The sequence below is a fragment of the Schistocerca nitens genome, chromosome 9 (assembly GCF_023898315.1).
Source record: "Schistocerca nitens isolate TAMUIC-IGC-003100 chromosome 9, iqSchNite1.1, whole genome shotgun sequence".
In the NCBI taxonomy this organism is placed as follows: Eukaryota; Metazoa; Arthropoda; class Insecta; order Orthoptera; family Acrididae; genus Schistocerca; species Schistocerca nitens.
In genome coordinates, this window is record NC_064622.1 from 404,452,815 (window position 1) to 404,524,903 (window position 72,089).

Sequence of the window (72,089 nt, forward strand, 5' to 3'; positions counted from 1 at the left end):
GTGTTAGCATGTGGACGTAATGTGCTGTTCCAGTCTCTTCTGTACCTAAGGTCCATCACCGTTCCCTTTGGATCCCTACGTAATTCGGTGCTCTCCGATACACACGATCGAACAACGGAGGAGTGGTACTCAAGCGTCAACTTTAGGTTACAATATCTCCGGATGTAATTAACATATTTCAATGAAACAAACGGCACTGATGACGTATTTGTTTATATGTCCAATTGTGCTAACAAAACTAACGGGGTTCCATTTTAAAAAAACGTAGGTTTGTGTTAAAAAACATACTTCCGTGTATTTTTTTATGGTTTGTATTAACCAATTACACTAGCCCCTCTCCTCGCGTTCGGTCTGTGGAATCGGTTCGTTAGTATTTGATGTGGTTTACGAAATATATCCAGCGGTAACGTTAGGTGACTCACCCTATATATATATATATATATATATATATATATATATATATATATATATATATATATATATATATATATATATATATATATATATATGCCGAGCGGAGTAGCCGTGCGGTATGAGGCGCCTTGTCCCTCCCGCACGGCACCCCCGTCGGAGGTTCGAGTCCTCCCCTGGGCATGGGTGTGTGTGTGTTGTCCTTGGCGTAAGTTACGTTAAGTAGTGCGTAAGCTTAGAGACAGATGACCTCAGCAGTTTCGTCCCATAAGACCTTGCTAAAAAATTTTCAATTTCCGATATATACAGAACGAATTTACTGAGCTCCTTGCTGTGAACTTCTTCGTATTATTGTGAATAAACTGTTACATTTTTCATATTTTTCCTAATATTGTTTCTAAAATATAACGATAGTTAATTTTCATTCATTTTTAGCTTTCTTCCTGATGAAACGTGTGTTAAGCGAATATCAGCAAAGTGTTTACAGTTTCTTGTCTACGTGTGTCTGCTGTATATACATTAAATGGCTAAATGGCTCTGAGCACTATGGGGCTTACCTTCTGAGGTCATCAGTCCCCTAGAACTTAGAACTACTTAAACCTAACTACCCTAAGGACATCACACACATCCATGCCCGAGGCAGGATTCGAACCTGCGACCGTAGCAGTCGCGCGGTTCCGGACTGAGCGCCTAGAACCGCTAGACCACCACGGCCGGCTGGTAGGAGATAAGTGCTATTTCTTGTCAGGTATTTTGTAGCTGCTTCTTAACAGCAATTTAAGAGCGAATTAGTGTTTATCTATTACTCTAAAATTAGCGTCACATGTGACAAATGTGGATGTTAGTATAGATTAGTCAGCGTAGGAGAGACATATGGGGACTAATTGTCATATGGGTGAGCGTAGTGAGGACGCTAGTGAAGTACCTATATCTACGGTTGTTTTCTTGCGCTGTGTCCAGAATCGTATGGCGCGTTCGCTGTGGCGTTTTGAAGCATATAACAAAGCCAGGGAGAACTAAATGTGACTTGCGAGTCCACGCGACTGCAAGTAAAGGTTCTTTACAGAATTTTATCGCCACCCCACTTAAAGCTCGACAGAATGCACTGATCTCGTTGAAAGAACGATGCCACCTGTTAGGTGGAACTTGAAATTATTTTCTCCGCCACAATCATTTAAGCCAATGGTCTCCTTTTCTAGAGAAGCATGGTTCCTACCTCGCAACAACCATCGTGTTTTAAGTTTCCCATTAATACCGGCAATAAGGACACGGCCTGATTTCGTATTCTGTCATACTCCATCGGAATTAGTGCCTCTACTAAAATGACTTCCACAACGAAGAGACATTTATTATAACCTTCATTCCTCGTCATTTTTGCCAGTCTTGAATTTTTGTTGTCCAGTGAGTCATATTAGCAAGCCGCTCAAAAATTATTTGTAGTGGTCATGGGTAGATGTCGCTGAAAACAATTACTACGTTTCCATTGTTTATGACGTATTTATTTAGTTGGTCATGGTAGATCGATCCCATGACCATGTCACAAATGCTAAAGTCGTCAATAATTATCCGTGGTAATCAGCGCTGACCGTCGTAGGCTCATCTCCCCACGAAACACTTACTCGTACGTATTGCTCCGTCTTTTACTGAATCAGACGCTTCTCGTTGGTGCTGTTCAGATGAATTCTTCTTACCATCAACCCTCTCGGTCTGAATATGATAAAGGTTTCCCACGAACGTCGCTGCGCTCCACTTCTTACAAATTTAAAATTCTTCCGACTTTGCTTCTTCCAGGTGGTATAGGTCAATGAACGAAGCTGAATATCATTCAACAGTGAAATAGTACCTAACGTTGAGAAGATGAGCCTGTAACTCGCAAAAGCCCTGTTTTACTGTTAACCGACGTTCACTAATTACTACTTTCCTCTTTGTTTTTTACTGAACACTTCAGAGAATATATTTGACTCCTGTAAAACAGAACTTCGCTGAGAACAGCAGAGCAGCACAGCGCCCCCGGAAACAGACTTTTAATGCAGAGTCGCTAACAAGGCCAGGCTTTGTTCTTTGAATAAGAGGGCGTGAAGGATTACTCGGTTGTTGCAGTCGGCTGGGTAATTTTGAAGGCCCTAACAACTGCAAAGAAAACACCAGGTTCTTGACTCCTTTTGCTACTGCCGTATTTTTAGTTCTATCTTAATTTCCGCAAAACTGGATCGTGTAATATCAAAACATAAACAGCTATCATTTTTACGAGACATTAATATAATTTTTGCTTACGAAGGTATCTTAGAAGTTCAGAGGCAAGACGGATATTTTAGCTTATTGCTGCTGAATTGTCAGTTCTCAAATATTTTCTTGTCGGATATTCAGATATTTTAGCCTATGTCTTTATTTCTTCTGGCGAAGGCATCCGAGCGAACGACACGCTTTTGGCCATCGCTCCGTCTCAACATTATACGCAGATTTAATTTTTCTGCTATGTGTGGAAAACAGACATTTATGTAAAAGTGACAACACTTAGAGCCCGTTGGAAAGGAGACATTAAAAACTTAGATAGAAGAAAGAACCATGCTTTTCTCATTTATAGTTAAAAATCAGGAATGCACGAATTATTAATAATATGTATTTCTGTTAAAAATGGCTCTGAGCACTATGGGACTCAACATCTTAGGTCATAAGTCCCCTAGAACTTAGAACTACTTAAACCTAACTAACCTAAGGACATCACACACACCCATGCCCGAGGCAGGATTCGAACCTGCGACCGTAGCAGCCCCGCGGTTCCGGACTGCAGCGCCAGAACCGCACGGCCACCGCGGCCGGCAATTTCTGTTAAAAGATTATTTATATGTTTTATGTATTATTCGACCGAACTGTTGGAGGAATTGGTACAAAAGTCCTATGAATGAAATTCTTTCTCTGGATTCTTATGTGAATAATTGTATCTACAGTGAACATGGTGGAGAGTTGATTATACATCTTTGAAAGTAATTAAACGGTACACAGTTTATAACTATCAACATCATTTTTATTAAGATTATCTCTGAAAAATTTAAATTTTTGTTCAATAAGTGAATACGTAAATCTTTTCTTTCAACTATCGTAATTATTTATTTTCTTATGTTAGTGCCAATACCGATCGATTTAGAAACAAGCTAACATACAAATGATTCACTAATGTGTCAGTTGATATTCTCGTACGACATACTAAATAGTGCTATAAAACAGTAGAAAACAACTTGTGCAATGAGAAATCACTAACAAGTCGTTAGGATAAAAGCGAATCCGCCTCATAAGTGTCATAATAAAATGAGATGAACACATATACATATAACTAACTATTTTGACAAGAACTTTTGAAAAATAAATACACTGATTAGTCAGAGTATAATAATCCCCCTCCACGATATCTATTAACCCATTTACGTCACACTAAACACATGACATCCTTCGAAAGGTATGTAGGATGATTCTGCTCCCTCCATAGATGTTTTATGCAACCCGTAATTCTACGTCTGGCCTTCAAAACCTACAGGAGAGATTTTCATATTCTCTCGCTGGTGACGTGCAAACTGTAGGAAAAAAATGAACAGGACTTTTTCGTAGGAAATTTGATGTAACTAAATTTTGTATAGGGATTACATTTCCAGTGGAGGTCACCGTTTTCAAGTTACTCAAGACAAACGTACTAAAGTGACTGTAAAGCGCACGTCTACCTCATCACTCATCCCTCTCAGTCAGAAGTTCTAATATGTTGCTCGTGGCTCTCCCTCCTACGACTGTACAAAAATTTCCGACTGCACGACCTATTACCGATATTCGACCTTCTGTTCTACCGACTGGGTTGTTACGGCACCAGCATAGTCGGCGGCTTCGTCAACGTTATTAAGATTAACGTTACCATGAGGTGATGAAAGGAAAACGACTTTGTAAACATTTCTCCAAAACTAATTACGCTGACAATTCCATCCTAACTTAACCCTTACAAACACAGCAATTCCATTGTCAGAAGGCCCGACGAATATAAGAATGAAACTGTTTATTTCATTCATAATTTGTGTGGACATAGTGTCCGTCGTTGCTTTACAATTATTGAGGGTATTTTTGTTCTGTCTTTGGAACTACAAAAATGCGTAATTTTTTCAACCAGACGCGTTTCGCATTATTGAAGTAAAGGATCATCAGTGATTTGTAATTAAATTTCTTACGTTTTGATTTGCTTTTAGATCGAAAAGCGAGAAATCAAGGGAAAATCACCGTAAGTACAAATCAACATATGCCTAACGAACTGTTTCTCGATCTAAAAAGAAATCAAAATTAAATAATGTAATTACAGACCACTGATGATGCTTTTTTTCAATAAAGTGAAACGCTTCTGGTGAAAAAAATTACGCATTTTTGTAGTTGCAACTACAGAACAAAAATACGCTCAATAATTATTTATTTCATGCTATTAAAATTCACGAAATGGTTAGGTATAATTTTCAGAGACGTCAATTTTACAACTTATAAGTGCTCGACTAAGCTGGTGGCGTAATAATGATAGTCAGAGAAGACCAAAACAGGTATAATGTGGGAAATCAGCCGTGCAGTCGCAAGTTTTTGTACAGTGGTAGGAGGGAGTGCCGTGAACATCGCAGCCTACTAAAAATCCTGACCGGTCGGGGCTGAGTGTGGGAGTCGGAGTGCGTTTGAAGGTCACTTTTGTGTGTTCTTCTTGAATATTTCGAAACCGACGGCCTCTAGCGAAAATGTATGCCAGTACAAAATTTAACTACATTAAATTTACTACAGAAGGATCCCGCTCATTTTCTGTAAGATTAACACACTACTGACCATTACAATTGCTACACCAAGAAGAAATGCAGATAATAAGCGGGTATTCATTGGACAAATATATTATACTAGAACTGACATGTGACTACATTTTCATGCAATTTGGGTGCATAGATCCTGAGATATCAGTACCCAGAACAACCACCTCTGGCCGTAATAACGGCCTTGATACGCCTGGGCATTGAGTCAAACAGAGCTTGGATGGCGTGTACAGGTACAGCTGCCCATGCAGCTTCAACACGATACCACAGTTCATATAGAGTAGTGACTGGCGTATTGTGACGAGCCAGTTGCTGAGCTACCATTGACCAGACGTTTTCAATTGGTGAGAGATCTGGAGAATGTGCTGGCCAGGGCAGCAGTCGAACATTTTCTGTATCGAGAAACGCCCGTACAGTACCTGCAACATGCGATCGTGCATTATCCTGCTGAAATGCAGGGTTTCGCAGGGTTCGAATGAAGGGTAGAGCCACGGGTCGCAACACATCTGAAATGTAACGTCCACTGTTCAAAGTGCCGTCAATGCGAACAAGATGTGACCGAGACGTGTAACCAATGGCACCCCATACCATCACGCCGGGTGATACGCCAGTATGGCGATGGCGAATACACGCTCCCAAGTGCGTTCACCGCGACGTCGCCAAACACGGATGCGACCATCATGATGCTATAAACAGAAGCTGGATTCATCCGAAAAAATGACGTTTTTGCCATTCGTGCACCCAGGTTCGTCGTTGAGTACACCATCGCAGGCGCTCCTATCTGTGATGCAGCGTCAAGGGTAACCGCAGCCATGGTCTCCAAGCTGATAGTCCCTGCTGCTGCAAACGTCGTCGAACTGTTCGTGCAGATGGTTGTTGTCTTGCAAACGTCCCCATCTGTTGGCTCAGGGGTCGAGACGTGGCTGCACGATCCGTTACAGACATGCGGATAAGATGCCTGTCATCTCGACTGCTAGTGATACGAGGCCGTTGGGATCCAGCACGGCGTTCCGTATTACCCTCCTGAACCCACTGATTCCATATTCTGCTAACAGTCATTGGATCTCGACCAACGCGAGAAGCAATGTCGCGATACGATAAACCGCAATAGCGATAGGCTACAATCCGACCTTTACCAAAGTCGGAAACATGATGGTACGCATTTCTCCGCCTTACACGAGGCAACACAACGTCTCACCAGGCAACGCCGGTCAACTGCTGTTTGCGTGTCAGAAATCGGTTGGAAACTTTCCTCATGTCAACACGTTGTAGGTGTCGCCACCAGCGCCAACCTTGTGTGAATGCTCTGAAAAGCTAATCATTTGCATATCACAGCATGTTCTTCCTGTCGGTTAAATTTCGCGTCTGTAGTACGTCATCTTCGTGGTGTTGCAATTTTAATGGCCAGTAGTGTAGTTTGCTCGTAACCAGCGACAGAAATGTAAATCTTGACCTTTGTTTTTGAAGGCCGGATAGAAAATTGAGGATTACATAAAACGACATCGGTAGGGGCAGCTGAATCGCCCTTGGGCGAGAGTGTTCTCTCTTAATGGTGGCATTCACTTTTTGTAAGAATACAAAAAATACTCCGGAAAAGTAACGTTCTTCCAAATTTGAAGAAGTGTTTGAAGATACATCATGGTTTTGTACTTCGTAACAAATAATCCAGCGAAATTTAAAAGTTAGAATTCAAGAAACGTTGTCAATACTTTCTTCAAAAGCCCATCTGTTACACTATTACTCTATTACACACCGACAATCAGTAAGTGACATCAAATTAAGCAGAAGTATTATCAAAAACCAGTTACAAGTTAAATACATTTTGAAGAAGAAGCCATTGGAAAACAACTCAAAGTTTCGTTTTCAAAACATGTGAAATTGTTAAGAGATTAGAGAAATTCAGTTCATTTGCAAATATCAAATGTTCCATGGCAAAAAATCTTCTGCTCTTCCAAGGTACACGATGATGAATGACCGACGAAGTATGGTTTAACCATCCACAAATTATATAACATAGTTTTAAAAATACGTAGCACAAAATTCCGACACTGAAGAATTAAGAATATGTCCCAGATAGCTTTAATTTACTTACATGTGCGGAACACGAAACATTTACTAACGCTGTACAAAACACAAACAGTACAAAATTCCTAAACTCTCTAGAGCGTATTCCTTTGCGTGATTCTAAAATCGACCACTAGACTGAAACACAAACCAGGAAATATCCTAGGTATACTATCCTCAAGATTCAGCGCTCCCAACTGCCGGTAACGAAAGGTGTTTCACCATTAAGCACTAGTCCAATATTTAACAGATTTCGTGGAGATGTTCATCACATTGCGGGTATTAAATGATTGAACGTTCATTACATTGGAAATGGTGTTCATAAGCAACATCAGTATGAAGTGGTGCCCCACGGGCACAAATACACTCGTGCACTGAAGAAAACAGCCTCAGAACGTCATCTTGAAGAAGTTCTTGCCACCACTCTAATAATAACTGTGAAAGTTCATAGAGATGGCTGGCTGCCGGTAGGGATGAAACAATACGCCTTCCCATGGCATCCCGATCGTACTCTATGGGTGTAATAACTACAGGAACACGTAACTACAGGGAAAGAGACCACGAAGGAAAGACAGTGTATGTTTCCCAAACTTTTTAAAGGAGGTATCTCAAGATTAGACAGACTAGATTAGGTCGAAAGTATGCGAAATGATGAGAATTCCACGAGTCTTGCGTCTAAAGCAAGAAGTGTGGTGTCTTCTGAACAGTGAGCTGCCAAGGCAGTGTTGGTGCGTCGCGGCGGAATGACAGGTAAACATCGTCGCTGCCAGAAGAATCGACGAATGAGAGCCAGTGGGAGATACGTAGGGGAGTTTCCGTACGCCACCATATCAGCTGGCTTACTTACGTCTGAGTGCAGTGGCGCTCAGCCTATTCTGCAGTGATCGCTGCAGACAACAACATTGTCTCTCTACCGAGCCACCAGTTCGAAAATCGTATTGGACAGAACTTTACATAAAACGTTTATCGTGGGTTGTCCTTTGTGAGAAGCATCCTGCTCTTTACCAAGTGCTACATTAATATTCCGTGACGGTAATAAGTACTCATGGCATTTCTGTGCACATGTATTGTTATAGAGTCAAGTATTTCGTTTTCTTGAATTTGTACTAAAGTGATCTAATATTTCGGATCATCACCCCTTCAGGTGTACAGCTAAGAACCCACCACTGTGCCGACGAGGTATTTCGTCCTTTACCAACTAGAAGGAGAGCTACTGGGACGATCCAGAACCCTGGCGCTACTTTGGGGATTCAACTGAGCGAAGGCTTTTGAAATTAACTGAAGGCAATACTTTTTTGAAAATTGACAATGAGTCAGTTCCTGACAAAATAATCGTTGTGTTAGATTGTGGAGAAGCGGAGAAAATCCTGTGTGACAACGGAACTGTTGTAATGGACAGGACATGCGACAGATGTTCTAAGCAGTTCAAACCACTGTAGGCCATACATGTTAACATCGGAGGCACAGAATAAGAAACGAATGTATTTCCTGTTCAATTTGCTTTGCTCCCAGACAAAAGTCAAAATACAAATGAAATGTTATCCAGGATAGAAAAATAAGGTACTTGGGTAGTCACCGAAAGGTGGAGTGCTAGATTTTCAAATGGCTGCAATTAAAGGGATGCAAACTGTGTTCCTTGAAACACCCCCTTTCGGGCTGCAATTTTCATTTCAGCCAGAGTGTGAAAAAGAAAATCGAAGAATTGAACGGAGGAAAACAGGAACAGAGGCGGATTCCGATTGTTTTGTCGCAGTGGCACATCTTTCACCAACAGCTTTGACGAAGTGTGGATAGTACTAAGGGAGGGAATGATCGATTTTGGATGGAAAGCAACGGGAATGTTAATTTGAGACCAAGTCGGAAAATTTCGTTTGGACACATCCTTCTGACCCACAGAAGCGCCTTTAGGTAGAAGCTTGTCTCTTAGGTTGAAACGTCCCCTTAGAAAAATTATACATGACTGTGCTTAAACTGACACACAATATTTTTTAGCGCAACGCAATCTGACTTTCAATAATCCCTACAAAAGAATGGCCCCGACTAACATTAACCTATACCTTTCACAAATCACTTACCTCACAAAAATCTTCATTACTCGAACTACTGCAATACAGCGAGCGCCACTACTGCCAGCTAAATAAAAGATTCTAACTACTGAAGGCACTAACTACTGATAGGCATAGTTAGCAATGAAAGATTTTGATAGAGAACAAACAATGTATTTACCTTAATAGTGTTCAAAAGTCATATATCATGATATCCAGTCTTACAAATGTACTGTTTCTGATGGACACACGTCCAGATCATCCACTCTCAAAAATCCGCCATCTCACTTTCCCACATCCACCACTGCTGGAGGCTCACCTCCAACTGCGCAACGCTACGCGCTGATAACAGCCAACAGCCCAACACTACAATAGCGAACAACAATGCAAACCAGCCACAGACTGCACACAGCACATCCAGTGATTTTCATACAGAGCGCTACGTGGCGTTACCAATATAAAAACCTAAACAGCCTACTTACAAGTTTGCGAAAACAAAATGACGTTGTGAAACGAAATATTCTTTACCGTCATACAAGAATGTCTTTCCTGGGCTGTCTGCATTTGATTCTTGGTCAAATGTTTGGTGGGAGAGAAAACAAGGCTTTCTATACACTGAAGCGCCAAAGAAACTGGTACAAGCATGCGTACTCAAATACACAGACATATGAACTGGCAGAATACGACGCTGCGGTCGGCAACGCCTATATACGACAACAAGTGTCTGACGCAGTTATTAGATCGCTCACTGCTGCTACAACGGCAGGTTATCAATTCTGAAGTGAGTCTGAACGTGGTGTTATATCCGGCACACGTGGAATGGGACACGGCATCTCCGAGATAGCGATGAAACGGGGTTTTTCCCGTACGCCCATTTCATGAATGTTCCGTGAATATCAAGAATCCGGTAATACGTCAAATCTTCGACATCGCTGCGGTCGGATCCTGCAAGAAAGGGACCAACGACGACTGAAGAGAATCGTTCAACGTGACAGAAGTGCAACCCTTTGCTGCAGATTTCAATGCTTGGCCAACAACAAATGTCAGTGCGCGAACAATTCAACGAAACACCATCCATATTGGCCTTCCCAGCCGAAGCGTGTACCCTCGATGACCGCACGACAAAAAAGTTTTACGCTTCCTCAGGGCCCGTCGACACCGAAATCGGACTGTTGCTGACTGGAAACATGTTGCCTGGTCGGACGAGTCTCGTTTCAAATTGTATCTAGCGGTTGGACGTGTACGGGTGTGGAGACAACATCGTGTACCCATGGACCCTGTATGCCAGTAGGGGATTGTTCAAGCCGACGGTGGCTCTGTAATGGTGTGGAGCGTGTGCAGTTGGAGTGATGTGGGACCCCTGACACGCCCACATACGACTCGGGGTGGTGACACGTACGTAAGCATCCTGTCTGATCACCTGCATTCATTCGTGTCCATTGTGCATTCCGACGCACTTGGACAATTGCAGCAGGACAATCCGACATCCCACATGTCCGGAATTGTTAGAGAATGGCTCCAGGAACACCCTTCTGAGTTGAAACACTTCCGCTGGCCACCAAATTCCCCAGACATGAACATTGTTGAGCGTATCTGGGACGCCTTGCAGCGTACTATAGAGAAGTGATCCGCTCCAGCTAGTACTCCTACGGATTTATGGACAGCCCCGCATGAGTCACGATCTCAATTTCCTCCAAAACTACTGCAGGTATTAGTCGAGTCCATGCCACGTCGCGTTGCGGCACTTCTTTGCCCTCGCGGGGCCCTGCACGATGTTAGGCAGGACGCAGTTCGTAGTAATAGAGGGAAAGTCACCGAGTGAAAGATAAGTAATAATAAAAATGGTTCTGAGCACTATGGGACTTAACATCTGAGGTCATCAGTACCCTAGAACTTAGAACTACACTCCTGGAAATCGAAAAAAGAACACATTGACATCGATGTGTCAGACCCACCATACTTGCTCCGGACACTGCGAGAGGGCTGTACAAGCAATGATCACACGCACTGCACAGCGGACACACCAGGAACCGCGGTGTTGGCCGTCGAATGGCGCTAGCTGCGCAGCATTTGTGCACCGCCGCCGTCAGTATCAGCCAGTTTGCCGTGGCATACGGAGCTCCATCGCAGTCTTTAACACTGGTAGCATGCCGCGACAGCGTGGACGTGAACCGTATGTGCAGTTGACGGACTTTGAGCGAGGGCGTATAGTGGGCATGCGGGAGGCCGGGTGGACGTACCGCCGAATTGCTCAACACGTGGGGCGTGAGGTCTCCACAGTACATCGATGTTGTCGCCAGTGGTCGGCACTGTTGCTCCTGGGGTATCGGCGAGGACCATTCGCAACCGTCTCCATGAAGCTGGGCTACGGTCCCGCACACCGTTAGGCCGTCTTCCGCACACGCCCCAACATCGTGCAGCCCGCCTCCAGTGGTGTCGCGACAGGCGTGAATGGAGGGACGAATGGAGACGTGTCGTCTTCAGCGATGAGAGTCGCTTCTGCCTTGGTGCCAATGATGGTCGTATGCGTGTTTGGCGCCGTGCAGGTGAGCGCCACAATCAGGACTGCATACGACCGAGGTACACAGGGCCAACACCCGGCATCATGGTGTGGGGAGCAGTCTCCTACACTGGCCGTACACCACTGGTGATCGTCGAGGGGACACTGAATAGTGCACGGTACATCCAAACCGTCATCGAACCCATCGTTCTACCATTCCTAGACCGGCAAGGGAACTTGCTGTTCAAACAGGACAATGCACGTCCGCGTGTATCCCGTGCCACCCAACGTGCTCTAGAAGGTGTAAGTCAACTACCCTGGCCAGCACGATCTCCGGATCTGTCCCCCATTGAGCATGTTTGGGACTGGATGAAGCGTCGTCTCACGCGGTCTGCACGTCCAGCACGAACGCTGGTCCAACTGAGGCGCCAGGTGGAAATGGCATGGCAAGCCGTTCCACAGGACTACATCCAGCATCTCTACGATCGTCTCCATGGGAGAATAGCATCCTGCATTGCTGCGAAAGGTGGATATACACTGTACTAGTGCCGACATTGTGCATGCTCTGTTGCCTGTGTCTATGTGCCTGTGGTTCTGTCAGTGTGATCATGTGATGTATCTGACCCCAGGAATGTGTCAATAAAGTTTCCCCTTCCTGGGACAATGAATTCACGGTGTTCTTATTTCAATTTCCAGGAGTGTACTTAAACCTAACTAACCTAAGGACATCACACACATCCATGCCCGAGGCTGGATTAGAACCTGCGACCGTAGCGGTCGCGCGGTTCCACACTGAAGCGCCTAGGACCGCTCGGTCACACCGGCCGGCGATAAGTAATATCCGGCGTTCCCCAAGGAAGTGTTATAGGCCCTTTATTGTTCCTGATCTATGTTAACGGCATTGGAGACAATCTGTGTAACCGTCTTAGACTGTTTGCAGATGACGGTGTCATTTAGCTTTTCTAAAGTCTTCAGCTGACCAAAACGAATAGCAAAATGATTTAGATAAGATCTTTGTGGTGCGAAATGTGGCAGTTGACCCTGAATAAAGAAAAGTGTGAAGTTATTCAGGTGAGTACTAAAAGAAATCAGCTAAATTTCGATTGTGCCGTAAGTCACACATATCTGAAGGCTGCAGATTCAACTAAATACTTAGGGAATACAATTACAAATAACCTAAATTGGAACGATCATGTGGATAACGTTGTGGGTAGAGCAAACCAAAGACTGTGATTCATTGGCAGAACACTTACAAGCTGCAACAGGTCTACTAAAGAGGCTGCTTACACCAAGCTTGCCCGTCCTATTCTGGAGTATTTCTGTGCGATGTGGGATCCGCATCAGGTGAGACTGACAGATGACATCGAAAAAGTACAAAGGAGGGCAGCTCGCTTTGTATCATCGCGAAATAGGTGAGGTAGTGCCACAGACAGGAAACGTGAAATGGAGTGCCAATCGTTAAAACAAAGGCGTTTTTCTTTGTGAGGGGATCTTCTCATGAAATTTCAATCACCAATTTTTTCCTCCGATTGCGAAAACATTCTGTTGGCACCCACTAAAATAGGGAGAAATGATCATCACGATGAAATAAGAGAAATCAGGGCTCGCACTGAAAAATTTAAGTGCTCGTTTTTCCCTCGCGCCATTCGAAATCGTTCAAATGGCTCTGAGCACTATTGGACTTAACATCTATGGTCATCAGTCCCCTAGAACTGAGAACTACTTAAACCTAACTAACCTAATGACATCACACAACACCCAGTCATCACGAGGCAGAGAAAATCCCTGACCCCGCCGGGAATCGAACCCGGGAACCCGGGTGTGGGAAGCGAGAACGCTACCGCACGACCACGAGCTGCGGACGCGCCATTCGAGAGTGGAACGGTAGAGAGAGAGCTTGAAGGTGGTTCATTGAACCCTCAACCTGGCACTTTATTTTGAATAGCAGAGTAATCACGTAGATGTAGATGAACCAGTTTCTTCGGCTCTTCAGTGTAAGTTATACAAGGGGTTCTTTTCCGAATCTTCATAGACAGGCGGATAGTGGGAAATAGACAAATCTCCATCAAACCGATCAGATTGAGGTCTAGCTTTGCACAAAAACGTATAATTGCTTGCAAGTAATTAGAATAATTAACAAAATATTAATTTGTGATTTTAGAAAAAAATTGTATGCCAAGTTTCATAGCAAAACTAAAAGTGGCAAATGGACAAATGGGCTATCAAACAAGTGTGTGGTCTAGCTACGGAAACCATTAGTTACTTGCTTGAAAATAAGCACTGTAATTAAGAAGAAACAGTGATTGGAGAGAAATTTACAGAATGTATTTTTGTCCGAATTTGCATAGCTAATCGAAGAGTGGGAAATGAACAAATGGGGAATGAAACTAAACAGCATCAGATATAATTTTGCGAAAAAACGTTTATTTGCTTGAAAGTAGTGAGTGTAATGAAGAAAAACTTCGTGATTCGAGGGAAATCCTCTGATAGAAAAGAAATCGCAACACAAAGAAGGAGTTGTGCGACACAAAGGAGGAGTGGTGCAACGTAAACGAAAGTCGGTAAGCGTGTTTCTATATTTGAAAGATTATATTTGTTGAAGTTTAGCACCAGTCGCTTACGAGTGGCGCTAGTAGCGCCAATACGAGGATACAAATCATGTTTGCTTTAAATACACGCTCTAACGATCATGGGCGTCGCTATCTTTGAAATTTGACGTGGTGAATTGATGTTAGTCAAAAATGTCTTTAAAGCGACAAAGATGCCATTAACAACATGTCACTGAATTTGAACGAAGTCGTGTAAATAGGGCTACGAAGAGCTGTATGATCCTTCTGCGATACTGCAGAAACACTTCACAGGAATGTAGTCACTATATAGGATTGCTGACAGTGGCTGTCACGAGAATGTATGGTCGCAAGAAGACCAGACTCTGGACGGCCGCGACTCGCTATCGAGAGGGTAGACTGTCATGTTGGATATGTGGTTCTGGCGCCACGTACTGCGTCTTCAGCAGAAACCTGTGCAGGAGTTGGCACCATAGAACCACAACGAAATGTTACAAATCGATTACTTTAGGAGCATCTCCGAGCCAGATGCCCTGCAGCATTCCACCGATCCCAAAACATCGTCATTTGCGACTTTACTGATGTCAAACGAGAGCTCGTTGGAGGGCAGGGTGGATGTCTTCTGTGTTTTTTGATAACAGCTGGTTCTGCGTCGGTACCAGTGGCGCCCGTGTGTTGGGTAGAAGGAGTTCAGTTGAGGGTCTGTAACCAACCTGTCTGCATGCTAGACACACTGGGCCTGCACCTGGTCTAACATGCAAATCAGTTATGTCAGTTTGGGGATTCGACCATTTGTGATACCGTTCATGAACAGCATCCCAAAGAGTGTTTTCCAACAGAGTAACGCTCGCCCACATACCGATGATGTAAGCGTACAGTGTGTCAAGATTTTTCGGCCTGCTCGATCACCAGATCTGCCTGAAATCGAGCACATGCTAGACATCATCGGACGACAATTCCTGCGTCACCCACAAACAGCGTTAACCGTGCCTGTATGATCCTAAACAACGAAAAGTGTGAACTCATCCACATGAGTGCTAAAAGGAATACATTAAACTTCGGTTAAACTATAAATCAGTTAGATTTAAAGCCGCTAAATTCAACTACATACCTAGGAATCACAATTATGAACAAATTAAACTGGGAGGAACATATAGAAAATGTTGTGGGGAAGGCTACCCAAAGACTGCGTTTTATTGGCAGGCACTTAGAACACGTAACAGATCTACTAAACAGACTGGCTACACTACGGCTGTTTGTCCTCTTTTAGAATACAGCTGCGCTGTGTGGGATCCTTACCAGATTGAAGAAGCACATAGAGAAAGTTCAAAGAAGGGTAGCACGTTTTGTGTTATCACGAAATAGGAAATAGGGGAGAGAGAGTCACCGAAATGATACAGGATTTGGGGTGGACATCATTAAAGCAAAGGCGTTTTTCGTTCCGGCTGTATCTTCTCACGAAATATCAATCATCAACTTCCTCTTCCGCATACGAAAGTATTTTGTTAACGCCGACATACATAGGGAGAAACTATCACCATAATAAAATAAAGGAAATCAAAGCTATCACCGAAAGACACACACCGTCAGGTGGCTTGCGGAGTATGGATGTAGATGTAGATGTAGATGTAGAAGACATCTACATCTACGTATCCACACCGCTGTTGCAACTCAACATGCTTTACAGAGTGTCGACATGTCCTTTGGCCTGCTCTATCATCACATAAGTCTCCAATCAAGCACATATGGGACATCATTGGATGACAACCCCAGCGTCATTTACAAACAGCATTAAGCGTCCCTGTATGAACCGACCAAGTGCAACACGCCTGTAACTACATCACACAAACTGACATGCAGCATCTCTGCTACACAATGCATGCACGTCTGCATGCTTGCATCCGACGTTCTCCTGGTTACACCAGTTATCAATGTACCAGCATTTCACATTTTCAATGGCTTATTCCGCGCTTACGTTAACCTATGATCTTACAATGTTAATAACTTAAAAGTGTTACCTAGACCAATGTATTCCAGAAATTTCAGTACTCTATCTTAATTATTTTTTGGTGCAACAGCTTTTTCCCGTGATTGTATTTCACGAGTAGCTGTTGCTAGGTCGTAAATAAAATACCAGCAACGTCATCTCCTTAAACCCTAGCTACTTTGCACGTAAGAAGTTGCATTTGTGTGATATTTAACGGTGAAATAGGCCTCCATCGAACTAAGGGCTAAAATTAGGATATTTTGAGAACACAAGACACTAGTGATGACGACACCTACATTACTAGTGGAAACAATGACGTTTATTGTCCATTATTAAAGCTGTCAGTGGCCCAGAAAGGAGTTCAATACGCACCAACAAAAATTATTAATCATTTGCCCAATAATATAAAATATCTGAGAAGTAGCAAGACAAGTTTTAAATCTCACATAAAATCATTTCTTCTCGACAATTCTTTTTATTCTGTGGACGAATTTCTATTTAAAAACTTGTAGCTTGTAAAAATGTGCTAGTTTTTGAGTGTAGGACAAATAATAGGACAATAATAATGTGTTCTTTAATCTTAAGACTAAATATATATATATACATATCCTGCAAACTGATTCGCTTCATATCATTCCAATAAAATAAAGTTTTCAACGATCTGTGGAACTTGTGACGAACTAACCAGAAAAGAAAATAAGGTGTGAAAAAGTTCATCTCTTCAAAACCTTGCTGTGTCGCACATAGACAGCTGCGTTAGCGTGATATTTAACTATCGAAACAGCTTCCTTCATATCAAGTACTAAAATCAGGACACTTAGAGTGCAGGTGACACTAGGCAAGCAAAATAAGTGTCAAAAGGATCATGCTTTCTGAACAAAGCCTTAAAATTAAAGGAAAGAGAAAAATGGTCATGTACTTTTGTGAAATGATATGTGTAAAAGTAAGAAGCGAAATAGCTTAGATAAACATCTGACGCACCACTCGAATGATGTTCAAAATCCTGTACAGCAAATGTGGTGCTGATGCTGAGTTTGAAATTAAATATTTAACTTAGAATCTTATAATTTTAAATAGTACTGGAGGATATATGTCGGGTGGAATATGTAGAGCGTGCAGGCAACTGTTAAGTGGTCTTCAATTCTGCCATCTACGCCAGAAGATGAAAATCAGTTCCACCGATTTTACAGTACAAAAAATTTCTCGATAGAGAATCCTTGCAATATCAGGGGAGAGAACAGGCATTCTCAATCTACACTACATTTGCTGTGCATTTTAGAGCATTATTCAAAGATGTGTCTAATGTGCTCTAATCTGTTTTATTTTGTACGTTTAGAGAAATCATTTCACAAACATATTTGACCGTTTCTTTTCCAAAGACTTTGTTGATAAGAATTATGTATTTATGAGACTGTAAAGTGTTTTTTTCCCCACAGTATTAAGATATATCGTTCTAATCACATATGGAACATCTAATGACACAACTTCTATTTAGTATTACTTAAAAGGTCTGTAAATGTGAGTATTAGGGGGTGAGTATCTCTACGAAGAGGTACATGGCTCTTCACGTGGAACTGTGACTGTTGTCTTCGCCACTCTAGGTTGTCATGTCGGATGGATGCTGAACGAGGACGCTAAAACATTCTGTACCTGCTGTAGGCGTCGGTGATCAGTGCTTTGAATGACATAACATAGAATAATAGGGTGAGCAGCGTAACGAAGCGAACAGACTCAAAAACAAATCTTATTTGTTTCGCACTAAACGAGCAGACAATGGCCGCAAGAGTTCTCCAGTAACAACTGACATGAATGCTAATACGACTAGTTAATGCCTGTATTGGCTGCACACGTGTCGTTACAAGGCTGATGATGTAGTTCCACGGCGATTGTATTACTTAGTGGAGCTGGATGGCACGTTTTTCTTATTTACCATAACACCATGCAGATACCGGTCTTAGGAAATACGGTTTGCTCATCATAAAGTCATTTAATCGCACAGAAAACGTTTTCCCCTGTAATTTCTTTTCCCGTGCTTAATGCTTAATAAAAAATAAATTTGGAGTGCTTTGCAAGATCTGCGACACCACTGTTAGTTTGTCATACAGATTGCGCCATATTATAATGAAAAGAGTCTTATGCACAAAATCAGAAGTAAATCCCGGTCTCCTACAGTGATGTTTTATAAAACTGCTATTGTTCATGTTGAACAATAAGATTTGATCGATAGAAATACTTGAAATCTCAGGCTTTTTGCACTGCCTCGACTATCTAACGCTAAATGTTATTCGAAAGTAAGAAGGGTAGGAATATCGAAGCAACTGTCATAAATATTTCAGCCTGATGGATAGGCTGCCCACAGGTTGTAAATAAAGATAAATGGAAGCATATACACGTCAGCGCACACTCTGAAGTAATTTCTTTTAAATGCGTGATTAATAAATTGCAACTGAAGATTTAATATCAAACAAGATTTAAGAAAAAGGTAAGGCCAAACTTTCAGAGAACATTCCTCACACATAGAGGAACAAAATTCGTTACACGAACATGGGCCACGAAACGCTTTATTTCCATGTTAGGGCTCATTTATTGTTTCCCTTCACAATAACATTATTCAAGGGAAACACACAGAAGCAGAACGTACCAGCATTGTTTAAAATGTTTTCGCACATCAAATGTTCAAAACACCCATTGGTTACGTTTGGTTGGAATGCATAGTAAGCCGTTATTCTGTGTTTCGCCATCAGTGTTTTTTGTTCCAATTGAGCGAAGGTAACGTTGACTTGCGCTTCACTGAATTGCTTGTGTTGACATACGACTAACTTCACAGCATCAGTTGTTCAGTATTTATCACGGACTTGAGTTCCGTCTCAGTGAAATGGAAGTGTAGTGAAATATGAACCTGGCAGGTGCCCTTTCGGAGGAAGTCAGCGTTTGTGTGGAGAGATTTCAAGAACGACGGCGCACCGACAGGAGGTGATCGTCGTCCTAGAGAGCATGGGACTTCTAAGCCTACTACTCGCGACTGGGGAAGACCTAGAAGGACGGGGACACTTCAGCTGGATGAGTAACTTCTTCGTGCAGTTCGTCAACTGGCGTTCATTTCGACTTCACTATTTGCAAAGAGGTTGTTTGACAACATTAGTGTCAGCGTAAGACAATTAGCTGCAACAAGTAATGTTGATCACTTTACTGTTTGGAGAGTGCGACAGAAATTTCTGTATCCATCCATGTTAGTGTGATGGAGAACTGTCGGATTGTTGCAGAGAACTTGCACGACTTGCTGAACTGTGAACCACCTGAAGACGAGTTGGAACTGGTGACTGACACAGAAAAGAGAGAGCCACGCCCTCCAACCAGGGATGAAGTCGCACATGCCATAAGCGAACTAAAGTATAATAAGGCCACTGGAGAAGATGGTATAGCAGCCGAGATGATAAAGCGTCGAGGCAACAAAGCAATAGACAACATGACCAACATAATCCACCAGATGTGGAGAACAAAGAAGTTGCCAGAAGGATGGAAGAATGCAATTGTAGTACCAATACATAAGAAGGGGGACAAGAGAGATGCAAACGACTACAGAGGAATATCGCTACTAGAGGTCGGATACAAGGTGCTGTCAAAACTATTGCTCAAGAGAGTAGAAGAACAGGTAGAAAGTACAGTTGGCGACTACCAAGCGGGATTCAGGAAGGGAAGAGGTTGTACAGAACAAATATTAATACTGAAGCAGCTAATAGAACATAGGGCCTTAAAAAACAAAAAGATAGTAATAACCTTCGTGGACTTCACAAAGCCATATGACTCCATCGACAGACAGAGTCTTGTTGGGATCCATAAGAACAGAGGACTTGACGGAACTACACAAGAACTCATAAAAGAAATTCTGACAGACACAACAGCAAGGGTGAGATTCAGAGGAGCACCGTCATAAGAATTTGAGATCAAGACTAGTGTTAAACAGGGAGACAGATTGTAACCATTGTTGTTCAATATAGCACTGGACGAAGTGATCAGTCAGTGGAGAGCTATAAACGAGGAAATGGGAATACCAAAGACCCATGTGGGGGACAAAAAGGACAACACGGCTCAAGTGGACTTCTTAGCCTTGCAGACGACATAGCAATAGTAAGCGAGACGGAAGAAGACGCAAAGACACAACTCGACAACTTAAGTAAGTTAGACAGAAAGGTGGGACTGAGGATCACCTATAACAAGACAAAGACATTAAACACCATTGCAGACTGGGAAACACCGCAAGACACTGTCCAAAGAAGAATTGTACCGGAACATGAGAACAATATCTGGGGAAATCAGACTCAAAAGGGCAACGTTTGCTGGACATGTAGTTAGCATGAGTATGGACAGAATGACGAAGAGGGTGTGGGAAACAACAGGGAGGACCACGGGAAAGACAGGAACCAAGTGGGTTGTTGAACTTCGGAAGGACTGGTTGGAATCGGGGATCAAGGTCGAAGGAAAGGAACATTGTAGGAACAAATATACACCGACCAATATGCCGGAGATCAACGACAGAGAAGAATACAGGAAAAGATTAGAGTTTCACCAGTGGAGCAGACAGGAGAAAAGGACGCTGAAGATCTCGGAAGAAGAGTGGGAGAGAAGAATAGAAAGAATGAAGAGGTTCTGGGAGAAGAAGAGGAAAATGCAGTCCACGAAGGGGCTACACGTGGTCCTACAGAGGCCGTAACGCAAGAAGAAGATACCATGTATAACGTGTGCAAGCGCCATCAGCAGCTGATTTTACTGCACGGGTACACTTCTGTTACTGTTCCAAACTTCACTTTAGTGCAAATGTGCTGTTCTGGAATGAGGTTTCGTTTCAACGCGATAATATTGTAATTTTCACGACCAGTACATATGGACTGTCGAGAATCTTCATCAACAAAGATTTTCTGTCATCGTTTGGGCTGGCGCTGATGATGGCTGTTTGTTACGACCTCATGTTCTTCCACCTAGCCTCAACGGAGAAACCTATCATGATTTCATAGAGAATACTCTACCTGTTCTGCGACAACACTTGCCTCTGCAAATGCGACAAAACATGTACTTCATGCACGATAGGAGCTCCTCCTCATTTCCGTGTAAATGTCCGTAGGCTTCTAAATAACAGATTCAGTGACAGATGAATTTGTAATGGTTGACCAATTCCATGATCTCCACCTCTCCAGACCTAAGCCCACTTGACTTTTATTTGTGAGGCATTTGAAGGGTCTTGAATACAAAACACCACTAAAATACATATAGAGTCTTCGTGCTCATACCGTGGGAGGCTGTGCAACAATACAAAATTCGCCAGGGACACATCACTGCGTCAATGATTCAGTGCGACAGCGGACTGATGCATGTATTCTTGCTAATGGAGGAATTTTCAATATTTCATTTAGGAAAGTATTTCATACTGTGGCAATGCACCTTTTTTTCCTCTACGTCTCCTTTGATTAATGTGTTGAAGGTAAGTAGAAAATAACCTCTAACCTGTAATAAAGCATTTGCGGACGCATAAGCATGAAAAAAGTTTTCTTCCTCTACGTGTGAGACATGTTTCCTGCAAGTTTAGCCATCTCTTCTTGTTATATCCCGCGGAAATACACGGGAACAGCAATGCAATCTGAATTCAAGTTTCTCAAACGGAAATGATATGCCTAAATATATTTACACGTATTACCGTAGTTAGTGCGCGAAAGAGATAGTTACTAAAATATTAGTATGCTGTGTAATGTATTAGTATGAGGTAAATCGAAACAGTGCTCAAGTGTATGAGAACTTTATTATGTTCGATTGAAACGAGACATTGAGCGCGTATAGTGAATAGGAGGGAGACACGGTTCTTTTTTTTTTTTTTTTTTTTTTTTTTTTTCAGCGTAGGGAAAGTGTCGCAGAAATATCTAAACATTCAAACTGATGGAAACTTCAGGAAGATTCTTCTTGAATCATGAAAACATTCTTAAAAATTCAAATAATCTCTTTTCATCTCCCAGATTACGGATAGTCCGTTGCACACAGATACCTCGCAAACAGCGAAACCGAAATGAAAGCCGTAGCGCTACGGCATGTAACAGTCCTTTTTTCTCACGCGCCGTTCTTGAATGGAATGGGAAGAAACTCTAATATATAATATATCAAGAAGTACGGGTGATTCCTCTGACAGAAATTTACAAGGTATAGATATACCGGGGGTGTACAAAAATATGGAAACACCCAAAGCCCTAGACATTACCATACCTAATACGGTGTAGGAAGACCATTGCCATTCAAGTCAGCTTTTAGTTCTGTCGGAATGCATAATTACTGGTTCTGTATTGCATTAAAAAAAAATCTTACACTAATGTTTCTGCAAAATAGTGACAAGTTCACGAGACGAAGTTGGAGATGGATAGCCGTCACGTAACATTCTCTCCAAAGTAGACCAGAAAGACTCAATAATATTAAAATTTTTTGGCCAGGGTAGATGCGACAGTTCATTCTCATGCTCACAAAACGAGTCGTGGACGGTGCGAGCTGTGTCAACAGGGGCTCTGTCGTCAGGGAACACAACATCACCGCCGGCAGGGGTGTCCATACGGTTCTAGGCGCTACAGTCTGGAACCGAGCGACCGCTCCGGTCGCAGGTTCGAATCCTGCCTCGGGCATGGATGTGTGTGACGTCTTTAGGTTAGTTAGGTTTAATTAGTTTTAAGTTCTAGGCTACTAATGACCTCAGACGTTAAGTCGCATAGTGCTCCGAGCCATTTGAACCACAACATCACCATTAGGAAACAAACACTGTAGCATACGATGGAGCTGAGTAGCCAAAATGGTCACGTAATCCTTGACAGTAATATGACCTTTCACAGTAACAATGGGGACTATGGAATACCGCGATTTATGTGCCCCAAATCAACGTCGAAACACCTCCATTTTTCACTATTGGAACGTAAACTCGGCCAGAAGTCCGAAACAGAATGAAACATTACTCATCCGACCAAATCAATTTCTTCCATTGCTCCAAAGTACAAGTTTTATGCCATCGGCGACACGTTTTCTCATTAAGGGTATTTGTACCACTGAGTGGTTTTGGAATCCCAGCTTGCAGTGCAATTCCTAGCTTATGGCACCACCTTCGTGTTGTTCTGGTGCTGACAGAGTTCGCAAGTGCGACATTCAGTTCTGTAGCTGTTGCCTTTTATTTTTCCTTATAATCCTCTTCAGTGACTGTCCGTTACAATCACTCAACGCGCTCTTTCGTCCGCCTTGTCACTTATTGCATGATGCTTCTCCGCTTTCCCTGTATGCGACATTGTGCCTCTTGAAACATCAAGCATTTCGGCTATCTTTGTTACGCAAGCATCCCTAATACGAGCCCCAACAATTTGCCCACATTCCAATACACTTAGCTCCAGCAGGATGCACTCAAAACCACACAGAGTACGGTTCTGGCCACGGTTTGCATCTGCAACGTATTAAAGACACTGCATAGTGCTAAATGTGACAGTGCGATTTACAGGCTTGACTAGCGTCTGCATTTACGTTCAGCCATCCATATCTCGTTGTGTTTCTATATTTTTGTCCAATGCCTGCATTTACGACGTGAGCGCCTGCAGTAACAGATTTCTTTCTATGTATCTTTAGTAGGATAACTTAATTGGTACTCGACTCTGTAGTAGGTTTTATGTTAAACCAGTTTTCTAAAGTTGAGACTTTGTTTAAGAACTGTCGTGTCCCCATCACCTCAGACTTTACCGATTTGCGCCATGACACTTGATATTTGAGTCCACAAAATATTGTCGTAACTGTGAGAACGTTACTTCGAATTTTACGGAAAAAGAGGTTTTAAGGAAAACGTACAGTTCATTTGTTTACGTGTGAGACGTGGACTCTGTGCTGTTTGTAAGTGACATAAGCATTTGTTGCCAACCTCGATTCTGATGAATATCGCTTAGCCAGTTATGTAGGAGGAACATGCGCCAACTTACCGGTTGCTTATTCAACCTCTTGCGATAACTGTCCGAGTTGTCGCCATTCCACAAGGAATACTGCAGCTCGTTTCTGAAACAGGTTACATCATACTTAGTAGTTTACTTGTTGTATTTCTTAAGTTCGTCAGCCGTTCCTACTGTGCCACCAAGTACCTTTGATGATTTGTGTACCCAGTTTTTGGACATTGCGTTTGGAAAAGTTGGAATAACGGTTTCCTTGTAGTCAAAGCCTGTTTCGACAATTTTTATACCTGTTTTCTTCTGTTTATAATAACCATACTCAAAAATGAAATCAGGCACCTGGTATATACAGGGTGTAAATTTTAAGTTGACAAACCAGAATAACTCGAAAAATAAGTTTCACACGAAACAATGTGTAGAATCCAAAGTTGATTATTTTCGAGGGGGACATCTCCTGGTGCTAAAATTAGCCCACCACCCTAGGTCCCTGCAGGTGAGGTGGGAGGCAACTTTACAGTTTCAAATGGGAATCGCCATTTTTTATTGCCGAATCAGATTCTACATAAAAAACTACGTACATTTTTTCCCAAACATTTGTTTTGTTTCTTGGTAGTTGGCGCTGTAATTCAAGAAAATCCATGCTCTCATTTTTGCGTGGAAGAAATTAATATTTGGGTCAGCATTTGTAAAACTCTAATTCCTCTCTCTCAAACACCACCTAATGGGGAGAGAGGTAGAACTTTAGTTTTAGCGAATCAAAATACACGAAGTAAATAAATATTTTTTATTTATTCGTAACCATTTTCCACGCAAAAATAAGAACATGGATTTTCTTGAATTACAGCGCCAACTACCAAGAATCAAAACAAATGTTTAAGACAAAATGTTCGTAGTTTTTTATGTAGAATCTGATTCTGCATTAAAAAATGGGGGCTATCATTTGAAATTTTAAAGGTGCCTCCCGCCCCATCCCCAGGGGGCTGGGGCGGCGGGATCATTTTAGCACCAACAGATGTCCCCGTCGAAAATAATCAACTTTGGATTCTACACATTTTTTTGGTGTGGAGCTTATTTTTCGAGTTATTCTGGTTTGTCAACTTAAAATTTATACCCTGTATAATAGTAATTCCAGGCGTCTGTGTAGAACATGGAACGATGTGGAGCTGGTAGCAACTTCCAAGCTCCCTTCTCGTAAAAGATACCACCATTATAACAGCATTTCGACACTCACTGCACCGTAGGCTGTCTGAACTACTGGCACACAAGAAGCTGCAGTCAATAAAGAATCGTCTGGTGTTTTCTGAATCAGTTACTACTACGAACAGTTTCTTGTTACTTGCCGCTCGCCGTAATCTCTGTTACTTCCTGCAGCTTGGCTCTTTGTGAGAAAAAAACACGAGTTCTGACTGCAAATTTGTGCGTCAATCTGGTGATTCGACCTATTGTGCTGCCATTCATGAACAGCATTCCTGAGGGTGTTCTACAATAGGATAATGCTCACCACTTGCCACTGTTGTAACCCAATATACTCTACAGAGTGTCGAAATGTCTCTTGGCCTACTCTATCATCAGATCCGTCGCCAATCTAGCACATATGGGATTTCATCGGACGACTCTAGCGTCATCCACAAACAACATTATGTATCGACCAAGTGCAACAGGCATGTAACTTTATCCCACAAGCTGACATCCAGCACTTGTACAACATAATGCATGCACTTCTGCATGTTTGCATGCAACGTTCTAGTTGTTACACCGGTTATTATCGTACCAGAATTTCACATTCGCAATGGCTTATCTTGTGCTTACCTTGGTGGTACGTTCCTATGCGACTAACTTGCAGAGGTCTTCGGTTCCTAGGCTCACACAATACTTAATCTAACTTAAAGTAACTTACACTAAGAACAACACACACACCCATGCAGGAGGAAGGACTCGAACCTCCAACGGGGGGAGCCGCGCAAACAGTGGCAAGGCGCCTGAGACCGTGCGGCTACACCGGGCGACTGGGCTTACATTAACCTATGCTCTTGCAATCTTAATATTTTACCTACATAAATGTATTCCCGAAATTTCATTACTCTACATCAATTATTGCTTGGTGTTGCGATTTTTTTCCGTCAGATAAATATAAGTAGTTTGAGAACGTGAACAGAGTTGGAAGCGGTCCTGCAAGAAGCACACAGCTAACCTGACGTAGAAAATTTTGAGTTACAGAATATGACTTCTCCTCATCGTGACAAACATGGGTTACTTTAGGATATTGTTGAACAGAGGAAGACGATAATTTATACTTGCGAATTATAGACTTACTTCATTTGCATCTGCCGAACAGTTTTGGAAATGGATCATACAGAATGTCGATGCTGCGAAAGGCATTTTCTTGGTATAGACAATACAATCTGATGCCGATGAAAATCTTTCTGACGTTGGGAGACCAGTTAAAGAATGTAATGATGTTGGTAGTGAAACACAGGACGATGACAGTGAGTAGGTTGTGCCATTGCAGGCATTGTCAGAGTATGTGTTGGTATAAGTAAGTTCCGTTAGTATTTTCAACAATTCTGTAGGTGCAATCTTGCTTTCGAATTCATCGAATGCCTTTCGCGTAACTGTCTTTACCATTGGTTTAGCATAGTTCTACGGTTGTTGGTTAGTAGAGATTCGATATCTTTTGAATATTCCGTGCTTCTCTACTTCTACAGTAATTTTCTAATAACTACTGTAATTGAACTGCAATGAGTCCATCCAATCTAATACCGGGTGATCAAAAAGTCAGTGTAAATTTGAAAAATTATGCAGATAGAGAGGTACAAATTGACACACATGCTTGGAATGACAAGGGGTTTTATTAGAACCAAAAAAATACAAAAGTTCAAAAAATGTCCGACGGATGGCGCTTCATCTGTTCAGAATAGCAATAATCAGCATAACAAAGTAAGACAAAGCAAAGATGACGTTCTTTACAGGAAATGCTCAATATGTTCACCATCATTCCTCGACAATAGCTGTAGTCGTGGAATAATGTGAACAGAACTGTAAAGCATGTCCGGAGTTATGGTGGGGTATTGGCGTCGGATGTTGTCTTTCAGCATCCCTAGAGATGTCGGTCGATCACGATACACTTGCGACTTAAGGTAACCCCAAAGCCAAAAATTGCACGGACTGTGGTCTGGGGACCTGGGAGGCCAAGCATGACGAAAGTGGCGGCTGAGCACACGATGATCACCAAACGACGCGCGCAAGAGATCTTCACGCATCTAGCAACATGGGGTGGAGCGCCATCCTGCATAAACATCGTACGTTCGAGCTGGTGTTTATCAGCCAGGCTGATTCTGTAACATATCGGCGAACCTCTCACCCGTCACGGTAGCAGTTACTAAACCAGAGGCACGCATTTCCTCGAAGAAAAAAGGCCCGATAACTGTAGATGTGGTAAATCCAACCCATACCGTGACTTTCTCGTCGTGCAATGGAGTTTCCACTACAGTTCTAGGATTTTCGGTAGCCCAAATTCTGCAGTTGTGGGCGTTGACAGACCCTCGGAGCGTGAAATGAGCTTCGTCGGTCCACAACACGTTACTCAACCAATTGTCATCTTCCGCCATCTTTTGAAACGCCCTCACCGCAAATGCCCTCCGCTTCATTAAATGGCCAGGTAACAGTTCATGACGCCGGTGGATTTTGTACGGATAGCATCGGAGGATACGTCTAAGTGACACCAAACAGTACCGTTTGGAATACCGGTGCAACGTGCGACTGCACGATCGCTGACTTCCCCGTGCACAGACGAACCCGCTACAGTCTCCATTTCTTCCTGAACTGTCTCAGCAGCATTAAGCCTTGTGCTCGGTCGGCCACTACGGGGTCTATCGTCTAAACAACCCGTGGCTTCGAACTTCGAAATCATTCTCGGCACAGCTGCATTTGTCAACGGACCTTTACCCGTTCGAATCACCTTCCTATGGCGATAGGATCGTAACGCTGAACTAACACATTCCCCATTCTGATAATACAGCTTCACTAAAAGCGCCTTTTCAGGTAACGTCAACATGCTGCGACTGCTGGCGCATCTGATTCTCTCTCTCATTACAGCTCCTTTTATACACGATTGTCATGCGCAGCCACAGATGTTTTGCTGTCCAGCGCCATCTGTCGGACATTTTGTGAGCTTTGCTTTTTTTTGGTTCTGATAAAACCCCATGTCATTCCAAGCATGTGTGTCAATTTTTGCTTCTCTATCTAGATTATTCCGTGGTTTATTAAGTTTTCAAATTTATACTGACTTTTTGATCACCCGGTATAATAGCCATTTTTGAAGGCTGTTTCCTACAACTAAATTTAGTTAACCGAAAGTTGAGTCCTGTATGACGCCAGCAATATATTTTCCTTGCGGGTGAGATTTTTCAACAATTATTCAAGATATTTTTCGGAAAATAATTTTTGTTCAACGGCCTTGTCGCCAGTTACAAATCAGTGGTTATCTCAGCACGTAGATGTCAGATTTACATATCTTTCTATTACTAGAGAAACATCGAAGCCTTTATGCGCAGTACTTTGCAAACTTTCTACTACTTCCAGAATGAGATTTTCATTCTGCAGCGGAGTGTGCGCTGATATGAAACTTCCTGGCAGATTAAAACTGTGTGCCGGACCGAGACTCGAACTCGGTCTCGAGTTCGAGTCTCGGTCCGGCACACAGTTTTAATCTGCCAGGGAGTTTCTACTACCTCATTCCTCGATGATTTTTATTCTAGGTCCAGTTTTAAAGCTTGTCTTCACATACGATGGATTCTATATTTTTTATCGTAGCAGTTTAAATGTTGCCTTGCAAGCTGCTACTGCTGAGTTCAAGATACCTGTTGATGATTTCGAGATCGAAACATCTTGCGAATAAAGATCTATTTATAAGCAGCTGCCGGCTGGGATGGCCGAGCGGTTCTAGGCGCTAAAGTCTGGAACCGCGCGACCACTACGGTCGCAGGTTCGAATCCTGCCTCGGGCATTGACGTGTGTGATGTCCATAGGTTAGTTAGGTTGAAGTAGTTCTAAGTTCTAGGGGACTGATGACCTCAGAAGTTAAGTCCCATAGGGCTCAGAGCCATTTGAACCATATAAGCAGCTCTTTGCGGTCGACATATAATGTTCTTCAAATTAATATAGGCTTTGTATTTTATTTCTCTCTGCGATCATGTGCTTTTGTTTGTTCGACTGCAGCATCCTACAATAAGCTACACAGTCTGCCATAAAAGCGTTCCAGTATTGTGTCAGAAAGGTACTACATGGACGCGATGGTGCTTCTACACTGTTCTCACTCCTACGCTCCCTCCTCGCCATGCCACCTAATTATCTGCTCACCTATGACGTCGGCAGGCGAGATACGTCTTGTACCATGCTGCAACATAGTCGCCATGAGTTGTGACCAGTGGCAGAGCGGTCATGGATCGGAATGTTTTCACAACGATTTGGTGTCTTTCATGCAGTCCATGCCATAAAATGTGTTCGCCTCCATCACGACGAAAATGTATGCCCCACGCTTGTGCCTGCGGGGTCGGCGGTTTTTACGCCAACCATCAAGACATTACAATCGCGTAGCTCCATAGTCAGCCAAGTACTGTAACCAGCGGAAAAATTTTCCTATCGGACCACAAAAAATGCGAATATGTTCCTTTTTGCGTAAAATCTCTGACTGAAAAGTGGGGTACCAGCTGTCGCATTGCACGTTACTCAGCACCTTTACCATTTTTCTCAATAACTTTAGCGTTCCTACATATTCGCACTCTTTTGAACGCCTAACTCACCTGTAAGTCCCATAAGCTCCCATAAATGTAACTCTTTCGCACCCATTAGTCCATCGCTGTAAGTTGCTCGTACCCATCCACTCCCACCTGCCCATTCTCACTCACTCATTCAGCTGGTTGGAAAGTGTACATATGAAGAAGGTAGACACAACACTTAACGACACAATGCGCTGCATTACTGGTTCCATCAAATCAACCCCATGCCACTGGTTACCTGTACTGAGTCACATCCCTCCACCTCACTTAACGCGGAAACAAGCTCTACTGAGGGAGGCCAAGAAAATCTCTGCATCACCCTCTCTACCACTGCACCAGGAATTCTGTCATCCGGCACTGCAACGATTCCGATCAAGAAGACCAGCAAGTGTTACTGCAGGACAACTCGTCGCGGATGGTTTTGATCTAAATGAAAGCTGGAAGCATGAATGGTCAACAAAACATTGGCAACAAGAGCCCATCACTTTGATCCCACAAAGAAGCCAAAAGGTTTTGACCTACCGAAGAAACTTTGGTGCCGCCTCAACAGGTTAAGGACTGGACATGGTTGTTGTAGCTACTTCAGGTACAAATGGGCTGGATCAGTTCGCCAATGTGTGAATGTAATCAAGAAGAGCAGACAATTGAACATTTAGTCCAGCGTTGTCCACTTCATTCATACCCTGAAATTCCCAATGACTTGTTCACTCTCACACCCACCTTAATTAACTGGTTGAAAAACACGGACTTTAAGGTTTAATTTTGTCTTATATCATATGTTTATTGTATGAAATCATTTGCCTTATATCAACTGTATATTGTATAAAATCACCATACGATTAAATAAAATAAATTCAGCCCAAATCATTGTCATTATCACTTTGTGTCTCTCTGTCTCCTATCCCAAAGCCACAGTCTGCTCCGCCCTGTCCTACTACGACCGTATCTTCTCTATGTCACTGTCTCCCTCTTGCTCTCCCTTACTGCAACTATATCATTCATGCCTTCCCACTGCTCCAGTTTTCTCACTGTCACTATCTGTCTCTTCCCCGTCGTCATTGTCATAAACCGTCTCTCACTATCATTGGCTCTTCCATTTTCTCCTTCTATTTATTCCTCTCCCACTGGCACTGTCTCCTTCACTCTATTCCTAGCATGGTTCTGTCAATGTCAACTCTGTTCCATTGCCACTGTGTCCCGCTCTTTCTCTCACGCTGCCACTGTCTCCTTCGCTCTTCCTACACCATAATCACTGTCTACTATCTACCAGCATTTACTACGTATCTTCTCTTTCCCACTGCCACTATCTGCTCCTCTCTCGACATAAAAAAAAACGCGAATGTGCCCGCATGCCAAACTTTTTAAGAAAAATTTTAAAGGTGCTGAGGCATCTAGTACTCCATTTTTCAGACAGTATTTTAAAACAGGAGCATGTTAGCCTTCTTTGTTCTCCGACCAGATCACTTTCCCACTGTATCCCATCTTTTCCCTGCTGCAGTAGGGCATGTCACTCCTACGAAAACAGCTTTATGGGTCAGTAAAATTTGATAATTCATTTTTGTAAAACTAATTTTAAACCACAGACCAGAGTTTAAGTGGAAAAAAATGGAAATACTTCAATACTGCAACATTGGGTTCCCACAAACCTTATGGTTATAATGGAGATAGCTTACAGCATATTTATCCGTAGTACTTCTCTTTATAAACTACGTTTTTGGCTCACACCGGAAATTGAACGTGTATTTGTATTTCACGTGTACAGGTAGGGTAACTTTGAACGTCTGCATCTCGGTAATGGGTAAAGATATCAAGGAAATTTTTAAATTGATGTTTAAATTGATGTTAGGTATACATTGTAAAAATTTTAGCCATTTGCTGTGCATAGCTGTCTTGGAATCCGCGGCTCGGCTTTGGTACGAAAAGATGAGCTTTTCCTCAGAACCGTCCAAGAACTAAAGGCACCTCCATACCCCCGTTAATGCCCATCGTAGACCAAACCTAATCCAGAAAGAACCAACCGATTTGCTCCGTTTGCCCAAGCTGCAGGAGTTGCGCAAAATTCGTACTCTGACAGTGAGATTATGACGATCACCTGTTAGGTATACAAATGGTTCCTAGCCCAAAGGCTACCCAAAACACTTGACCCTACCTTTTTGTCACCATCAGGACCCTAGGCATGAGCCTCGGAATAATCCCGTTTTATGCGTGGCGTTTCGGAGCATATTGGTAACTCCACTCGACTCCACTCTGGCCGCTCCGGAAACTCCGTCAGCCGCAGCAACACTGAATGTATATGCAGATGAAAGGCGCTACTAATGGCTATGGTCTCATCAGAGCAAATTTTAATCTCCACTCCTCTTTACAAGGTGGCACACGCAGAGATCCGACAGAATACAAGACGAACCTTGAAAGAAGAGTATCAACGAAAGCTGCGCCACAATCATCAATTTCTAGAAGCTACTAGTAAGGCGAACCAACGACAGCATTCTGTTAGACCGAGAACTGTACATGCAACAGAGGAAATTAAGTATTTGCCAACTTGGCTATGTGTAAGCATTGCAGATAAAACTGTGAGAATCAGTATGTCTTTGTGTTCGTAATACAAAGGTCTACCTTGTGTCCGCCGCCTATAACTGCAGCCACAAAAGTGTTCAAATGGTTCAAATGGCTCTGAGCACTATGGGACTCAACATCTTAGGTCATAAGTCCCCTAGAACTTAGAACTACTTAAACCTAACTAACCTAAGGACATCACACACACCCATGCCCGAAGCAGGATTCGAACCTGCGACCGCAGCAGTCCTGCGGTTCCGGACTGCAGCGCCAGAACCGCTAGACCACCGCGGCCGGCACACAAAAGTGTCTCCAATTGAATTGCTCATTAGAGTAGTGGAGTGATTATTCAAAACATGCCACAATTATTTATTGCGCCTCTTCCAAAGCTTACTTTTCATTCAGTCACAAATAAATGGAATACGTTCGTCTTGAAAAGCGCAGAAAGTGCTGTTACTCATTCTAGCCAGCAAAACAATGACGCCTACGTACAGGCGATTCTCTTTTGCGTCGATCCCGCTATGAACCGCACACAATTGTCACATTCATCAGCAGATGCGCACATTAGGAGAAGCAAGAGCGACGAACCCTTTGTTGTCTGGAGCGAAGACACAATGGAGGGAGCGTAAATGTCTTAACGGTTTCCGCCACCATTAACACTCGAAATAAATATCAGGCACGGATGAACACCTCGATTACGTGATATCCCAATATTCAAGGTTTTGGGTACCCTTCGACGATGTCAGTTCCCACTATTACTGCAGCGTAATCTCTGGCCAAATTGTGCCTTTATGTGACCACCGTGCTACTACTATGAACGCCGTCCTGAGAACTATCCCACATGGTAGACGGATAAGTCTTGCTACAACAGCAAATTTTGATATATTTCAGTACAAACTATCTCTAGAAGATGGGTGAAATCGAATGTACGACATTTTTGCCACCGAGGTATCACTATAGCATTTGTCTTCACCGTAACGTGAGACTTTTGTCGATTACGCCACTGTGTGGTGTGATACGAATATCTGGAATGTCTAAGAGTTTATAAATAGAAAATTTTTTTCATTACATGAGATTGCAGTCTGAAAATGTAGTTTGCATCTGGAATGCTGTAGTGAAAGAGCGAAAAACACATGGAAATACTCAAGAATCTAACTAGGTAGAAATAAATAAGTTTCACTGATAAAACTGTAGAAATACGAGAAAAATTTTTCTTTCCTTTTTTTACCGTTTCACTTATTTTCATAGGCTTCCAAAAACCCTAAGGATTTCAGTTATCTTGCTTTGGAAGCTCTACACCCTACTGTATTGTGAACCAAGTTTCACCATCATTTCAGGTAAGTGTTAGAGGGCAGATGTGGAGAACTGGGCTGCTTGCACTCAATATGTTTTACAGTAATTTATTTATCGTTAAATATTGCACAGTACAATTTAAATAACTATGATGGCAGGCCTCGTTTGCTCCAAACCAAAACATGTAACTTCAGATAAATTTAAATTCCAAATGATAATAATAAACTATGTGGCACTAATTATTTAGAAAATCAGAAAGTGCAGATTGTGAGTTGTATCTGTTTTTTGTTACAGTTGACATTAACTGAAGTGCACACTAATAATAAACACTGATGCAAAAAGAATCGTAGCACCATAAAACGATAACTAATGGAGAGAAATGAAATTTCGACAATACATTTATCTAGCTAACATATTTAAATGAGTAACATTGCAAGATCACAGGTTAGTGTAAGAGAGTGATAAGCTATTGCAAATGTTAAATGCCGGTACTTTAATAACCACAGTAACCGCTAGAATATTGAATGCAAGCAAGCAGATTTTCGTGTTGTGTTGTACGGATGCTGGATATTAGTTTGTGGGATGTGGTTCCATGCCTGTTGCACTTTGTCGATCAATACAGGAACGGTTAGTGCTGTTTGTGGATGACGCTGGAGTTGCGTCCGATGATGTCCCATATGTATCCGATAGGAGACAGATTTGTTGATCGAGGAGGGCAAGTTAACATGTCGACACCCAGTAGAGCACGTTTGGTTACAGCATCGGTATATTAGCAAGCGTTATCCACCCACTAGAATGCTGTTCATAAATGGCAGCACAACTGGTCGAGGAGTGGCCGAGCGGTTAAAGGCGCTACAGTCTGGAACCGCACGACCGCTACCTACGGTCGCAGGTTCGAATCCTGCCTCGGGCATGGATGTGTGTGATGTCCTTAGGTTAGTTAGGTTTAAGTAGTTCTAAGTTCTAGGGGACTTGTGACCACAGCAGTTGAGTCCCATAGTGCTCAGAGCCATTTGAACCATTTGAACAACTGGTCGAATCACAAGGCTGACATACAAATTTGCAATCATGGTGCGTGGGATAACCACGATATTGCTCCTGCTGTCATCCAAACCCAATATCTGGCCATCTACTACCCTCCTCCCTCCCTGCCCATCTCCTTTCCGCCCACCTCTCTGCACTTATCCTCATCGCCACCCTCTTTGCCCATCTCGTTCTCCCCAACTCTCTCGCCATTTCCTCCTCTTCCTCTCTGCCCATCTCCTCCTCTCACAATCTCTACCCATACTCTTCTGCCCTTCCTCATAATCTCCAAACCCTCCCTGTCCATCTCCACCTTCCTCTTCTCTCTCTGTCGATTTCGTCCTCCCTTTGTCCCTGTATATCTCCTCATAATAGTCCCTCCCTGCCCATAGTCTTCTAGCACTATAACTCTTTTTACTTAGTCCTGCCTCCCCTATCCATCTCCCCCTGTCCGTCTCACCCTATTCATCTCCTCCAGTGAACCTTTCCCTATTCAGCTCCTTCTGCCCCTCTCGCTATCCATCTCCTCCTCCTGTTTCTCATTCTTCATTTCCTCTTCCCCCTCGTTCTGTCCCTCCTGACCCATCTTCGATTTCCTGCTCACCCTGTCCCTGTCGATCTCCTCCTCCTCCTTCCTCTGTCCACATTCCTGCCACCCCTCTCTCTGTCCATCAACTCCAGACTCCTATCCCTCCCTATCCATACCATCCTAATCCCTCTCAAAATGATCATCCCTCTTGTGTCCATCTCAAACTTCCCTAGTCGTTACCACCTGTGTGTGTAACCCTAGTACAGCAGGTCACAGAAGCAATCTGCTGTGACTCTCACAATGCATCTGTTGTGGACAGCAGCCTGCACATCAGGTGCTTGCAAATTATTGTGTGCCACAGACTTGTAGGCCGTGCTGCAAAGCAAGTCGATAAGGCAGGTCAATATTATTCCTGCAAAACATGCCTGTTATGTACGGCAGCCTGTATAGTGGGACTGGCAAAAACATGTGCCTGCACGTATCTCTGCTCCTATTGGAACTAGGAGCTTAATAAACACACAGTGCTGATACTTGCAAAGTTTGTTGTTTGTGTGCCAAAATTAGTTGAAATCGATCTAGAGGTTTGGTAGGAGATCCTAGACACACACACACATACACATCCATACATATTTACAGTCTGATAGATAAATAACCACTTCCAATAATCTTTGTTTACTTCTGTTGCATTTATAAACAACAAAATGTATATGCTCGGTTAATGACGTGTGAGTTACTGTTGCTAACTTCAGCATATGCAAAAAGATATGGCGCCATCTGGTCAACATGTGCACGTCTGTCATCCGACCAAAACAACGTCACGTGCAAGTGCTATTGCCAAAAGCGACGCGTTGTCACCTGAGGCTGCTGGTTTTGTTGTAGTACCTAGTGACTCATTCGAATGACATCAGACAACTCCTGAATCAGAGTTATGACATGCACAGTGATTCAAATTAAGTATTGTGTAAATTAAACACAGATAGTTTAGTGCATCCAAATGACATTAGAAGTCCTTCACAAACTGCCTGTTCCAGTTTCATGCACATTGTGCTTATAGTGTTTTGACTGAACTAGAATAAAAGGGATGCAAAGGGTTAAAAACCAAAATCGTTTTAAAAAACCCCAAAAGAAAGACCTAACAGAATGTTATCGTGATGTAGATCAAACTATTCTTTTCGATAAGGGGATTGAAAAACTGTAAATGGATTTCATTTTGTCAAGGCTTGATGGAAATTACTGATATGTCTTAATTGATGGTAGTGTGATCTCTTCTCTCGACGGCTGGACGGTAGTTTGTGTTGGATCAAATAAGTGGCTCTGGAAAGCACCTCCGAAGAGGACTTAAACGATGTAGCATTTATCGAATTTGATAGAATAGTAACAATCACCGCGAACCACCATCCCACCATCGGGAGAAGGGATCACGTTATCGTCTGCTGTGCTGAACCTAATGTAAGCAGACAAGTGGCTCAGACAATCTGCTGACGCCCGAAAAGAGTGAAACGCGTTACATCAAGTAACTATGCAACCAAGACTGTTTTTACTGTGAAATGTTTATCTGTCTCCGAGACAGAGGGATTCAAAATTGCCTACTACTTGTACATAAAGTGAGCACGTAAAATCCGGTTTGAGGAGAGATCGAAGCAGTTAATAACAGCGCCAAATTGCCTAAATCTTAACGGCATATTCTCTAGGCATTTCTCTAGAGATGCCATCTTCCTGTTTTCAAAAATATTTATCCATTATCGAGAAACACCCAAAAAGGTCGTTTTTGGGTAGCAAAACAGAGTCGCCGACTCCAAGCAGCAAATGGCTGCAGTTCATATACCTAAGATCCAGATCTCGAGCAGCCTTGAAAATTTTCTTGGTGCCTTTATCCGTTTCCGAGATATAGAGATTCAAATTTATCCTAGTTGAATACGTAAAATATACACGGATATCCGGTGTGAGACGAAAACGTAGTTTATAAAGCTACGTACCACGGAGCAAAGTGCTATAAAATGTCTCCGTTATCATCAGAAGGGGTTTGGGAACCCCATGTTGTAGTACGAAACTCATGCAAAATTTTTGTGCACGTAGAATCCTGCCTGAGGTGTAAAGTTAGTTTTGTGTTATTTCATTTTCACATAAATAAACTATCAAAATTGTACTGACACATAACTTTTCATCTGAGTGACATGTTCGTCTGTAGAATGGAAAAGAAGGGAGCCAGCGGGAAAATTAGGGGTACTGGTGCCTCATTCTGCTTTCCTCAGCACTTTTAAAAAATATCTAAAAATTTTTGGCATGCTTGCATATTCGCGATTTTTTATGCCGAGAGATGATGCGGTGGCAGTGGGAAGGAGATTGAAAAGTAACAAATGCTTGAGGACAGTAGACAGTGATTGTGGTATAGAAAGAGAGAGGGAGACCGTGGTAGTGTGAGAGAAAGAGAAGGACACAATGGCAGTAGAACATAGACAGAACAGCGCTAGGAAGAAAAGGAGACAGTGCCAGTGGAAGAGAAACAAAGAGAAGGAGAAAGTGGAAGAGGGTTAGAGCCAATAACAATGAGAGACAGAGTCTATGACGATGACTATGAGGAAGAGAGAGATTGTGGCAAGAAGAACATCCCTGCGCACTACGAAAGTCTGTAACTGTTGTTCAACTGGCAAACACATAAAATGGTGGCCACTGATTGAACGTTACAGCTTCAGTGTACCCGCCGCTGGAGATCTGGGGAGGGTATGCTTGCATTGGCAGCGGCGTAATCGTTCTTTCAAGCCACGTTGGTGGCTGTAGGAAACACGGCTGCATAACTGGCTGGGAGCGTATCTGAAAATGCGGCCGACCGGATAGTGGCCGGCACCGCATCCAAAGGTTGTAGCTATTGCAACCCAATAACCATCCTGCACGTGTGCGTTTCGTGCAATAGTTTCTGCGCCAATGAGGCCGAGGTGTACATTTACCACCTTATGTATTGTCCACATATGGGACCACTTTCACAAGGGATGGCTTATTCAGTCATCACAATGAGCATCTGTTAGCAGCAGAAAATTCCCACGGCATGCAGCACCACGTGTCACAACATCGTTTCACAGTTAATGTGAGGGCGAATTTTGTCGGCGACTGCTTAGATGGGCCGTACCTTTCACCATACCTCTTGACCACCGCGTATTTTCAGATCTTTCTGGAACCCGTTCTTTCCGGCTTGCTTGAAGATGTTCGCGCAAATGTGGTTGCAGCATGATGGGGCGTCTTCATATTTTGGTCGAATGTTCGTAGACATCTGAACAGCTCATTCACGCATTGATGAATTGAGCATGGTGGACCGATTGCCTGGCCCTCACGCTTACAGAGTATTTCGAGCCTTGATTTCTTTCTTTGGGGAGCCATGAGATCTCTCATGTATCGCGACCCTATGGAGTTTGAAATGGACCTCGTCGCAAGCATCGTCTGTGCAGTTGCTACAATCAAAGAAGTTCCCGGTGTGTTCGAGCGTGTGCGACAGTCAGTGATCCGTAGGTGTCAGGCATGCGCAGCGTCTGACGGTGCAGACTTCGAGCGTCTGCTGTAACATTAGACCTGCATTCGTGTTATACACCACTTGCACTCATTGTATCCAATAACTGATTCGAATGAATCACGCTCTTGTTTTCAGATCTTCGGTCTCTCCTATCAGTTACGTTAGAGATCACGGATTGGTCTTCAATTCTCAGTCCTCACGATGGACCCTACCTACCCTACAACTTTGTTGCAACGTTCCTGGGACACCCTAATATTAAAAAGCGTGGATAGTGTATTCAGAAAAGTATGGCATACAAAATTAATGAATCAGTTAATTAGTTACAGATGGCTGGTCCACGTAGAGCGAATGTCGGAAGGATCGAGCAGTCAAAAAGGTTTACACAGGAAATCTAGGTGTCAAATGGAGCAAAGGGAGACCCCTGAAGCTGGAGGTTGTGGAGAATGATTTGAGAAAGATTGGAGTCAGGAGGAGGAGGAAACGAACAGAAAATCATCAGGATTGGGCTGTGATCATCACAGAGGCCAAGGCCCTAGATGGGCTATAGCGCCAAGGAGTAAGTAAGTAGTCAGTTACAGCGATATCGCGCTGCGCCCGCTCTCATTTTACCAACAGCAGGCTAACAAACTCAGCTGAGAAGCGCTCTTCTGGCTCCGCGTTCAGTGCGAAAAGTGTGATTTATGAGCCGTGGCAAATATTTGGCCAGGCGGCGTCCTAGCGGCTGTAAGTTGATTCTGTGAGTGTGTAACCCAGGTCGCTGATGAACTGTGGCGCCATAAAATAACTGCAGCAACACGCTAACGGGCTTGTTAACAGCCGACAGCCGCCGACCACGTTGTGAATTTTGTGTGGTTATTATTCTAGGCAATTCGTTAATTAGAAAGAAGGTATTGTATGTGGTTTTAACCTACAGTCATTCTGTAAGCGCCTCTTGAAGGACGTATGAATTCTAATATCATGTATAATATAATATGTATTCGGGAAGAAACTGTTTTATATTCCAAGAAAGAAAAGGAATTCAGCAGTCAGTCGCAAATCAAATCTGTATATTTATTGCAAATCTAGATTTTAGCTGTTGTGTAGTTATCTTCAGCGCTAAAAATATACGAGAAAATAAACGAGGATGTAAAGTAAAACCACATTGTACAGCAGTAGCATCGCTTAAATCGAGTCGTATAGACTCGTCGAGCTTTTGACAACACGTTACTATACGACTTTGAGGCGTTCATGGCCAAGTTCTGTGGTATCGATAGCTACGATGCTACAACGTAGGTGCGCTCTCGTAGGTTGGCACTACGATAGCGAACGATCAACACCGACCACAGCGCCTTCTAACCCGACGCTGTGCAGGTTACGAGCGCCGCTCCGGATTCATCGCTGTTGATCAAGAGCAGACGACCAAGCAACTTAGCTTCTACTTCATAGGCGGCTAGCCATTATAGACTTCGCCTTTGTTACTTAAATGATAGTTTGTCCAACTACTAGTAACTGCTAGCTTTGATACATGGACAATGGCTTCGCACCTACGTGCTCATCTTTACCAAAAATTACGTATGTCATTGACTAACATTCTCTTGCTTTTACTTTACTGGCAGTACCGAGATTTTTACCTCACCTGCTCCTACTCGCTTCCTACACTCGGCCTACCCTTCAGTTTACAGGAGCAGACCCGCGCGCCGCCTTCCAGGCGGGATACAGAAGGTTCTAACTGAGGCTGTAGTTTACAGAGCAGTATAAGCAGCCGCACTTTACGTCACCTGGGTAGAGCAACGCCGTCTGTACCACTAACAACTCAAAGTTACAGTACAACGTTTTATAAAACTGATATTATAATTGAAAACTAAAACCAAGTAGTCTTTACTAAACGTTGGTATGAAGCTAGTTACATGTTAAAAAATTACAGATCATTAACTTTGTGGAAAATTAAGAACTAAATACATGTGGAAAAACATTTTAAAATACTGTAAAACATTTTTATAAGAATCACACTTTGGAAAAAGCTTCTTAGCGACCAGTCACACTCAATGATTATGATTACATTGTGATATGTTAAAATAACATCGTTTGAATTGCAGTGCCTTTGCTGTAGAGAAGAAAGCTGCATACAAATTGCCTTCAAATTTAACTACTAGGAGATAAATTGAAATATATCGGGTGCAATCGACGCTAGAAACGTTAACAATGAAGATAGTAGTAGAAATTTGAAGACAATCGACAACCACAAGTAATAAACAACTTATGTTCTCAAAAGCTATAAAACTTATGCTCAAGTATTACCATGCCTGTGCGATATGTTGATAGAAATTCCGTCATTATGTGAGCGTATTTGCAGTAGAGAAAAAAGCCATTTCTACAAATGAAAAATGGTATGAGCATAAAATGGTTGTTGAGTGTGTCTAAAATTCCTGGAACTGATCAGGTGGGGATCGGAATGAAGAATAGCCTGAGGACGTGTTCAGGACATTTTAGAATCATGAGAGCCATTAGAGTGCTGTAGCGATGTATCGTGCAGACAGTTGACTGTAATGGAATGACTGCAGAACGATTCGTGAAGTCACAGACAACAGTGTGGCAAGTAGAGCAAGCACAAGAGCGGATGGAGATTATCGCTGAAACAAATGGTTTTCGGTAACAATGGTTCTTTTTGTCTCCAGTTCAGTTTTTGGGATTTCTCCCCGATGCTTACAAACTCTTCCAAAGAAACTTTAAAAAGGGGAAACAATGTACAATGACTGTAGACGACACATTGAAAATGCCCATGCTCATAAAAAAGAGATCATTGATGAAGGCGTGAATAAAATCAAATCACAGATTAATAGTTTTGCTAGAGAAGAAAGTCAATACGGGAGTAGAAAGTCAAGTAAAGAATATTTCAGCCCGGGCTTAAATATAAGCCCAAACTTTCAGTGTCAAGCAAATTAAATGAAGAGAAAAAGGACCTATTTGTTATGATTCCGTTTTGTGATGTGATATATAGAGAATTTTATGAATCTTAGGTTTTGTCAGTAAGTAGCAACGGACGCGCAGTCTAAAATCAGTATGGGTACATGTTGCCCACAGTACACTTTGCTGTCCATTTTGGCGCCATATTGTAATAGTATTTACTGTTAGTAGCAAGGTGTATGGTTTGAAACGAAGCGTGTCAGCCCGAAACCTGAAACCACCACAGCTGAATGTTGTATCAGTGCAACAGAATGAACAACTTAGTATACGTGATATCAGGGTGTAACAGCTTGAGTGAATATTGAGCGTTTCCTTGGCTAATTAGCATGGCACATTCAGTGTTACAGAAACATTCAGTTTTATGGGAGTCTGTGCTCTGTATCAAATGTTTGTTTGTTAAAATGTTTGGGTGTGTTGTCAAATATCAGAAATTATATTTCATTAAATACAAATTGTTTGAAGTGTAATTTCCATAAGGTTTTTTCTCATTTTTTTGAACATTTATTTTTGCTACATTCAACATTTCCCACTTCCAGTCTTCAATGGTTTTCTAAAATGACAGGTGTAACCTCCCCGCACAAATTAAAGAATAAAAATGCAAAATGGAACCAAATGTAACCTCCCAACTAAAATAATGTTTAATAAAAAATGTGAAATGGTGCCAAGCGTAAACTCGCCAGAAAAATTAAGGAATGAAAATTGACCATAAACCAAACAACAATATTAATTAAATAGTGAACCATGAGCCAAATGGAACCTCTCAGCAAAAATAATAATATCTGGTAAATTTTATAAGGACAGCAGCGCTGACCTTCGGCCCTGTGAAATAATTAAACCTGATAAATTTTATAAGGGCAGCAGCGCTGACCTTCGGCCCTGTATTCTGAATAACAAAAGCAAAATTCTTACCTCAAAAAACTGCAACTTTATCTGCTCTTATTTATCGACACAGCTTCGTGCAATGCTGGCGAATATTTAATTTTGATTCTTGGAGGAAATGCATAGGAAATATTCTTTAAATTGAAATGAATGCTTTTTCTTCAAAAGAGTGGAAAAATTCTTTAAATTGAAATGAATACTTTTCTTTAAAAGAGTTACTTTATAAAAAATTATTATTGGGGCATTTTTTGAACAAATTAATTACAATTAACATACGTTACTAGATGTGCGCAATGCTGCTTCATTACCTTCTACAACGATACTCATCGTCCACCACAATCCTGACCAGAGGCGCAAGAAGAACACGCCGCCGACGCATGCCGACGCCTGCTCAGTACAACCGTCCACTCGCTACTACTGTCGACTGAGTACTACTACAGACAGAGTACAACTGCTCATGCCGACTCGCTACATGGTACTGAACACTCGCGCTGTCAAGCGCAGACTAGCAACGATAAATAACTCTCTGGTCAGAGATTCTGTCATGCCTCGCCATCGCTGGTAATGAATACATAAGTGTTTCACAGGCTTTCTGTTTTTTATTGGCTGCAGCAAAGACTGCGAAGGTGACGATAACGGACGCGGCGAGGGCGACAGCGAAACGTCACATCCTGATAACTTCCCCGGCAGTTACTTTTGGAAGGTCTGGATTTTTCATCCTGAACTGACCAGCAGAATCAAGGGTTCAGTCAGTATCACAAGTTTATACAACGCCAGTAAAATTATAGTTATATCAACCAAATTAACATTCTCTTCCTAGGAATACTGCGGAGATTTTCTCCCTACACGATGTTGCAAGTACGTTGTGTCGCCTCCCGTTTTTAATCTTTCAAATCAAATGGATCGTTCCACTTCACAGCTAGCACACTTCGTAAAATACTTCCAAACTGGAATACGACTGATGTCCAAGGACGACAGCAAGAAACTACTGTATAGACCAGGTGGGGGCAAGTCTTGAACGTAGCACGTATGCTTTTACCGCCTAAGTGACCACATAACACGGGGCAACAGGAACGTTATTGTCTGTGCAATGCTGTTCCGATTCTTTGTCATGTGTTTGGTGCTAGTTTATAACTATAAGAATTGTTATTAAAATGGTCCTGTTCGCTTTTCCCAATTTATTTGATAATTCAATATTTCAAAGCATTGGAAAATCTCACGAATAAACATTACTTGCTAAAGAACGTTTTATAAAAAAACGGAAGTTTTAATACTGCTTCAATGACAAATTGATATGACTATTCTTTTTACCCGGTTAACAAAGAGAAACTGTTGTAACCGGAATCAAACATATCCTGATAAATGTTGGTTATTCAGAACTAAAATACCGGTATCCGTTTTAAACGGTCGGCTTTTTCTATCCCTAGCACGGTCCTTCCAGAAGGAATTCAACACGAAAGTATCGTAGAACTGTTCGACTGACGCTTGTGAAGAGGCCAATCGCAACATCTGAAATCAAGGAAGAGGTGCCAATGAGAGTTTTGTCTGCAAATGATATAAAAGCATTGTTCATGTCCCCTATCTTTAAATCGATTCGATGTAATTTCTCGACTTGATCGTTACTTCTTAAAATACGCAAATTATCACGTTTCGGCCACAGCCATCATAAGTATCTGTCAGATAAACAAAACAAATGAGAAGTAATTTGTACAAGAATTACAATAAAACTTTTATGATACAAAATGATGACACCCCACATACAAACGTCGATACACTGCATCGCGTCAGTTCGCATATACACGTGTACCATGAGTAGCGCTGATTAATGAGGAAGCTCACCATATATAATAATCTGTGGCCATAAGGGAGTGTTAATGTAACTCCGCTTGTCACGTTAAAATGAAAATTAACGGCTTCGAATTGAGCCTACAGTCATTTCACAATTAGTCTATGAAGGTAATACATTGAACTGACACGCTAAAATTCCAGTTACCGCCTGCATATTTAACACAGTGGTGTGGAAATCTACTGTATGTGACAACAGGACTGCTTTTCTAGTTATTGAACAGACACTGAATGCTCGCCGTTTTGTGGTCTCTGTGGTAAACCCTGCTGTGGTATCGTTTATTACACGAGCTCCAAATGACACATTTCAGTAGGATAATGCAAGACGACACAGCGGAAATCACACCACAAACGCCTTTATATATGTACTGATCCTTTACTAGCCTGACTAGTTCTGTGACTTGCCACCCATGAAACATGTCTGGGATTCGATTGGAAACGTATATTTTCCTGCCAACTTTGCAGTCGTATTGAACTGGCAAAATCATATTTGTAAGTCTTGGCTAGTAATTCCTTAGTATGACCCTCAGAGGATCAAGCACGGTCGGATTCCGCACGTCTGCTTTGACCCGTGACGTCCTATGTGACGATATAAGTTTACGAAGCGAAGGACCGAAGCGGCGTGTTAGTAAATGTCATCTGTGATTGTATTAGTAAGTGCTACAAACTATGCTGTCTATTCCAAATACATAGTTATGTACGAGGATGTAGTAAATGTATTAGTAAGTGCTACAAACTATGCTGTCTATTCCAAATACATAGTTATGTACGAGGATGTAGTAACTCAGGAACCTGAGAGCACACCTTATATTGTTGCAAGATAAACGAGTAGTGATCATATTTATAATCTTGGTTCTTACTAGTATTTGACTTTATAATTTATAATACTAGCTCTCACAAATATCTGGTTGTTTCTTCAGGTATGTGGCACAATTTCTGAGAGTAAGATTAGGTAGGAACCTAAGATCGCAACTTACATTGTTGCGACTGGAACGATTAATGCCGGCCGAGGTGGCCGTGCGGTTAAAGGCGCTGCAGTCTGGAACCGCAAGACCGCTACGGTCGCAGGTTCGAATCCTGCCTCGGGCATGGATGTTTGTGATGTCCTTAGGTTAGTTAGGTTTAACTAGTTCTAAGTTCTAGGGGACTAATGACCTCAGCAGTTGAGTCCCATAGTGCTCAGAGCCATTTGAACCATTTTTTGAACGATTAATGATTGTAATCTTGTTTCTCAAAAATATTTGGCTGTTTTTCTAAAGTGGTACATTTTTCCAGAGTGAGGTTTGGCAGAAATCTAAGAATACATCCCTAGTTGTTGTGAGTGAAACGAACAGTGATCGCATTTATAATCTTGGCTCTTACTAATGTTTGATTTTATTTTCTCAAATGTGACGTCGTGGAAGCGTAGCGTATTTGAAATGGATTGTTTTTGTAGGGGGCTTGCTGTTGTCAAGTTAAATTTGCATTACTAATTATTATGGTGTACTTGAGGGCGAGAGGAGGAGAGGTGTCTTGTATCGCTATCTTTGTTTGAATTGTTGGTAAAGCGAATTATTCGATTCCAACTGTGTGTTTTTTGCATATTTTTGTTCGAGTTATGCTGGAGGATTTCGTGTGAGTTATATTTCAATTGTTTAGTTGCCATGGAAGGATGTTAGTCTCATAGGGTTCATATCATCAGGTTACTGAAATATTTCATGTGTTCCCATGTTTGTGTACGGCCGTAGCTATCTACCAAGCCATCTTAAAAGAAGTAAGTGATCTGTTATGAAATGTTACCTGTGGTGGTCTTCGTAACTGGCATAAGCTATACGACTTATTCTAAATACCACGCCATGCGTCAAAGCAGACGAGTGGAACCGGACCACGCGCTGATCCGCATTCAAGACGCTGTCTGCTCCCACGTCCCACGCCACAACGAATGAATGAGTATATTCCTGCCCGTGGGAGAGTCGCACTTTGTGCTGATGTTGGTGACGGACATTAAGTCCGAATCGAATGAAAGTATAATCACTTACTTGATGAATATTTCTAAAAAGTTTGTTAAACATCGAATTACGGTTTCATTGTGTAAAACTTCCAGTTTACCTCAGTGTTCGTTAATTCTGGACTTCTTGTAGCTGATTCTGAAGTCTACTTTCAAAGTTACTTAGTTAAGATTGCTGAAGTTTTCTACACTGTAGGCAAACAGTATGGGAGATTATTGTACGTTGGTACACTTCTCAGACTTTTGTATCTCATCAGCCTTGTTAGCGCAGTTCAATATGTTTTGTTGTTACATTTTTAAATAACGGCGTTCACTTTTTAGTGCTTCACTGTTTTTCTGAAATTAAAATAATTTCTCCCAAAAATTAGGGTTTTTCCAAATATGAGAACATGTTCCAAGGTAAAACATAGTCACATACCTAGGAATAAATGTTCGATCGAAATTTAAAACCGTTGCACTTAAGAAAATCTTGTCAGTATTGTATTTAATAATCTATCTGTTAATTGTTTCTCCAGTACACACCAGCAATCAGTATTTTAAATCAGATCTAGCAGAATTATTGTCCCACAACAGTTACAAGTTGAATACATATTGAAACTGAAGCTGCTGGAAACTAACTCAAATTTCCATACACAAGGCAGGTGAAATTGTTAAGACATTAAAAAAACGCAACTCAGTTGCATGTATCATGTGTTTCATGCTAAAACACATTCTGTTTAAAGGTACAAGCTGGTGTACGACCGACGAATCATAGCTTAACAGTCCAAATGTTATATAAATAGTTCTAAAAATATATAGCATTTTACATTACTGAGGGAATTAGATTAGGAAATGAGTCACTAAAATTGGTAGACGAGTTCTGCTATTTCGGCAGCAAAATAACTGATGCTGGCCAAACTAGATAGGATATAAAATGTAGACTGACAACGGCAAGAAAAGCGTTTCTGAAGAAGAGAAATTTGTTAACATGGAATATAAGTTTATGTGTTAGCAAGTCGCTTCTGAAGGTTTCTGCCTGGAATGTAGGCTTTTGCGGAAGTGAAACGTGGACTATAAACTCTTCGGACAAGAAGAGCTTTTGAAATATAGTACTACAGAAAAATGGTGCAGATTATAAGGGCAGATCGTGTAACTAATAAGGAGGTACTGAACAGAATTGGGGGAGAAAAGAAATACGTAGCGCAACCTTACTAGAAGAAGAGATTGGTTGATAGGTCACGTTCTGACACTGCAAGGGATAACCACTTTAGTACTGGAGGTAAGTGGTGGTGGGGGGGGGGAGGGGGGGAGGGGTAGCAATTGTAGAGGGTCACCAAGCGATTGAAACAGTAAGCAGATTTAAAAATACGGATTCTAGAGCAGTTACTCCGAGATAAAGAGGTTTGCACAGGACAGAATAGCGTGGAGAGCTGCATCAAACCACTCCGAGGACTGAAGATCACAGCAACATTCTGTACCTGAACAATGAACAATAAATTAAAAATAGCTTTAATACATTATACAGTAGTTATATATGTAGAACGCGAAACATTTACAAATGCTGCGCAAAACACAATTTCATGTCTATAGTGATTATTCCTTCGTTTGAATTTATAAACTCTCACTAGATTGCAGTACCGAGCAAAAAACGGCCCCTCTTTGTAGGCACAGTATTCTCGTGGTACAACACTCTTCCTTTACAGTGGAATCATAAAAACGAATGTGGCCGAGATATGACTCCAAGAGAGATTGACACACCCATTGCACGATTGCATCCTAGGGCACAAGAAATGAGGACTGTAATGGCCAGTGGCACAATTCATTACATTTATAGTCTCTGAATCTGTAGATTTGGATTGTTGATTAATTAGTTTTGCACTTTCCAACATGCCGTCCCTGACTATCCTATAGTGACTAGAAATTCTGTAGTGGTATGTGGGTTCTTCACAACGCTTGACCTACATTTGCTGATTAGGTTCCAGCTGGCAAAAGCAAATAGTTGAAATGGTTGTGTGTGAAATCTTATGGGACTTAACTGCTAAGGTCATCAGTCCATAAGCTTACGTACTACTTAACCTAAATTATCCTAAGGACAAACACACACACCCATGCCCGTGGGAGGACTCGAACCTCCGCCGGGACCAGCCGCACAGTCCATGACCGCAGCGCGTTGGACCGCTCGGCTAATCCCGCGCGGCTTCATATGGTTCAAATGGCTTTAAGCACTATGGGACTTAACATCTGAGGTCATCAGTCCCTTAGACTTAGAACTACTTAAGCCTAACTGACCTAAGGACATCACACACATCCATGCCCGAGGCTGGATTCGAACCTACGACCGTAGCAGCAGCGCCGTTCCAGACTAAAGAGCCTAGAACCGCTCGGCCACAGCGGCCGGCACAAATGACAGTCAAATATGCAACTAATGGCTTACCTTACTCACCGCTGCTTCTAAGTCACGAAAGTAAAATTCTGCGATACAAAGTGCACAGAAATAGTTTACCTCGTGGCCGTAGTCGGGAACACCGGGAGTCGGCTCCAGGCAACGGTACGGCATGCTCTCACATTGTTTCTGTATTTTACATCTCTATTCCGCTAGAGATGCACTGTTTGTGAGATGCACAAAATATTTATCAAATCAAGATTAAAACACAAAACTTTTTTTCAAAATCTAATTTAATATTCAGCCTTTCAGTTCGAAGATCATGTTACTGGTAGTCTGCTTCCACTTACACGTATAATCTCTAAGCTTTACAAATAAAAAATCAGCCTGCGTGTGTTTGTACTCCCAGTACTCTAAAAAAACAGTTGATTGATTGACTTGAAATTTTGACAAAACGTTGCATTCGGATACGTAAGTGTTCTTAATTGCCTATTTTTTAAATCTATGTAATCTATCAGTAAATATGTAGTATATAAAGGGAAAACTTTGTTACCAAAACTCTCAAAAGGTACTTGACCGATTTACTTCAAATTTTTACACGTCTTAGTGAAATGTTGTTAGTAAAAATCTCGAAAAGTTTTCAATTGATCTACTTCAAATTTTAAACGATACTCTATTAAACATTCAAATTACAGAAACTGAGTTTGTAATAACAAGAAACAAGATTCAAAGTCGGAAAGAGGGGAGCGGGGAGACAAGGTGGACAGGGGGGTGGAAGGCAATTGACATATAGAGCGGAAAGCGGGAGATGGAGAGAGGGGGCAGGAGTAGATGGAGATATAAGGGGGAGGAGACGTGCTTTCTCTTTCGTTTCTTTTACATTTAACCATAGTTAGCAACAGCTATGCATGACCGGGTACAACTAATATCTCATAAAATAATACCAATACGTGGTGCGCACATGAGTTCTCGAGTTACTCTACAAGGAACAGAACTGGGAATTTTCAGTGTATCATTAACAACAATGCACAAGTTAGGCAAAAGAAAGTCAGAAGTAATGAAGGAGGTACGTCTTAATTCTCGAGCATGCAGCAGAAAAACAGAATACATTCTTCAATACAGAAAGTAAAAATACTACAGAAGGGCGGTAAGAATACGACAGACAGGTGGTAAGAATGTGACAGATGGGTGAAGAATGACTGAAATAAAGACTGTATAGCACAGAAACAGGTAAAACTGTGGAGATAAATCATTGCTTGAACTGGCAAATAAGTTTCTCAATTTGTGTTTTGTAAAACAGAAATATGAAACTGGAGAGTCGAAAATATAAGCAACTGAGGTATACTATTACACGAATATGTGAAAAATTAAATGAACATGTTAACAAGGAACGAACTGGTACTAATAGATTAAATGAAGAAATACATCCATAGAGAACGTTCACCACATGAAGGACCAGATTATACTTGCGTTACAAAGCGAGATGGCATTGTGTTTCAGGATCTGCACTTGCATTTGGCAGTAGCGGTGTTCAGATCACATTTCCAATATTCAAACGTAAAGGGTCCTGTGATTAATCGGTAATAGCGTATACTAATATGATTGTTGTGATAAATAGACGGTCGGCATCTTATCACACACTTTATAAATCCGGTTTTGATTCCATATCCTACAACCTACTTATCAACAGATAATTTATATATTTTTTTAAATTTCCTTTCATCAGATTTGCGCTGAGCACTAGTTAATCTGCCACTGAAAGGTGTAAAACAGAGAAGAGAGATTAGTGATGAATGTCTCGCTGACGTCGATGTCACTGGAGACAGGCTAAAGCATCAAATGCGAAGAGAATGATGAAGGAATGCTTTCTAGCCCTTCTCACAGGAACCATTTGGACATGTGACTTAAGCTAAATCTGGATGTCCAAATGCGAATATGAGTCATAATATTGACGAATGCGAATTCAGTAGAATTGCAACAGCGTCACCTCGCATCCCAGTCATGGAGGAAACAGCAGAGAAATATAACTGCTTATGGCAGCACTGCTTCCCATTCATGGCCATCGACTTTCATAACTGCATTTTCGTTTCTGTACAGGTACTACATAACCTTCCGCTCTTTGCATTTTATCCATTTTAGCTCCAGAATTTCAATGTCTAGTCCAGTCAACTTTGTAAAAGTCTTTCTACGTATAAGCGCTATTAACGTCAGTTTGCCTTTATTTAACTCATCTACTAGGATACGACGAAGGGTCAGTACTGCCACGCGCAATCTTACATTTATCCGGATCCCAAACTGATCGTCCCAAGCGTCAGTCTCTATCATCTTTTCAATTTTTCTGTAAGTAATTCGTGTCAGTAATCTGCAGCCATGGTGGCAGCAAGGGAAGGACGGTGTACGGGAAACGGTTTAAGGTGTTTGAAGAATCTGACATGTTATGACGCTACGAGACCGTAAGTTATCTTTCACGCTATGGGCATTAATACATCTTGTACATTGCCCGTAATACCCTCATAACGAATGAAGTTATATGAAAACGGTTTTCCTCAGTTTATAGTGGTCAAGTTCCCGGGTCTGCGAACAGGAAGTAACAGATTTTATCTGTCCTCGTTTGGATGAAATAAGGAATGGTAGAAAAATGATTTCCGCGAAATAGAATGCACTTAAAAGTTCAACAGTTCCGTTAATTATTCTTCTAAAAGTCATGATGATTTTTATCACTGGAGTGCCTCGTATTTGGCAAGGCACTACTGGGAATTTTACGCAAGGGATCATTGAGCTTTAGATGTGAATGCTGACTTAATTTATAACAAAAGGCCCACTGAAAAAATCGGCCGAATACGTCTACACAAGATAATATTGTCTCCACACATAAACTCATGTTCAGAAGAGACAGAACACATTGAACGACTACAAATGGGACATTCATATTCGGAGAACATGTACATTAGTATGTTCAGCAGAAATGATTAGCATTTGAACCATGTCGGCCCTCGGGTTCAAGGTCTACATCGATACCGCGACGCAGCAGCACCTGCCGATAAAATGTGCCTGAGGCTCTCGTTGTCGCTATAAACGAAAGGTAATGGATCAGCGGGACTTGAGCAGACGTGCAGGATGCCTCGCAGACGTATGGGCGAACCGTACCGTCAAATCAGAGAGTTCAAAAGACGGCACATTATTGGCATGAGAGAATGTGATGCGTCTATCCGGGAAACTGCTGCTCGTGTGGAACAAAGTGTTTCGGAAGTGCAACAGGTGTGGATAGAATGGTTCACGAGACCCGTAGAACACAACGAGAAGGGTCAGGTCGCACCATCCACACTACCATTCGAGAACATCGACACCTCATTCAAATGGCATTGCAGGACTGATCTGTCCTCCTCGGCTCTGGTGCAACAGTGGAACAGTCTAACACATGTTACACTATCAGGGGTGACCGTCCGTCGCCGTTTATTACGTCACGGGTTACGTGTGCGTCACTCAGTTCTCCGTCTACCGTTGGCGAATGCGGAGAAACGTGTTGGACGGTAATGATCTATGGAACGACGTCACTGGGGACATGAATGGCATCAGACAGTATTTTCGGACAAATCCAAGTTCTGTTTGTTTGAAAATGATGGCCGCATTTTGGTTCGCCCAGACGGGGGGAGCGGCATCACAGTGACTGCATTCGCAAAAGACATACAGCGCCAACTAGGCTTTATGGTGTGTGGTGCTATTAAGTACAACCACAAATCACCGTTGGTGCATTTTCAGGCACTATTACCATAGTGACCTACATGAATGACATCCTGCTACCCGTAGCCATATCCTTTCTGCACCACACCCCAGAAGCCATTTTTCTGCACGACAATTCACGACCACATGTTGCGGCACGAACAGGTGCCGCCTTGGTGTCAAAGGATGTCGGCCTTTCGCCCAGGCTCACCAGATCACCAGGTTTGACGCCAGTATAAAATGTATGGGATATGGTGAAACGATGGATGCAGCACTGTGACTCAGTGTCAACCACCAAAGATGAACTTGAGAACCGGGTGAATGTGGCATGGATGGCTATACGACAGGAAGCAGTTAGCGCCTTATACGCCTAGATACCATCACGCATGGAACAAGTTATCAGTACCCACGGCGGACCCTGTGCCTGCTAGGCAATGGGATACATGCTGAACCTAAGTCACGGAAATACTAATCATTCCTTTAGAAGATACAAATGTACGTGCCCTGTGAATATGAACGCCTCTAGTCGTTCAAAGTGTTCTGCTTTTTTTGTGAACATGTGTTGTAAGCGGGCCGACACCACATAACTGGAAAAAATTCCTTTTTCTTATTTAAAACTTCGGTAGTGTGGGTCCACAGGTTGCAGCCTATAGTACAGCCGGTTAAAGAAGTTGCTGTGTGCTTCGCGCGTATAAAGCAACTGCACTCTCGGTTGAAATTAGAACGCGCAAATGACTGAAGGCAAAAGTTAGTAGAGATTCGCGCGTCTGTAAAATAATCAACGCGCAAATTACGAAACCATATCACCGTCCTACCTTAGCGAAGGGTCTAGTCAAGAAGCCGAGGTAATTCTGATTCTTCGGAAAATCGCTAAGCGGCTCGAAGGCTTCTGCCCAGTCACTTGTTGTTCAATGTGATGTGCCAATAGAAGGTAGCAAAAATAAAGCTGAAGTTTTAAATTTCGGCTTTAAGAAATCATTCAAGCAAGAGGATCGTACAAACGTCCCGTCATTTCACCATCGCCCAGGCTTCCGTATGCACGACATTCTAATAGGCATCCCTGGCGTAGAGTAGCAACTGAAAGAGTTGAAAACAAATAAGGCACCAGGGAAGGTTGCAAACCCAATTCGGTTTTACGAAGAGTACTCTGCGGAATTGGCCCCTTACTCAATTTGCGTTTATCGCGAAGTTCTAGTCCAGAGCAAAGTTCCAAACTACTGGAGAAAATGCATCTGACCCCCGTATTAAGGAGGGTAAAAGAACTGACCCATAAAATTACAGACCAATATCCGTAACATCGGTTTTCTCCGAATTCTTGAACATATTGTCAATTGAAATATAACTAAGTTCCTTGAAAGGGAAAAGCTTCTCTCTGTCAGTCTCTTAAATGTGATTTCAGAGTATCCATGTATATATACGAGGGTGAGTCAAATGAAAACCTTAAATATTTTTTTAAATATTATTTATTGTGCAGAAGTCGTATCACTTATCAACATAATCTCCCCCATGCTCAATGAAAGTACTCCAGCGCTTACAAAGTGCATAAATTCCTTTAGAAAAAAATTCTTTTGGTAGTCCGCGCAACCACTCAGGCACTGCGTGGCGTACCTCTTCATCAGAACGGAACTTCTTTCCTCCCATTGCGTCTTTGAGTGGTCCAAACATATGGAGATCACTTGGAGCAAGGTGTGGTGAGTATCGTGGATGAGGAAGACACTCAAAATGTAGGTCTGTGATTGTTGCAACTGTTCTACGGGCAGTGTGGGGCCTTGAAGTGTCATGTTGCAAAAGGACACCTGCTGACAGCAATCCGCGTCGCTTTGATTTGATTGCAGGCCGCAGATGACTTTTTAGGAGATCTGTGTATGATGCATTGGTGACAGTGGTCCCTCTAGACATGTAATGCTCCAAAACGACGCCTTTTTCGTTCCAAAAGAGAGTCAGCATAACCTTCCCAGCTGATGGTTCTGTTCGAAACTTCTTTGGTTTTGGTGATTAGGAATGGCGCCATTTCTTGCTCGTTCTCTACGTTTCCGGTTGTCGAAGTGAACCTAGGTATCGTCCCCAGTAACGATTTTTGCAAGGAAGCCATCACCTTATCGTTCAAAGCACCGAAGAAGTTCTTCACAAGCATCAACACGTCGTTATGTCATTTCAGGAGTCAGCTGCCGTGGCACCCATTTTGCAGATAATTTGTGAAACTGGTGTACATCATGCACAGCGTGGTGTGCTGACACATGACTAATTTGTAAACATGCTGCAATGTCATTCAGTCTCACTCGGCGGTTTCCCTTCACTATGGCTTCAACTGCCGCAATATTCTGTGGAGTCACAGCTCGTTGTGCCTGACGTGGACGAGGAGCATCTTCCACTGATTCCATTTGCGAACATTCTACTCCATTCGTAGACTTGCTACTGTGACAAACATGCATCACCGTACTGAACCTTCATTCGTCATTCAATAGGTTTCACACCTTCACGACGCAAAAACCGAATAACATAACGCTGTTCTTAACTGGTGCAAGTCGCAAGTGGGGCGGCCATCTTTATACTGATACTGCGACGGTATGTGTGCATCTGCACTATGCTGCCACGTACAGGCCATTCTGCAAGCTGTTTGTAGCACGCTTACCAATTTACAAGATAACGGCGCGAAATTTCGATTTGTTATTACAAATTTAAGTTTTTCATTTGAATCACCCTCGTGGATACAAATTGACACCGTTTTAGAAAACGTCGCTCGTGCGAAACTCTGCTAGGCCTTTTTTAACATGATATCTTGTGAACTACTGGTGAAGGGAAACAGAAAGCTTCCAAATTCCTAGATTTCCGAAAAGCGTTTGACTAGGTGCCCCACTGCCGAGTGTTAACGAAAGTACGATCACACTCAGATATGTAAATGGCCCTAGGATTTCTTAAGTAATAGAATCAAGTCCTCGAAGGCGAGTGTTCACCAGAGACAAGGGTTCATCAGGACTGTCACAGCGAAGAGTGATAGGACCGCTCTTATTCCCTATATGTATAAATGACTTGATGGACAGGGTGAGCAGCAATCTGCGGCTGTTTGCTGATGATGCTGTGGTAAATGGTAAGGTGTCGAAGTCGAGTGGCTGTAGGAGGGTACAAGATGAATTAAAAAAAAATTGTAGTTGGTGTGATGAATGGTATCTAGCTCTAAATATAGAAAAATATAAGTTAATGCAGGTGAAAACAAAAACCAAACCCGTAGTGTTTGAATAAAGCATTAGTGGTGTGCTACTTGACAGTCAGATCGATTAAATACCTAGACGCAACGTTGAAAAGCGCTATGAAATGCAATGAAGATGTAAAGATCGTGGTGGAGCAGATGAATCGTCGACTTCAGTTTACTGGTAGAATTTTAGAAAATGTGGATCGTCTGTAAAGTTGGCCCCATAGAGAACACATGGCGACCCATTCTTGAGGATTGCTCGAGTGTCTGGGATCCACCCCAAGTCGGACTGAAAAAATACACCGAAGAAATTCGAATGTAGACTGATAGATTTCTTACCGGATTATACGATCAACACGCAAATGGGAATCACTGGAGGGAAAGGTATGGTATTTTCGAGGAACGGTATTGAGAAAATTTAGAGAAGTTGCATTAGAGGGTGGCTGCAGAACGATCCTACTGCCCCCCAACGCACATTTCGCGTTATAAACACGAACATACGATAGGAGAAATTAGGGCTCATAGGGAGGCATGTAGATAGTCGTCTTTCCCTCACTTTATTTGCGCGTGGAACACAAAGGGAAATGATTAGTAGCGGTACAACATACCCTCCATCCTGCACCGGAAGACGGCTTACGGCGTATATATGTAGATGTAGCTCTTCCTTTCCCGGCACAACTATGGCTCACGGTAGCAACCTGCCCAGGGTTCGCTTGGATAGCACTAAGCATGTGTGGCCAGACAACGTTCGTAGCTTAGCGGTAGTAAATTGCATTGACAAAGCTTCCTTCCTAGTCAGTCTGTCTCTTAGGAAAAACCGAATCCAAGTCCCTACAGTAGTTCCTGAGATTAACCTTCACATACAGACAGAAAAATGCGGTGCAAAAGTTTAATTTAATAAAACACTATCTGATCAAAAGTAAGCAGACATCCCCCCCCCCCTCCCCGCCCTCCCCAGTAAACTGACCACTAGATGACATGGGAAGTTGATCAGCCAATACAAAAGGAGGCGGGGTGTAATGTGTTGGCAGTAGAGAAGCAACACCAGCCGAATAGGTCTGTCAAGAAAGCTCAGTAGTAGTGGGGCAAAGTTCGTTCTGTGCCACTGATAGCTCTGCCTGGGTGGTACACCCATCTCCACATGGTCGGTAAACGTGACAATGTCGCACGAATGATTTCACCGTCTCCATGTGTCCCTTTTCCCCACTTCTGTTCCACTTCAAAACTTCCCTCTCCTTCTCTCTTCCCACACTTGTGAACTGGCAGGAAAAAGACTCAATCTGTGCTGAGCTGCTGGAGAAGAAGGATGTAAGGATTATCTTGGGAACAGGGTGCATTTATTTGAATGTGTATTATGCTGATGGAAGAATTCCTAACTTTTGGTGGAGAAACCGAACTGACAGTTACCATACAGCTTTTCTGCTTGAAATTAAAATAAACACAACTGCTTAAATTTACTGGGAAAAAGATTTAGTCTGTGCTGAGCTACTGGAGAGGAATGACATAAGGTATTTATTTATATTTGGCAGGAAATGCTCACAGTTGATGAGATATTGGTGTCGGACAGAGAAGACTTTAATGAGCATATTACCTGATAGCATACAGCTGAGGACAACGTCTACAGCCTCCTATATGAGGAATGAAAGTAGCTGATGATAGATGAGTGTAGGTGGAATACGTCTCAGCAAATAGTGGTGAAGCAGTGGAATGGATTGAGGATGCGTTTCACAACTCGTAGAGACTACTGCCTGTGTTTGTGTTTTTTAAATGGCTGATCAATACACAGTGCAGGAGTCAACTTCATCCTGTTTCATTACCCCGGATGGAATGGACTAGAGGTGCTCATCTTCATATATGGGGCATAAATGGGTTTTGTTCTCCTTTCCGGTTATGTGTCTGTATATGTTCACCTTCTTGTGTGCCCTAATCCACAACACCACTCAAAATTGGTGGGGATATATCTTACAGCCACTGCTGCAAGAATTGCATCCTTCTTACCTACAAGTGTAAAACTGCTGAGGAAATTGTATACAGATACACTATGTGATCAAAAGTATCCGGACACCCCCAAAAACATACGTTTTTCATATTAGGTGCATTGTGCTGCCACCTGCTGCCAGGTACTCCACTTCAGCGATCTCTGTAATCATTAGAAATCGCGAGAGAGCAGAATGGGGTGCTCCACATAACTCACAGACTTCGAATGTGGTCAGGTGACGGGTGTCACTTGTGTCATACGTCTGTATCTGAGATTTCCACAATCCTTAACATCCCTAGGTCCACTGTTGCCGATGTGATAGTGAGGTGGAAACGTGAAGGGACATGAACAGCACAAAAGCATACAGGCCAACCTCGTCTGTTGACTGATAGATACCACCGACAGTTGAAGAGCGTCATAATGTGTAATAGGCAGACATCTATCCACATCACCGTAAAGGAATTCCAAACTGCATCAGGATCCACTGCACGTACCATGACAGTTAGGTGGGAGGTGAGAAAACTTGGATTTCATGGTCGAGCGGGTACTCATAAGCCACACATCACTCCGATAAATGCCAAACAATGCCTCGCTCTGTGTAAGGAGAGTAAACATTGGACGATTGAACTGTGGAGAAACCTTGTGCGGAGTGATGAATCATGGTACACAATGCGGCGATCCAATGACAGGGTGCGGGTATTGCGAATGCCAGGTGAACGTCATCTGACAGCATGTGTAGTGCCAACAGTAAAATTCGGAAGCGGTGGTGTTATGGTGTGGTCGTGTCTCTCATGGAGGGGGCTTCCACCCTTTGTTGTTTTGTGTGGCACTACCAGTGCACGGGCCTACATTGATGTTTTAAGCACCTTCTTGTTTTCACTGTTGAAGAACGATTCGAGGATGTAAATTGCATCTTTCAACACAATCCAGCACCTGTTCAGACTGAACGGCCTGTGGTGGAGTGGTTACACGACAATATCATTCCTGTAATGGACTGGCCAGCACAGAGTCCTGACCTGAATCCTATAGAATACCTTTCGGATGTTTTGGAACGCCGAATTCATGCCACACCTAACCGGCCGACATTGACACCTCTCCTCAGTGCAGCACGCCACGATGAACGGGCTGCCACTCTCCAAGAAACCTTCTAGCACCGGACTGAACGTATGCCTGCGAGAGTGGAAGCTGTCATCAAGTCTAAGGGTGGGCCAACACCATACTACTTCCATCATTACGGATGGAGGGCGCCACGAATTTGAAAGTCATTTTCGGCCAGGTGTCCGGATACTTTTGATGATATAGTGTACACGGTAAGAAGAGATAGGAAAGCAGACTATCCTCGAAGTGTAGGAAGAGTTGCCTTCTACCGAACTACAAGAGTGCTGCTTCTGAGGAACTTGTACAATGGTACAGGGTAAGAAAGGATAGTGGAGCGAAATGTAGGAAGGCCCATACACGATACCACAGCCGATGGAAACTGTCTTACTGCCCTAATTAAACATCGAAATTGCGTGTAAAAGACACCACTCATTAACAGTGGATCATAATGCAACACATGCACTGGGAACTGAGAACAATCGTTTTAATACACAACTACTGCAAACATCGAACCCAGAAACTCTCGCCAGGAGACAGCGGGGCAGCTGCATGTGTGTTCAGATCGATAAGAGCAGACTAAGCAGCCCAAAAATTCTTACCTCCATCTCTCCATACCCTCCCCCCTCCCTCCAATTAGTAGGGTATCGGTTTTCCAGGTCGTTCTAACATATCATTAATGCTAGAGAAAGAGGTCAGTTTGCCGTCAGTGATATACCGTTCCATTCTGCAGAAATCAGTCACAGTTGTAAAAAGAAATGCAGAGCTCAATGCTTCTTGCAAACTGTTAAATATATTTCTTGGAAAGCGTGGTCCCCCTGGAACAATAGCGAAATACTTCCCATCACGGATGAGAACTGAATGGCGAACAGTGGGGTGCTTTGAAATATTCTGGGTGTTCTGACACTGTCTAAAAGTGGACCTCAGCTAGATGCAGTCAGTGTCATGTAGGGGAAACTTTGAAATAATACATCCCACATAAATGATATATAGGCGGATTGTTACACTATTCAACTCGCTATGCGCCAATCTGCACTCCCCCACCCCCTGCCCCAGACAGGTGAAGAGCAGTGCCCACACTCGCTAGTCTCTGCTACTGCATGTTGCCATAACCAGACTTCACTTAACGCTTCTTCTCCATCTCCAGGTAAACAGTCCAAAGGCTATCTGGCAGAGGTTATAGATCCTCCACTGTACTGAATAACAGTTTTATGTGTGTACGTGCAAGTGTGTGTGTGTGTGTTTTCGAAAACTGTAAAAGGATGAGGTTCCCACACTACAGGCGGTGGAGGAATAGATGTTGCAGGAATTTTACACAGGTCATTTGCTCCTTGTGGAATTAGATACTGCATGCCTGCCTAAAGAGATGCCATTTTTAACAACTCAGCTGCTGTAATGTCAGCTCATTTATGTAAAAAAAAGACATAATAGACAAAAACCCTCATATTCTCAATGAAGTATTACCATCGTGTCTTCTCCAGGTGTGATTCTTATGCTTGCTACAATGAATATTAAACTGATAACATTCAATCTTGCGCTGAATACACAACAAAATAAGCACTAACACCATCTAACAGTCCTTAAACAAACATTCCACTAGGTAGTTGCACACACTATGGTGAGAAGAAGACTTCACCATAACGTGATGCTGCTTGGACCAAACAAAAACATGATAACCAATGTTGAATGAACATTCTGAGATGGATAGACGTGTTTTTCTTGTGAATGGTACCAGTGTGTCTTAGGAGTAGAGACATGTAATCGTCTTATAAAAGACTAGCTATTACAAAAAAAGCTCAATAGCTATGACTGTGTTACACTGCGAGTGTATCTCTTTCTTGATTCGTGGTAGCCGCATGTTCTGAGGAATCTTGTCACGGTCTGTGTGGCTCCCCCAGTGGGAGGTTTGAGTCATCCCTTGGGCATGTGTGTGTGTGTGTTGTCCTTAGAATAAGTTAGTTTAAGTTAGATTAAGTAGTGTTGTATCTTAGGGACTGATGACCTTAGCAGTTTGGTTCTGTAAGACCTTACCACAAATTTCCAATTTTCTCGATTGTACAAGAAGACGAAACACTAATAACTTCACAGAACTACCGAGAAAACACCTGATATATGAACACTGCATGTGTATTCACCTTGATATGTGGATACATACTAAGCATCTTAGAAAAATTTTACCTCCCCTCCGGCCTCCCCTTCTACCACCCCTCCTACCCCCTTCTTCTCACCCTGTAGGTATGTACACTGATTTCCTAGGCCTGTTGTAACCTGTTACTGGTGGCAGACAGACATTCGTCCACTGCAGGTGTTCTGCCTACGTTGGTATCGGCTTGACGATGACAATGTTTACGGTCGGCAGCTGGACCCTCCCTTAGGTAGTTCTGCATTCACAAGCCTGTTCTAACTTCTCACTGATGGTACACAAAGAGACCCATTTGTTGGTGATGTTCTGCTTTGTTTGGTGTTTGGCTGACAATGATATACTGTTTCAGGTCTACAGAAACCAAATGTATTCCTAGGAAGTGCTGACTTCTGCAACAATAGTGACACACTTGACTATGTCACAGATGGGGCAAGACAACTCTCCAGGAGAACAGCCAACAGCATGTTATGGCTCTCAGCTACATCTCGCAGTGGAAAGAGATTCCTCTATGGGCTGCACTCACCAGTGGGGTGGGGTCTATGACCAGTGACCGTTGATGTCGCTCTGGGTGGCCGCTATTCAATATTCTGGTGTCATCACCCCTTCTGTCACTGCTGCCACCAGTCACTACTAGCAGCCTCATGTAGCCTGTGAGTCCTCCTAGCCACTGAGCATTCAAAATCTACGGAAGTCCTGTAAATGAAGTGTTATGCATGTGTGTATTACATACATTTTAGATGCACAAATATCAACACACAACAGTTGCTTATCCAAAAACAGTGGCTGTCAAAAGAAAACACACATCATTGCACCTGGCAGCAAGCTATAATTCGCATCCCCTCCTTTCTTGTTATTTCATAGCATACAACTGAGTAGGGACATGAACTAAATCTATGATACGTTCTTGATGATGGATGAGAAAACTGCTGAGGTCAGAGATTCTTAACAACCACTTATGTCGTATTTTATTCATTATTATGGATCTTATATCAATTTTCGAAATTTTACAAGGTTTCTGTAATCTCAGTACATTTTACCCATTTACTCAAGTTGCAAATCTCTGCTCTCACGACATGTCGTGTTAATAAAAGGTTTCATTGCGTGGACCCATGATGCTGCCAGCGAATAATACTGCACTGTGGTTCTGAATTTCTGTATCATTGCTAAGCCAGTCCCTCCATTACTTTGCCAGTGCTATTTGCATGTCCACATATGATAAACTCTGTTACACTGCCTACACCACAGGACCCAAATACTGTCTCGTAATGTGGGGAAAGGCCAGTTGTAGAGAGGAGGTGCAGAAATTACGTTCCTTAGCCGCAACAGTGTATAAATCCTGTAAGATTTTATTACGTTTAGCCATCTGTCACCATGTGGATGCGAATCACAAAGCATTCTCGCTTTTGCAGGGTAAAGTTGAAGAATGAAAGACCTCATCAAAACATTTGATGATTGCCACCCCAACAAACGAATCATATCCCTAGCATCACTCTGTTCTTTATTTCGAAACGAGCTTCCTTTCTTTTAACCTATCGGCTAAGGATCCTGAGCAAGACTGAAGATGGTCTCTCTGTGCATTTTGTAACTGTTCCTCTGTCTTTAACCAACCCTTCTTGCAACATTGTCTTCAGTTTAATTTGGAACAGACCAGAAGTAGGAGACACTATACTCACTACATTCGTTGGCTCGTGAAGGAACAGAATGAGCTGAGATCTATGTAATCAATGTACGTCGATATTTTTCTTTCAGAATGAGCATAACATGTGTTCCAAAGCTACACCACCTACCGATGCTAGCAATTTATACCGGTATTCTCATCCCATGCTGTAACTGCCATTATGCAAAGACTCTTCTCTACCGACATTACTCATGTCACCCATCACAGTACACACCACCTCTCTAGATGCATGCATGCTGTGGAGGTTAGCTCTCCTTATTAGTGTATAGTAGATACAAGGCTGACACAAAAAATGGCTCTAAGCACTATGGGACTTAACATCTGAGGTCATCAATCCCCTAGACTTAGAACTACTGAAACCTAATTAACCTAAGAACATCACACACATCCATGCCCGAGGCAGGATTCAAACCTGCGACCATAGCAGCAGGGCAGTTCCGGACTCAAGCGCCTAGAACCGATCGGCCACATTGGCCAGCAAAAGCTGACACATTTGAAGTGTTGTAATGATATAATAGATGGTTAAGAAGAAGAAGAGATATATGATTTATGTATGATGGAACTACAGGCAGAAGAAGTTTGAAACATATTATGCAAATTTGTGCTATCAATTCTGGAGTATTGTTCAAGTGTTTGGAGTACATACCATGAATGTACTGGAAAGAGAGAAATGACCATAGAACATAAATACACACTCATAAGGCTGCACAGTTCTGCACTTAAACGTGCTATGAGGTTAAAGCATTGTGGTTTCTGATTTATTCGAATGTAACACTGTTAATACTCCAATGCAGGAAATATATTTCCAAAAGCTGACACAACGTTCACCCTGCAACTATTCTATCTCACTCACTATGGTGACAAGCCTTAAGACGATAAAACTACTACTTTCGACATCAAAGGAAGAAAAGCATATATTCTTCGTGTTATATGCACTATATAGTTTTTCACAGATGTTTAGACCCAATGTTCATATTCAATTATGGCTTGGAAAATATGCTATCCTCACATACATACTATAAAATGGTAGTGAGCAAAGAAAAGTCCATGAAACAACAGCATCTTATGCAGAAACAGATGAATGCCGAGCAACAGTGTTTTACATGTGTAATTACATGCCATGCTCCACTAACTCTGCGGAAATAACACGTTTGTTCCACACACAACAACTGCCAAGCAAATACATACAAAGGGATAGCAGTGCCTCGTAAACCTCTGTCACTGACCTTGAATCATTGGAGTTAAGAGACTGAGGACTCGATTTATGTCCAAGAAATGGCAGGGAAATGGAGTACTTCACATGCATCTTCATTCATCTAGAGGTGGCTGGAATAGGTTTACCGTTAGTTTGGTGAACATGATTCATCAAACATGCATTGGAAGTCTTCTGCTGACTGAGGTATAGAGAGGTTTGCTTTTAACGATTGTGAGTATACAGGGCTCAAAGCTGTACCCAGAACATGCGGTTGTATATGGGTCATCTCCGCAGTTATGAAACTGAAGACTTGATTAATGTCGAAGATGTGGTGGTGAAATGGTGTACTTCACATGCATACTCACTCATTTCGAGGAGGGTGCTGAAACAGGTTTTCCATCAGTTTGGTGAACATGATTCATTACACATGCATTGGAGGTTCTCTGTTGGCTGTGGAGGTGCGGGGCAGTTTGGTGTTAGTGATTACAGGTAGAGAGCATGCAACTGTATATGAGCTCGAATCCCTAATCTGAGTGTGTGCTCCATGTCTAATGACCTCATTGTCAAAGCGACATTAAACTCTAGTCTCCTCCTCCTCCACCAGAACAACACTCCAGAACTGATGGTACAAATGATTTCATAATATTTTTCACAGTGCTTCCACCTGGCACTCCATCACGCATAAACCATACATTGCTTCTTCTTCTTAACCATCAGTTATACCACTGCAAAACTTCAATATCTCGGGCTCACATTTACTCTACACAAATAAGAAGTGCTAACATCCTCAGCATGCATGCATCTAGAGAGATCATGTGTAGTGTGGTGGATGACATGAGTAACATAGCCACAGAAGAGTATTCGCAGAATGGCAGTTACAGTAATGGAATGGGAATACCGGTCTGAGTCACAAGCATTGGTAGGTTGTGCAAGTTAGGTTCAAATGGCTCTGAGCACTATAGGACTTAACTTCTGAGGTCATCAGTCCCCTAGAACTTAGAACTACTTAAACCTCACTAACCTAAGGACATCACACACATCCATGCCCGAGGCAGGATTTGAACCTGCGACTGTAGTGGTCGCGCGGTTCCAGACTGTAGCGCCTAGTTTCGCTCGGCCGCTCCGGCCGGCGTGCAGATTAGGAACACATGTTATATTCTTTCTGAAATCAAAATATCGATGTACATTAATTACGTGGAAATCAGCTCGTTCTGTTCCTCCGTGAGCCAACGAATGTAGCGGGTATAGTATCCTCCAACTTCTGGTCCACTCAAAATTAAAATGGACACTGTTGTAGGAAAGGTTGGTTAAAGACAGAGGATCTTTTATAAGATGGATACAGAGAATAACTAGGATTTTGACCAGGGTCCTAAGGCAAGAGGTTCCAAGAAAGGGCAGTTCATTTCGAAATAAACGGCAGACTGTTTCTATGAATATGATTCGTTTGTTGGGGTGATAATCTTCAAAAGTTTTGGTGAGATCTCTGACTTTAACCTAAAAATGTGGAAATGCTTTGTCACTCCCGCCCACATATGGAGAGATGACCAGTTATCATGAAATCTTACCAAATTAATAAAGTGTTTCAGCTAAGAAACGTAGTTTTTGCACATACTCTCTGCAGCTAGCTTTTTCCCAATTATGATACAGTATTTGCGTCATGTGATGTGTACAGTGTAACAGTGTTCACGATATGTGTACATATAAATAGCACCGGCAAAGTAATGGAGGGTCTGGTTTTGCAATAATATAGAAATTTAAAACCATGCTGCAATGTCATTGGCTGACAGTATCACGTGATCGATGCAATGAGATGTTTTATTGACATGAGAACTCGTGAGAGCAGAGATTTGGAACTTGAGTAATTGGGTAATATGCGTTGAAATATTGGAAGCCTGGTGAAATTGCGAAAATTGATCAAAGATATGTAAAACTGAAGAAAATGCGACATAGATGATTGTTATAGATCTCCGACGTCGGCAGTCTGCTCATACGTTTCCAACAACATTATCATAGGCCGAATTCGTAAGTCAACCCAGTTGGATACTTCGAAATAGCGGGGAGGGAGGGGATGCGAATTGTAGCTTGCTGTCAGCCGTAAAGATGTGTGTATAGGTTTCCTTATGGCAGGTGAATAAATAGTGTGGAAGCCGCTGTTCTGTGTTGATATTTGTGCATCTGAAATGTATGTACTCGTAATACTCACATGCATGACAATTTATTTACAAGACTTCCTCATACACTAATTTTGAGTGCTCGGACGTTAGGAGAGTGTGCCGGTTATGGGTTGTTACAGGAAGTAGCCAGCAGCAGTAGGGGGTGGTCGGGGCCAGTGACCTGAATAACGACCATCCACAGAAAATGCTGGTCACAGCGTCTGCGCCTGTGGCGTGTGCAGCCATTGGAGCTGCCTCCTCCTTCCACGAGACATATCCGAGGGCAGTAGCATGCTGTTTTCTATTCTTCACCTGGAAAGATGTCTTTGATTCATCTGTGATGAATAGCCAAGTATTTTTCTGTTGTCCAGGGGTCGCTATTTTCTAGGAATGCATTTGGTTTTTACAGCCTGAAACAGTGTAGCAGTGTCTCAATGTCAAGCCAATACTGACTAAAGCAGATCGCCAGTAGATGGAGCTTTACGAGTACCATCACTGAAATATTAGAACAGGGCTTGGAAAGCAGAACCATAGCCTACGTGAGAGTTCAGCCACAGGCTGGAGGCGGTATATGTTTTCAGCGCAATATTAACCAAAGCAGAGCACATGCATTGGATAGACCTCTTTGTGTACCATCAGCATCTGGTTAGAACAGCCTGAAAAACCACTATCCCTTCCTATGGGATGAAAAGAAGGAGGCAGAAGGAGAGGTAGGAGGGTAGGTAAGACTGGTTCTAAGTTGATTAGTCTGTATCCACACACTGAGATGAAGAGGCATGCACTGTTCCGGTGGAAGGTTTTCTTCCCGATGGTTGTGTGATGACATTACATGTTTCATCTCTTTGCAAAACGAAGGGAAGATTTCACCCATAGTCTAATATTATCATTGCTATTGTGTTTCTTTAATAGTTGCTGGTTTATAAGTGGATTAAATCTCTCTCCTCTTATGACACACTGGTACTATTTACAAGAAAAACGCGTCCATCCATCCATCCACCCAGAATTTTTACTCAATATTGGTTATCGTATTGTTGTTTGGGCCTAGCACCATTACGTTATTGGTGAAGTTTTCTATTCATCATAGCCTTTGGAACTTACTGGCTGAATGCACGTTTAAGGACAGTTGGATGGTTTAAGTGCTTAATTTGCAGTACATTCTATTCAAAATTCAATGTTCTCAGTTCAGTATTCATTGCAGAGAGAGTTTACACTTATTTAGCAGGAGAATATATTGATTTCTGTACTATATTTGCTATTTGCACTGTTGCCATCACGGTATTCGTTTTAAAAGCGTAAGACTACACCATTTACACGATCTGCGCTGAGGTCTGATGGTACCATATTCGTTGTAACAAGCATAAGAATCGCATCTGGAGAGTGAGTTACCACTTTAGGCTGACAAGCAATGTGTTACTGTACAAGGAGTAAGTGACCTGTTTACATTTCCTCCACCCTCTGTTCCTCCGCCATCTGTACGGTACTTTCATAGTATACAAACACATACACAACACAGACACACACACACACACACACACACACACACACACACACACACACACACACACACACACACACACACATATATACAAAGCTGTTGTCCAATACAGTGGAGCATCTGAAACCTATACCAGACAGCCTTTGGACAGTTTACCTGAAGAAGTAGAATAAACACGAGTGACTACGGGCTATAACCACATGCAGCAGCAGAGCCTAGCGAGTGCAGGCACTGCTCTTCAGCTGTCAATGGCAGAGTGGGTATACGAATGGTATAAGAATCTGTCTGTATGTCATTTATGTGGGACTTATTTCAAAGTTTTTGCTAGATGAGAACCAGTTTCAGACAGTGTCAGTACATCGAAAACATTTGAAAGCACCCTCCTGTTGTCCATTCAGTTCTTCATCTGTGATGCATAATCAGATATTTCACTATTTTTCCAGGGGGCTAGTCTTTCTGAGAAATATCTCTAATGGCTTGCATGAAGCATCCTGTTGTTGAGTCTTTTCTCCGTTTGTGACTGATTTCTGCAAACCAGTAAAAATCACTTGCAGCAGATGTCGCTCTTTGTGTACCATCTGTGACAGGTGAGAACAGGTCAGAGAAACTGATATCTGTACTTACAGGGAGAAAGGAGAGGGAGGGAAGATGAGAGGTACGAGGGGAGGTAAGACTGCTCCTAGATTCCTTAGTCTATCCACACATCGAGGTGAACACATGTGCAGCTGCTGCCACTGTCTCATGTCAGTTTTTGCTGTAGTTGTATTATTCCAATGATTTGTCACAATTTGTGTGCTGCATTATGATCTATCTTTTATAAGTTGTAGTTTTCTCACGACAAATTATATGTGTTGTTATGGAAGTGAAGCATTTTATGTCAGTTTTGGTAGCATGTATTGGCCTTCCTAAACTTCAGTGATAGTTTGCCGTCCTATCCCTTCTTATCACGAATCTGTGTGCGAGTTCCTCAGCACCTATACACTTGTAAACCAAAGGAGGCAACTCTTCCTGCACTTCAGTGACATTTTGCTTTCCTGTCCATTCTTCTGGGCGCTAATGACCATAGAAGTTTTGCGCCCTAAAACAAAAAAAAAAAAACTGTCCATTCTTACCATGTATCTGTGTACAAGTTCCTCAGTAGCCATGCACTTGTAGATCTGTAGGAGGCAATTCTTCCAGCAGCAACTGTAGGACAGTTCCCCACGAATTTAGAGTGGTAGTGTGAACTATGGCACATAACAAGGTGAAAATATGCACAGGTGCGATCAGAAAGGGGAACGAAACCTGTTTCAAGCATCCTCAGCGGAGCTGCATACACGAAGGTTCATTTAGTCCGGGGTAGTCGAAAAGAGCGCTGGTCTCCTCCACTGTGGACTGACCATTTATTTCAAAAAAGACGAGCAGCTCCAGCACAAACAGTAGTCTCTATTAGTTGCGTAATGTCTGCTTAGTCCATCCTGCTGCATCATCATTATTTGCTTAAGAGTGTTTCGCATACACTCATCCATTATCAGCTCCTTCCGTTCCTTATGCAGGAGATTATGGACGCAGTACTCAGCTGCTTACAGATAATACACTTATAAAACCCCCCTCTGTCGGAGACAAACACCTCGTCAATTGAACACATGTTCTACCAAAAATCAATAAATACATAAATACCTAATGCCCTTCCTCTCCAGCAAATCAGCACAAACTGAGTCTTCTTCCACCAGTTGTAAGTAGTTGTGTTTGTTTGAATTTCAAGCAGTATGGTTGTAGGGTGATTATCAGTTCGGTTTCCCGGCCAAAATTTAATAAATTCTTCCATCGGGATGCTACACATACACTCCTGGAAATGAAAAAATGAACACATTGACACCGGTGTGTCAGACCCACCATACTTGCTCCGGACACTGCGAGAGGGCTGTACAAGCAATGATCACACGCACGGGACAGCGGACACACCAGGACCCGCGGTGTTGGCCGTCGAATGGCGCTAGCTGCGCAGCATTTGTGCACCGCCGCCGTCAGTGTCAGCCAGTTTGCCGTGGCATACGGAGCTCCGTCGCAGTCTTTAACACTGGTAGCATGCCGCGACAGCGTGGACGTGAACCGTATGTGCAGTTGACGGACTTTGAGCGAGGGCGTATAGTGGGCATGCGGGAGGCCGGGTGGACGTACCGCCGAATTGCTCAACACGTGGGGCGTGAGGTCTCCACAGTACATCGATGTTGTCGCCAGTGGTCGGCGGAAGGTGCACGTGCCCGTCGACCTGGGGCCGGACCGCAGCGACGCACGGATGCACGCCAAGACCGTAGGATCCTACGCAGTGCCGTAGGGGACCGCACCGCCACTTCCCAGCAAATTAGGGACACTGTTGCTCCTGGGGTATCGGCGAGGACCATTCGCAACCGACTCCATGAAGCTGGGCTACGGTCCCGCACACCGTTAGGCCGTCTTCCGCTCACGCCCCAACATCGTGCAGCCCGCCTACAGTGGTGTCGCGACAGGCGTGAATGGAGGGACGAATGGAGACGTGTCGTCTTCAGCGATGAGAGTCGCTTCTGCCTTGGTGCCAATGATGGTCGTATGCGTGTTTGGCGCCGTGCAGGTGAGCGCCACAATCAGGACTGCATACGACCGAGGCACACAGGGCCAACACCCGGCATCATGGTGTGGGGAGCGATCTCCTACACTGGCCGTACACCACTGGTGATCGTCGAGGGGACACTGAATAGTGCACGGTACATCCAAACCGTCGTCGAACCCATCGTTCTACCATTCCTAGACCGGCAAGGGAACTTGCTGTTCCAACAGGACAATGCACGTCCGCATGTATCCCGTGCCACCCAACGTGCTCTAGAAGGTGTAAGTCAACTACCCTGGCCAGCAAGATCTCCGAATCTGTCCCCCATTGAGCATGTTTGGGACTGGATGAAGCGTCGTCTCACGCGGTCTGCACGTCCAGCACGAACGCTGGTCCAACTGAGGCGCCAGGTGGAAATGGCATGGCAAGCCGTTCCACAGGACTACATCCAGCATCTCTACGATCGTCTCCATGGGAGAATAGCAGCCTGCATTGCTGCGAAAGGTGGATATACATTGTACTAGTGCCGACATTGTGCATGCTCTGTTGCCTGTGTCTATGTGCCTGTGGTTCTGTCAGTGTGATCATGTGATGTATCTGACCCCAGGAATGTGTCAATAAAGTTTCCCCTTCCTGGGACAATGAATTCACGGTGTTCTTATTTCAATTTCCAGGAGTGTATAAACATATGAACACAAGTCCCAAGATAGTACCTTACGTCCTTCCTCTCCAGTAGCTCACTGCAGACTGTGTCTTGCTCCCGTCAACTTGCAAGTGGGGGACGGAGAAAGAGTGGAGCGGGGAAGAGGGAAGTGGGGGAGAGGAGGAGAAGGTGGAGGGGGAGGAGTGGGGGCGGTAATGTCATCAGTGTGACGTTGTCACACCTGTCCCCAACAGAGAGTACTCTGCGGACCTAGGGAGAGCCTTGAATAAATTAAAACTGGCGTAGAACTACTTAAACCTCACTAACCTAAGGACATCACACACATCCCTCACAGCTCTCAGTGATTTCGAATGTGACTAGTCACTGGATTTAACGTGAGTGACAAACCCATCAGCGACATTTTCAGCCCTTTCAAAACTGCCGAAGTCATATGACGCTGATGTAATTGTGTAATGGATACACGAAGAAACATACAAAGATAAACCAATACAGGCAAATCTCATGCACTGACAGACGGGTAAAGTCGAACACTGCGGAGGGTAGTGTACAAAATGTCTTGAGATCAACCGAAGGAATCACTCGTAAGTTTCAATGTGCTGCCACCTATTCAGATAGCATAATGACTGTTTGCTGGCAGTTGAAAAGATTGGAGTACAACAGTCGAGCCGCTCCTTATCAGATACGAGGGTCGGTCAAAAAGTAATGCCTCCCATTTTTTTTCTACTTAAAGAAATTAAGTTAAGTGAAAAATTTGAATTTGGCGCCATTCCTCAAACCTTCTTCTGCAATCCACTGCAGTAGTAACTTTCTGTGTCAACAGGTGGCAGCACAGCAGAAGTTTGTAAGATGGCTGACATCGATGTTCGTTTGAGACAGCGTTGTGTGATTGAATTCTTGAATGCAGAAGGTGAAACGCCCATACGCATTCATGAAAGACTGAAGAAGGTGTATGGTGTTGTGACAGTGGATGTCAGCACTGTTAGACGATGGGTTCGTCGTTGTAAGGAAGCTGAAGGGCAAACACCGTTGACTGACGAAAAGCGGAGCGGCAGGCCGGTGAGTGCAGTGACTCCACACAACATTCAGCAAGTTGATGACATCATTCGTGGTGACCGTCGGGTGACTGCAGATGAAGTGTGTCGCATTATTTCTCTTAGTAAAGGCAGTGTGATCACGATTATTAAACAATTG